The 60,948-nt window shown below is 34.3% G+C and overlaps 1 long non-coding RNA gene across 1 annotated transcript; it reads left to right on the top strand.

Annotated features, from left to right (window-relative positions):
- The first annotated feature begins 1,339 nt into the window (after positions 1 to 1,339).
- LOC143081656 (uncharacterized) lies at positions 1,340 to 54,552 on the top strand. The gene is made up of 4 exons (XR_012980009.1): positions 1,340 to 2,548; positions 46,993 to 47,064; positions 47,985 to 48,056; positions 54,388 to 54,552. It is a non-coding gene; the product is annotated as an uncharacterized LOC143081656 (long non-coding RNA).
- Positions 54,553 to 60,948: the final 6,396 nt, after the last annotated feature.

Genomic DNA, 60,948 nt, shown 5'->3' with positions numbered 1-60,948 from the left:
GGTTAAAATAAAAAGGTTTTCATAAAAACGACACGTTATACTGTCATTGACTGTGGATTCATTGATGTTCGTTGTAATCAATTTTCGTGGATAAAGGAAAACTTGCATTTTCGTGGATATTTTTGATTTCGTAGTTTTCCAAAAGTCTGCATAATCATTCAGCAAATTTGACATTTTTGGACCATTCAAATTTGTGGTTTCCCTGTCTTAATGAAATCCATGAAAATTGGTATCCAACGAATAATACTGAATCCACAGTAGTTGGTATAATAAATTCCAAATACATCAAGAAAATATTTTAAGTAATTTATACGTACAGATGGCGAGATATAGTCTGTTCAAATATCATTTGAAAGTCATTTATTTATAGCAAACACATTTACAAAAAACAAAACTTTAAAGAGTGTCTACATTTTTTTCTATTCTACCACAAGGACACATTTTGTGACGATTGAAATTTTATGACTGTCTACAGATTTCCTTGACAGCCTGTCCATGATTTATGTCGAGTATCGAACATTTTGTTCCACGTACAAATTGATAGGTTGATTAATTGAATGTTGTTTGGTTTACGTCCTGTGCTAAATCAAGACGATAACAAACACTTGCATATCCTGTAATTTGTGTCGATCGGAATGATAGGCAGGATGTTTGGAATGCAACTGAATAATGAGTATATATTTAATAAGGATAACCATTTAGCCCTGCAACAGGCCGACATCGAACCCCTGAATGAACTGTTGCAATGGATTGTAAAAGTGAAGAGCGTGGCATTATATTTTAACGGGGCATCGAAATTGACTTTTCCGTTCCGATCCGCGACCGAATGTAGCTGCGAATTTATACATTTTGTAGAGCAAAAAAGACGTGTGGTTTGGCTTCGGGTCGGAGGAAGACCCCACAATGTTCATAAGGCTGAATTCCGTCCAACCTTCCAGTTCTCTGAGAATACGCATATAAATAAAGGCAACAGTAGTTTACCGCTGTTCGAAATTCATAAATTGATTGAGAAAAAAACAAATCCGGGTTACAAACTAAATCTGAGTGAAACACATCAAATTTAAGAGGAGAACTACGACACCACATAAACACAACACTCCTACTACAACACAAAGAGAAACGAACTATAATATAACAATGGCCATTTTCCCGAATTGGTACAGGACATTTTAAGAAAAAAAGGTTGGTTGAACCTGGATTTGTGGCTAGCCAAACCTCCCGCTTTTGTGTCAATGTTAATTATAACACAAAAATGACAACAGTATATGACAGGACTACAAAACAAATAAATGGGAGAACATAAATGACCGGGAAATACACAAATAAACAAAAACGACAATGCAACACTCACAGAAACAAACTATACGATAACACTTGCCCTTTTCTTAACTTGGTACAGGACATTTTTTAAGGAATAAATGGTAGGTTGATCCTTGTTTTGCGGCTAGCCAAACCTCGTGCTGTAGCGTAATGTTAAATATAACATAAAAATGACAACATTAAATGACAGGACTACAGTACAAATAAAAGCAACCAAACCGTTGGTTTTCCCGTTTGAATGTTTTTACACTAGTAATTTTGGGGCCCTTTATAGCTTGTTGCGGTGTGAGCTAAGGCTCCGTGTCGAAGGCCGTATATTGACCTATAATGGTTTACTTTTATACATCGTTATTTGGATGGAGAGTTGTCTCATTGGCACTCACACCACATCTTCCTATATCTAAGAACATTCAGGACAAAGAAATACACAAATAAACCTTACAATAGGACATTTCGACATGCTAATAGTTATCAACGGTACCAGGCTTATAATTTACTACACCATACGTGCGTTTCGTCTAAGAAAATTATGTTTACATTAAATTTACTATACCTGGCTTTCCTGTTATCAAAGTTAATTACAAATCGAAAAAAATCATTTGATATTTATAGACAACGATGATGTAGGATTATAGGTAGGCTCCAAAAAGAAACATTTCCGTTCCTTTATTCATATTTATATTCGAATATACTTAACCTTTTAATCATGTTATTCATCAAACATGTGATTTCCTCGAATCTGGAAAACGATTCAGAACGGGATAACCATAGTCAGCGTGATATATACTGTAACAAAATATAAACCCAATTGAAACCATGAACAGCCTATCATTAATACATATTGATGGTGAATGAAACTTTCCCTATTAAATGCTACCTGGTCTGTCATATGAAACTAACCCATTTTAAGTGTTCACCTAATTTGAATAAATAGTCCACCAAATTCAGTGTATTTTAATATGGTTCTTTGTTTGAGTTACATGTTACCGACAAATGAACAGCCTGAACATAACATTCGGGTCATCAAAATGAAACGCTGCAAAATCACTTATTGTCAATGTTAAGTTTAAGAAGATATTTCACAGAGATGCCATCTTAACCAATACAAATACCTAATTGTAAACACGAAACATTATATAACTTTTATTATTTTTAGATATATGGGTCACAACGCTATTACCATAATTGAAGAAGGAGCATTTCGGAATATGACATTATTATATGAAATGTAAGTATCAGTTAGTTATGTTATATATAAAATTATGTTATTTATTGAAAATATCTATCCCTGCTGAGAGCTTTCAAAAATTGAACAATACACCAAAGGGGCAAGCTAAACTCTCAATAGAAAGGAGACAACACCGATGCAAACAAAAAACACAACGAAAAGTCCAAATTTAAAAAATAAACAATGCTTTAAAAGTGATGCTTTCATAGCGCCTTTCTAGATTTACCTTTATCGAAAACTCTTAAACATTCAAAAGGCTTGAATTTGTAAAACCATACACATATACAGATACCAGAATCATAGAATTTTTACATAATTATGCCGTTGTCTAATTTACTTGTATTATACTACTCACGTCGCTAATGGCAAGTTACAACTCGATGATGTTTCAATTGTTGATTTTTAAAACTAAGAGAGGAGTATTGGTAACAAGCTATATAACGTAAAGTGAAACGTATATTAAAGTGGAAATAAAATACCACGAATTAAAGACAAAAAGGATAACACAACGACTGAAAGAAAAATGAAGAATCCCAATAAGCAAAGTTGGAAAATATTAGTAGCTCAAAAAGGGTAAGCAGGGCTTTTGTAAGTTAACATTTGATTATGTGAAAAATTATTTGCGTATTCAGTAAATATAAAAAGTACTTAATAAGTGGCAATACATACGTAACAACGAAAATAAAATAAATCAGTTTTATTTGATTTTTGTTAAGCTGTGTATTAAGAGAATTGTTTTTGGTAAAACTATCTAGAATATCTTCTCACATAAGTGTGCTTTGAATTTGTGTAAATATAATTGCCCATTGTCCATTTTATCCCATTTCATGATTTGAGGCAAAGAACGACATGTTTTTGGTTTATATTTATATATTTAAAAATGTCTATGGTGGTTTCTTCATGAAAATTTGCACAATAATCTTCATACATAATCAAGTCAAATGTCATTTTAAAAACGAGGGGTCCATGAAATCGTTTTAAAGTTAAATCATTGTGAATGATACAATTCAGTCGAACAGACATCTTTTCCCAGTATCTCATAGTTAAACCTCGTAATAAATAATATTTCACGTCAGCTAAGCATCACCTCCTCTGTAACTTTATCGTATGCCCGAAATACGATACTGCTACAGGGGGAGGTCGATCATGATGTTGCTTTTCCCCCATCATACTAGGAACACGGTCCCAATACGACACAAGCCATTATGAAAAATTGTGGGAGTCGTAGCAGGATTAGGCGGTCGTGGTAAATACATGTTAAGGTCGACATAAACGTAAAGGTCAAAGACAAATTTTGAGCATGCTGAACACATTCGTAGTACAGTCATGGCTAACATTAGTTAAGAAGGTTGTAGTAAGGACAAAGTTAAATCAGAACGGGTGTAGAAGCATCGTACTGGAAATTGTGGTGAATTCGGGATGCGAATGGACAAGATATGGTTGCTACCTTACATAAATTTTATTGCGTCTATCCAGATTTCACTACGTCCTTATTACGTGGATACTACGATATTGGTACAATCATAATACGGAGAGGAAGACAAAAGTAGGCTGCTACTTCCACCTTATTAATTATTCGACCTTACTACGATACTGCTACGTAATAGCCACGATAGTTGCACAATCTCATTCTGTTGATATAAAAAAAAAAACGAATACAATAACTTCTACCTGTAGTTCAACCATGAGCAAAACCTACTTCTGCAATCTTTAATTCAGCTACACTGTATCGATTTGACTGATTAGGATACACTTTTTGTTATAAGAAGAAAACGAAAAGATGTTGTAGACAGCATAGGTCCTGTTGGATTCTTTTTGTCGAAAGAAGACTCCAGTTTGGGCATTTCGACTGATTTTTGAAAGTATTAGGGATGAAGATCAACAGTCATTCTTTGATGTTTAAGGATGACTCCAGATATGTTTGATAAACTTTTAAACAGAGTAAGTCCTCGCATTCAGAAGATAGACATCCGACTCAGAAAGGCACGAACCCTGTCTGAAAGTTATTAACGTACGGTACTTACATTATGGAGATAGGTATCCAATCCTTCATTTGGAGTCGCGTGAATTACTATTAAGTATTTGTGGTCCTGGATTTGCCAAACAGTTATGAATTAAGCATGATTCTTTTAGAAGGCCGCTTAAAAAAAGCGGGATACTTGTTTCATGACTATAAAGTTTTTTTCATTTGTGCTCCTTGCCTTGGTGGATACAGATTTTTATGGACAGGTGTAGGAGGATATAATTCCATGGACGCTAAGATTAACAACTCAGAAGAGTCAAATGAGTGTTTTGAAAATAAGATTATTGGATTTCCAGTGTCCAACTAATAACGACCTGAACATGATAAAATTGAGAATGGAAATGGGGAATGTGTCAAAGAGACAACAACCCGACCATAGAACAGACAACAGCAGAAGGTCACCAACGCAGCGAGAAATTCCCGCACCCGGAGGCGTCCTTCAGCTGGCCCCTAAACAAATATATGTACCAGTTCAGTGATAATGAACGCCATACTAAACTCCAAATTGTACACAAGAAACTAAAATAAAAAATAATACAAGACTAACAAAGGCCAGAGGCGCCTGACTTGGTACAGGCGCAAAAATGCGGCAGGGTTAAACATGTTTATGAGATCACACCCCTCCCACTATACCTCTAGCCAATGTAGAATAGTAAACGCATACCAATACGCACAGTTCAGTTCAAGAGAAGTCCGAGTCTGGTGTCATAAGATGTAATCAAAGAAAATAAACAAAATGACAATAATACATAAATAACAACAGACTACTAGCAGTTAACTGACATGCCAGCTGCAGACTCCAATTAAACTGATTGAAAGATTATATCTTCATCATATGCATATCAGGCACAATCCTTCCCGTAAGGGGTTTAGTATCATACCATCATAACATATATGAGAAGAACATAACCCGAAGCTTCATCTTGGTAGACGACGCATTTGGGTTGAAAACTTATTTGATAAAGTCATTTGTTATAGAGCGCAGTGACAACTAGTAGAGTCTTCGTTCGATCGTAGAAGTCTCGTACTAGAGGTTTCCCGATTTGCTACCGTACCACCTGTAGTACGAACTTGGAGTAGTCATTTAACTTTTAAAAATTATTGATATATACACTTAATATCAACGTATGTTTTATGATCCATATGCAGAACTATTTTGAATTGTTTTAGCTGTAATTTAGTACTAATTTCATGTGGTTACTTCTTGTATCATAGAAAACAATATTATGTGCACTCGATTATGCTTTCAAGCAACCGTTATGAGTAACCGTTGGTGTAAAGATTTATAGTTCAGAGTTATTTCCCACCGGAAAATTTATAGACAAAAAGAAGTTAAATTACAAAAAAAAAATTCAAAACCTGTATAAATTTTGTTCGTAATAACCTTATATCAATATAAAATGTTTAAGTTTTGTATTTTTTGGTAGGTATTTAGAAAACATGTATTTAGTTAAAAAATACAATTTATTTTAACCAAAAAAAATTGACCTCAATAACAAAAACGTTATGATAAAATAAATCTAAAGCCAAATTCGTATAATTATTCTTACTTAAGGATGTACTTCGGTGAGGTTTTGAAATAAGTGTCAAGTGTTCGTACTCATTGGTGTTTTTCCATACGATGCAAGGTAACATATTTTGCCCAATAACACTTATTTATCTTTTTACATAAGACTTAATAGCTCATAACAGGTCATTTGACAAAATTTAAGAATATTCTTCTTTTGATTTGAGACACAAATGATAGCAAGGCAAATATTAGGTAAAATTTCCCAGTTAGCCTTTTCCCGCCATATTTTATAAATCAAATGTCTGGAAAAGAAGCTCCATGACCTATCAATATTTTTAGCTTATTTTGATCCTTAACTAATACTCTTCTAGCTTAAAGTATCAATTTTGAATTCTTGATTTAGTTAATTTTACCTTCGATCACCTAAGTTCATCCTTTAAAATTTATTAGAAATGAAAATATAGGCTATTCTTGTCTTTGAATAATTGTAATTTAAACCAGTGAACTATAAATAAGTATGAAAACAAGTCTCTTGTGATATGATATGTACAGATAGAATATAGTCCCTGAAACAATAATCAACTTTTGTTTTATATCGATATAAGAAGATGTGGTATGAGTACTAATGAGACAACTCTCAATCCAAGTCACAATTTGTAAAAGTAAACCATTATAGGTCAATATACGGCTTATTATCTTGAAACCTTTAATAGACGGAGAATAACTTAAAAAGCAAAAGTGATCAGCAATTCTAAATCATCAGTCGACTTGCTTTTGTAGTTATTGTCCAAGATTGACAGAAACTGTGAATAGCAAATTTATAAAAAAAAAAATATATTATAAGATCTGCAAATAGGTCAGTGAAGACGGCATTGTCAGTTGTTTACGCATGGAAGTTATTGCCTTAAATGACAATGTGTATACTTTTGTATGTACGGCAAAATATGGATAATAGAGAGAAATGTAAAAAGAAAAATGAGATTTTAGTCATGTATGATATTGTAGTCTTCAGAGCCTCTAGTTACTTTTTATTTCGATAACCTGATAGTAAAGATATAACCTCCCTTTGATCAATTATGCCAAGAACTATAACTGATATCGTATTCACTTGGCATCCTTCTTTTTTGGAAAATGATCTAAACACTCGGACTAGATCTTTTTCTTTAAAAGTATCTCCTTAAATCAACATAAAAAACCTTTTATCGCTATTTTGATCATAGCGTCACTGATAAGTCGTACATGTAGATGAAACACGGATCTGGCGTATTAAATTATAAACCTGGTACCTTTGATAACTATTTTAGAAACATGTTCTTTTTTAAATCACAAAAGTTCAAATGTCTTTTTCGCAGTAAGCCGAGGGAGAAAAATTACAAAACGTAGAGTTCAAATATTTTAGGTAAGATCGTTCTTATGATATATAAACCTAAAAAGATTACATAAAATCATTTACCAACCGATGAAAATGATCCTTAACTTTGAGTCCAGAAATCAGTTTTAAATGGTGCAAAAGACATTGTTTTATTGCAAAAAAGTATTTCCCGTAGAACAAAACAAAGAGTTAGAAAGATATACCAATATTGCATTAGTGCAAAAAAAGCGTCAAATTATTGCCGTAATTAGTGAAAAAAATACGCTTTAATGTAAGAGGTTTTTCGAGCATTACTGTGCGATAAAAGGATTAATGAATGGATATTGGTTAACATTATCCCTCGTAGATTGTATATACTTCTGGCAAGCTCGTGCAGTACACACATTTATTCGAGATACATTTTACCAATATTGAGTCAAAAACAATATCTTAATGATATAATAATAAATGAACAAGATGAAATAATATCGTAATGATAAATATTTCGACTCAAGAAATGGTTTTCGTGAGTGCCATAAAATTTGTATTCATTATTTAGGTAACATAATCAACAACTTTTTTCTAATGATCACATCCACCCCGAAAAGTTCAGTGAGAAATATAAGGGAAAAAGCAAAAAAAAATGAAGGTACAAAGGGGAAAATTTTGAGACAAGTGCACGTAGGAGAAAGATAGATCGACATTTTTACAATGTACGTTGCGTTTTAGAAAAATGTTGCTGCACTGATCGAAAAGATAACTTAATTAAAGGGGCACTAGCTGCGAGATATATAAAAAATCTAAAGCTTGCTTTTTTATTCAATCAATAATGAAAGTCAAATAGTGAAATAACAATTCGCTTTTTGCAGCCAAAAAGGTTCAATTTTGTCAAATTACGTTAAGAAACATTGATAATTAGTATTTCACTTGCAAGTGAATGAGTCGACCTCTTTAAATCCGTATTAATGTGAACTTCAATGTAACCCCTTGCTAGAGATTGACAACGCATGCATTGTACGTGTACTGGTTATTTAAAGAAAAAGAATGTCAACAATGAAAGTGAAACTACGGTAAATAATTTGATTACTAATTCGATGCACATAAAATCATTCTTATACGGTTAAAAACAATGAGAAACATCTATTTTTAATCTATAAAATAAAATCAAACAGACCTATAAATATCCAATTGCACGTGTTGGTTTAATCTACTCATATATTTATTTATGTTTACATCGCTTATGTGGTCATCTGAGGTCAAATCGATAGTAAATTAGATGGCGTCTGGGCTAAAATACACACGAAACGAACCTACATATTATCTACCCCATGCTCTGTAAACTGTTTATTTTAGACTTTTGATAGTTTGGATAAATGTTTTACATTGTTATAAATCAAATATGAGAATTTGAGTCAAATCGATGACAATGAATTTGACAGCTAGTGTCCCTTTAATAACAATTGAATTTTAATGAGAAATCAACACAGTTTTGCCATTTTAACGTATAGTAGTTATAGCGACACCAGTAATATATCATTAATAAATAATTTCTAATTATTCCAAATTCTATTTAAGTATTCATAAATCATTCTTTATTCTATTTTTTTTCTAAATATACACAAAACACTATCAAAGCCAAACAAACAGAAACGCAAATCTATATTTTAGATGTAAAAGGTCGAAGCAACTCAGTCCTGTTAAATTTGTTTGATCCATTCTCTTGTGCAGAAAATAAATATTCTCGAATAAAATCACGAACAAAGTGCTTTAGTTTAGAAGCAGCAAAATCGTAATCAAATAAAAGATTATATTTTTTTAGCACTGATATGCAATTCGATTTCTTTAATTTTATCAGAATGAATACAATAATCTCACTCATTAAATGATATCTCCAAAACAGCACCAACGGTTGTGTTACGTACCAACCGTACCTGGTACGTAGCAAGTCGGGAAACCTCTAAGCCCCAGTCACACTGTAACGTTTTATTCCGTTTTAAAATGCTACGTTTCAACTACGTTTCAACATCGTTTTGAATAAAAAATATCCCGTTATTTTGAAAGCTAGGTTTGTGCTACGTTATTATCACGTTTTGCTACGTATAGACCAACGTCCAACCACGCATTAATAGAGGTTTCCCGATTTGCTACGTATCAGGTACGGTTGGTACGTAACACAACCGTTGGTGCTGTTTTGGGGTATCATTTAACGCATGAAATTATCTTATTAATCACGATGACATTTAAAGAATTGAATTGCGTATCGCCAAAAAAAAAGCTTAACGATTTATTTGATAGCGATTTTAACGTTTATGATTCTTTATGGACTAACTTTGTTATGCACAAGTGGGTGAATCAAACATACCTTAAACGAACTGAGTTGAAATTGATACGACCTTTAGATTCTAAATATAGATTTGTGTTTCTGTTTGTTATAGGTATTTTGTTTTGGTTCTTTTTTTTTCATAGAAAAAAGATTGTTTTCATACAGACAAATAAATTATGATTAAACTAATCACTATAAACTACTTTCTAAAACACATGATACTGGCGTTGGTTATATTTGTTAACGTGTCAAAATTGCGAAGTTTTTGTATCTTAATTAGTTGTTGCATGATTTTGAATTTAGTTTTTATTATTGAAAGTTATTTATTTCGATCATTACACAATATTTTTTGTTTGAGAGAATGAGGGAGCTGAGATTTCATTTTGATTGAGAAAAGGGAATTCTTCGATATTTTTTTTTCTAGAAACGATTCTAGAAAGTAAAATGAAAAATATTGAAAAATCAGTATTTACTTTCGGTTGCCAATAAAAAAAACATATTTCTTGAATCATCTAATTTCATTGACTAGAATAATTGTCATATAATTATGCAGAGGCGGATTTAGGGGGGCATGGGGCAGGGGAAGGGGGTCCTCCCCTTTTCTGAAAAAAAATGATTAATACTATACTAAGCATGACTGGAGCGGCCCCCTTTTAGGCAGTCAGTGGTCCCCAACTTATGAAAAAAATCTGGATCCGCAACTGTTATCATGACTTAAATACAATTGTACTGACACGTGTGTTCTTTTAATATTTTATGTGTGAATCTTTTATTTGATACTTTATTCGTACTTTTAACTTTTGGTAAAATTTCTCGTACGTCTGAATGATGATTTTTGCAACTTGCAGAAAAATATAAGAATGGTATTAAAGATAATGAATTTGAACAACTAAAATAACCTACAATTTGAAATTATATCAAAATGGAAAAAAATCCTCCTGATAATTTAATAAAAACAAGTTACTTCATCAAAGTATGTTCCGTCGTGTTTATATTTATTCACTGTGCAGTACCTTGCATACACTTTCTAATATTTTTATAACGACCTTTATACTGAAACAGGTTTTGTATTTACCTTTAAAATTTTACATTTTGAATGGGGTCAATTATGAATGTTAAAATAGTTCTATTCTATTATCTTTTCTTAAAACCTACCCCTAAAATATGCCAACTTTTCCATTTTATACTGTTATATTAATATAACAGTCAAACATAAGATAAATTATGAATATGCTATATTTATAGCTTATTTTTGCCTGTGAAATTTCAGGGGAAATAAATCTTAATTACAAACCGTTCGTTGCAACGGTTACTAGCAACAGTTTGTTGAAAGCATAATCGAGTACACATAATATCGTTTGTTATGAATAGGTAACATGTCTACATAAAAATAATACCAAGTTGTAGCTAAAAATCATCCAAATCCTTTTTTTAATGATTCATAAAAAAATACATTGACATTAAGGACATATATGAATAAATTTCAAAAGATCAATGACGGCTCCCAGTTCGTACTACGGTTGGTACGGTAGCAAATCGGTAAACCTCTAGTGATACGTTTCGATACGTAGTAAGCACGTTGTGTTACGTTCCACTAGACTTTGATACGTATTTACTAGGTTTCTACTTCGTTTCAGTTTTCGCTACGTTTGTTGTTGAATTTTCAAAACATACGGGGAAGGTCCCGTTTTGAACATATGATCACTACCTTTCGATACGCTTTCTAAACATAGTAAAACGCAGCTCTTGAAACGTGACAGTGTGACTGGGGATTTGCTACCGTACATACCGTAGTACGAACTTGGAGTCGTCATGTAACATTTGGAAATAATAGATGTATACATTTAACATCAAAGTAAGTTTTATGAATCATATGTATAAATATTTTGAGAATTTTTAGCTGTAAATTGCTACTTATTTCATGTTGTTACTTCTTGTATTCATAGTAAACAATATTGTTTGTACTCGATTATGCTTTCAAGCAACCGTTGCAAGTAACTGTTGGTACTAAAGGTTTATAGTTAAGAGTTATTTCCCTCCAAACTACATAGACAAAAAGAAGCTAAATTACAAAAACAATTAAAATAAAATTGAGAATGGAAATGGGGAATGTGCCAAAGAGACAACAACCCGACCATAGAAAAAAACAACAGCAGAAGGTCACCAACAGGTCTTCAATGTAGCGAGAAATTCCCACACCCGGAGGCGTCCTTCAACTGGCCCCTAAACAAATATATGCTAGATCAGTGATAATGAACGCCATACTAATTTCCAAATTGTACACAAGAAACTAAAATTAAAAATACAAGACTAACAAAGGCCAGAGGCTCCTGACTTGGGACAGGCGCAAAAATGCGGCGGGGTTAAACATGTTTGTGAGATCTCTACCCTCCCCCTATACCTCTAGTCAATTTAGAAAAGTAAACGCATAACAATACTTACATTAAAATTCAGTTCAGGAGAAGTCCGAGTCTGATGTCAGAAGATGTAACCAAAGAAAATAAACAAAATGACAATAATACATAAATAACAACAGACTACTAGCAGTTAACTGACATGCCAGCTCCAGACTTCAATAAAATGACTGAAAGATTATGATTTCATCATATGAACATCAGGCACAATCCTTCCCGTTAGGGGTTTCGTATCATACCATAATAACATATAGTACACGCCTGGTAAACCATCTAATCTCAACCAAATGGTTGAGACGGAAAAAAGTATTCTGGCACTTCCTGTTGAGCTTTTCTGGTCCAAATTATCCAAAATAAACATAGGGTAGGTCGACTTTTCGTCAATTTACTGAAAAGCAATGCGTTTTTTGTAAAATATGAGAATGTCATGCCATAGATAATTGAATTAGGGGTTCTCTCGTGTATAACATGGACCAATATGATTTTAAAATGACATCGGAATGACTTTTCTCCAGCAGGTAAATGTGGCCAGTGCAGTCAGCTATTGACAAAATGACAGCGATATTATTGATAAACTAACTTAAATTCTCCCTCGCCCTGCTCGTCCGAATTTAAAGCATTTAATTTCTAATTCAATAGGCTATAAACAAGACAAACACAGATATAGGATTAGTTGCTCGCAGTAACATCTTATTTTCTCTTGCGATACAATATTTTATTTTACTGAATTGTACATATTTCTTCAATCGAAACATTATATAAACACATGACATATAACATTGTTCCTCTTTCGCATCGTTTCTTTTCCCCCGGCTAATGCCTCCAACGCCTGTACGTACAATAAACATAGCAGCAACTGCACATATACCTGTGACCAACTTCAATCCGACGTAACTGAGAGCACCTTCGATACTAATACATTTAAATCCCAAACTTTATATAGTACCTTTAAACCCCACCCATAAAAACCGCCAAAACTTTCCTCGTGCCTCCTGCACCTAACGTCAAACTTATAAATAGTACATACTGTTACAAAACCAGTATCCGAACTAGTTATACTAGTTCCCATCTGTAAATATTAACTATAAGTAGCAAACGGGAAAAACCCTATTTCAAACGAAATAAAATACATGTATATATCAGTGAATTAGTATTTTTCTAAAACCAAATTAATTAGATTGTCTAAAACCTTATAAACATAAAATTACAGTTTGTTCTTTTTCTTTACTTATATAATTGCATTAAGCAAAATATGCTATAAAGTATGTCATGTCGATATTTTCTGGTATCGGTTGAGATATTCTGGAACAATGTTGAGATCTTCTGGTGAATGAAACTTTCAACTATAGCTTAGTATCAATTACATATATAACCCTTAAAACATTCCTACTGTCATTTAAATCTTGTCTGTAGTTATGACAGCAGCTTTTAAAGAAACCTTTGGTTGTAATAGAGTCTAAATAGTAAACAACTGTGTGTTTTTTTGAAAGTATTAAAGTTCTAGCGCTGGAGATTAACAAAAGCTAGAATTTATTCCTACATCGCTTATCTTATTATAACATCTCAATAGCTAGCTTTTTGATATCTACATCGCTATACTTTACATTTGCAGTGCTAGTGTTAACATCAACACTACACTTTATCTACAGAACTTGGTTTTAAAAATCGTTAGCACGGGACAATTTGCATTCCCTGCGCTACATTTACATAATCAGTGCTTAACTGTGAATCTTCAACACTAGACCTTTATTCTGAAAGCCTCATGTCGTGGTATGGGGTTCCTTCTTTATAAAGAATACATAGACGTGTCACAGGTCTGGAATGGGTCTCTTTTTCATTGTCAAATTATATATAAACGGGTAGCAATTTCACCAAAGTAAATGTCAGTGGATCAGTTATTTTCTATAATAACGTTTTTTTCTATGTTTATAATCAACATGAACAGGAGTAAAACTGCAAAGATAGTAGTATAGATGTTTGAATGAGTAATTAACGCCCATTGTCTAACTACATGCATATTCAAGACGAGTGCATGAAAATGGTGCACGAATATAAACCCTCCTTTGTACTAGATTGACACGCCGTGTGTGCTTTTGTTTGTAAATGTTTGCACCTGTCCTAAGTCAGGAATCTGATTTACAGTAGTTGTCGTTTGTTTATGTACTTTATACGCGTTTCTCGTTTCTCGGTTTTTTTAATTTTTTTATTTTATATAGATTAGACCGTTGGTTTTCCCGTTTCAATGGTTTTACACTAGTAATTTTGGGGCCCTTTATAGCTTGTTGTTCGGTGTGAGCCAAGGATCCGTGTTGAAGACCGTACATTGACCTATAATGGTTTACTTTTTAAAAATTAATTGTCTCATTGGCACTCACACCACATCTTCCTATATCTATTTTGAAATTAAATTGGTATACACGTCCACTTGTATTTGTGTACTTCTGATGAGTTAAGCCTTTGTCAACTGATTTTCATGATTCGTTCTGATGTTGTACTGTTATTCCACTGTCCCAGGTTAGGGGAGGGTTGGGATCCCGCTATAACATGTATAACCCCGCCACATACATTATGTATGTATGTGCCTGTCCTAAGTTAGGACCGTGTATTTCAGTGGTTGTCGTTTGTTTATGTGTTGGATATTTGTTTTCGTTCATTTTTTTTAAATAAATAAGTTTTCTCACTACAATTGTTGTTCATTGTCATTTTAGGGCCTTTTATAGCTGACTATGCAGTATGGGGTTTGCTCATGGTTGAAGGTCGTACGGTGACCTATAGTTGTTAATTTATGTGTCATTTTGTTCGCTTGTGGAGAGTTTTCTCATTGGCAATCATACCACATCTTTTTTTATATCTATATTTATAGTATACACAAGGTATTATCCCGCAGTTAATATTTGTCCCTTTTTAAGAACACAGTATTCTAAATCTAAGCCTAGAAGTGTTTACTTCTCACTTCAGTTGTGATCACACCGTAACGGATAGCACGAACAGACGCCTAACGGATAAAAGAGAAGGGTTCCGTTGACAAAATTGATATCCGTTGGGAGTCCGTTGATGAAGATACGGATTGAAAACGGAAACGGAACGGACACATACCGTAAAAAATTGGACGACTACCGGATGTACAACGGACACATCATCTGTTGAACGTCCCTTAATTCAAAGTTTTGAACATGCTCAAAATTTTCCACCGAACAGAAGGGACATTGATGGATAAAACGGATGCTGAACGGACATGAAACGAAAACTAAGGAATTTCTAACGGACATGAACGGATTGAAAAAAGTTATCCGTTCGGCGTCCGTTCGCGCTATCCAATAAGGTGTGACTGGTGCATTAAACTCCGGTCACACCTTATCAGAAAGCGCGAACGAACGTCGAACCGATAACTTCTTTTTTTGAATTCGTTCATGTCCGTAAGCCGCATGTTGTTATCCGTTAGACGTCGGTCGATTTCTGTTTCATTTCGCTCAGTGTCGGACTGTTCGCTTTATCAGTCGACGTCCGTTTTGTCCGATGGAAACATTTAAGCCTGTTCAAAACTTTGAATGGACGTTCAACGGATGAAGTGTCCGGTACAGCGTCCGGGTTTTTTTTTACACTGTGTCCGTTATTTGTCTTATACTAAGGTATATAGGTTTTTTTCTGAGACAAGTGCCTGTGGTATTTCACTAGACATTAAAAGTTCAATGTAGGATGAAAAACTTAATTCATATAGTTTTTTCACCAACCCTCACCCCTAACCCCCGTCTTAACTTAATTTGGGAAAAATTGATTGACCAATAAGGATATATATATAATCGATGTCAATTAAACATAACTTTTTTTTTACCCCCACCCCCGAACTATTTAAATTAAGTTTTTTTTATCCTTCATTGATTTTTTTATGTTGTCCCTGATGGAAGGGCAGACACGAAAATTACTGAACTGTTACTAATAGATTGATGTTCTCCGTTCGTGGTAATTTTCCGAATAAATCGGAGGTTATGCATTTTCTACATCCATCTTGATAGATACCCATGTCGTGGACATGATACATAATTGTTCTGCTTAACTATGTTATAGGTAAATTGAAAACTTATGCAAATGGTGTTTTTAAAATAAAACACTTCGTAATAGAGAAGAAAATTGTCATTTGATTTGATTCTATTAACAAATTTTTTGTTACTACAGTAAACAATTCAGTAAGCATTTATCGCCTTCTCTAACAAAGAGCTTCGATTCTTTTGTTCTATTTCAACCGCCGGTTTCCGCCTGATACTGCGATCTACACGATTGCACTACGATCGTCAAAGCATTATTTTTTTAGAGATCGGGGTGCGATTTTGGCCTAGTGTGACGGGATCCGGAGTATAATATAAATGTTACTGAATATTACCAAATATTAAGGATGTACCCTGAATGCAGTTGTGAACAATCAATCTAAGTTATAATTATTTCAATACAACACGTGTGATTACACTAAGTTGGACGTCACTTATAGTACTTGCAAAGCAGTTTTAAAATCGAATCATATCTTGTTTTTGTGATAAGTATTATAATGACAAAAATAACATCTTGTCCTCACAAATAAATGATCACCACCTTTTAGAGTGAGAACTCATCCTGAAATAATGTGTAAAAAAAACAAACCTAGAGAAGGGGGTCCTATTCGATTGTTTAGTTTTTAACAATTTTATTTCTTTATAAAGGTACGCATTTTCGGCATTGACCAATGTCTGTTAGGAATCGAATTCTTCCAAATCATATTAATATTTATATATTATAAACTAATATTATTTATACTTGAAAGGCATGCATTTTTCTATCGGCAATTCTTAAAATTGTATCTGTATTTAGATTTTAACTTACCACAGACAGAAAACATAAATCAAGTTAACCGTTAAAAAGGTAACTCGAATAGTATCGCGCACTGATAAAGTTTCTTTGTTCATTTTGGGAAATAACTATATTTTTACAATAGAAATTACATTTTGATTAGTTGAAATAAACTCTAGCATAGCTATTTTAATAGTTTTTATCTTTATATAATAATAATGCACGCGTGTTGGGTTGCCAGTCATATTTAATTTAAACTTTGAAACCTAAGTGCCAATGTTGTAATAGTAATATATTTCATGACACAAAGTAACCAGAAAGTCTCAACATTGTGACAGAAAGACTCAACCAATACCTTTATATCTCGACCATTTATAATTTTTCATTTCTGTGCTAAGACTAGGCTTGACAATCAAATATTCTTGCAATTTACAGAAGTGGTTATCGTAAAGCATTAAAAAAACAAAATTAATTGACATAAAAATTATTTTCTTGCTAAATCATTAATATCATAGCAGTTCTATCGGATTCAAAGAAAGTAAACATGATAATCCGTAGGAGAAAAGTGATTGTGACTTCAATTTCAGATATTTTGAACCAAGAAGAGACATATTAGTTAAAATTATCATTTATCTATGGCATAACATTCTCCTATTTTACAAAACAATCATTGATTTTCAGTAAATTGACGAAAAGTCGACCTAATCTATGTTTATTTTGGATATTTTGAACCAGAAAAGCTCAACAGGAAGTGCCAGAATACTTTTTACCGTCTCAACATTTGATTGAGATTAGATGGTTTACCGGGCGTGTAGTATGAAATTCAAAACAGTGTGGCTGTGGCCATTGATTGACACATTAAATTCATCCATTGACTGGGACAATTTAGGTGAACGTTTGTCTGTAACGACCACTGTTCACGACGTACCTACGATAGACATTTAAACTGTGGGGTCACCAAAGGTTTCTTAACGCCTTTAATTATAAAGTAATTCGAAAAAATAATCAGGAATAACCTTTATGTTTTGATTTATATAATTGGTATAAATCAAAACATCGTGTTATTTCTGATTAATTTTTTCGAATTACTTTATTGAGGTGTTGAGAACCTTTAGTGACCCCATAGTTTAAGTGTCTTTAAAAAGTACATAGTGATCAGTGGTCGTTAGATACAAACGTTCACCTAAATTGTCCCAGTCAATGGATGAATTTAATGTGTCAATCAATGGCCACAGCCACACTGTTTTGAATTTCATTCTATGAGAAGAACATAACCCGTGTCATGCCAACAACTGGTTTTTGAATAAATGTGTTTAGTTCCGATGCAAAGACCCTATAAGTGAATCAATATTAACGTCAAAATATGCAATCTTTAATGACCTGTCAACAGTATCGTAACTATATCCCTTCTTAATAAGTCTATTGTTAGTTTTTGAGGCGAATACTGACACCTTTGTGCTTTATAAAGAATATTTCCATAACTAGAGGCTCTAAAGAGCCTGTGTCGCTCACCTTGGTCTATGTGAATATTAAAGGAAGCAGATGGATTCATGACAAAATTGTGTTTTGGTGATGGTGATGTGTTTGTACATCTTACTTTACTGAACATTCTTGCTGCTTAAAATTATCTCTATCTATAATGAACTTGGCCCATTAGTTTCAGTGGAAAATGTTAGTAAAAATTTACAAATTTTATGAAAATTGTTAAAAATTGACTATAAAGAACAATAACTCCTAAGGGGGTCAATTGACCATTTCAGTCATGTTGACTTATTTGTAAATCTTACTTTGCTGAACATTATTGTTGTTTACAGTTTATCTCTATCAATAATAATATTCAAGATAATGACCAAAAACAGCAAAATTTCCTTAAAACTAACAATTCAGGGTCAGCAACCAAACAACGGGTTATCCGATTCATCTAAAAATTTCAGAGCAGATAAATGTTGACCTGATAAACAATTTTACTCCATGTCAGATTTGCTCTAAATGCTTTGGGTTTTGAGTTGTAAGCCAAAAACTGCATTTTACCCCATGTTCTATTTTTAGCCATGGCGTGTTGAAGAATCTTAATAAATCATGCGTTGTGTTTTTCTATACGTTTAATCGTCGTGATAGCTAATGCATATAATATAACGTCACAGAGTAAAGCGGTATGGTAACAACGTTACCATAACGTAATGTTTGTACTTCGCGTATTTTCCGACATTCTGGGGGCCGACAAAAGTGCAATATGTAACGAAAATTAAAAAATGTAAATTCACAATATAGATAAATAAATTTAAAATTAATGTCCATCTCAAATAAAATAATCAAATTCCTTAACCTTTACTTAACACAATTAAAGTTTATCTCTCAGTCCATTCGTGGATTTTTCTTCTGGCACACACGGCGGCTTCACGAAACGGTAATCGTCTTTGTATGTTACTGGTTCCTGGTTGTGGAGTTTCACGTGTTTCCTTTGGGTGAATATTGTCACATATCTCTAAGGGATATAATTTGATGATCGGTCGAGAAAAGCATCCGGATTTTGTTCTCACTTCGGCTGCTCTTGTAAGTCCATCGTTTCCAGTTATTAAAGAATCAACGACTCCGATTGTCCATTTGTTTCTTGGATACTTGTCTTCATGGATTTGAACAACATCTCCCACTTGAATTGTCTGGTCGTTATCTCCTGATCGGGTGTGGTATTCACGTAGCGACGTTAAATATTCTGATTTCCATCGCGACCAAAATTGGTCAATTACGAAATTTTGTAGTTCAGCACGTTTAGAAATGTCGCTTCTGTCTGTGAAACTTGTATTTTCGTCGATGTCTTGTCGTGGATACGGTGTAGTTGTAATCCTTCTCCCATAAAGCAGGTGCGATGGTGTCAAAGGTTCCTGATCCTCGATGTCGGTGGACACATACGTTAAAGGCCGATCGTTCAACACGGCTTCAATTTCGGTGACTATTGTTTGTAAATCCTCCAATGTAATGTACGATCTTCCAAGAACTTTTCGTAAGCACATTTTTGTTAGTCCTATTAAGCGCTCCCACCAACCACCATACCAGGGAGCTCGTTTTATTATGAATTTCCAACTCGTCCCACAGACGGATAACGCATCATTTAAGGTTTCAGATTTGGTTAGTTTCTCTAAAGTCTCGGATGCGGCCATGTATGTTGACGCATTGTCAGATATCATCACTCTCGGCAAAGACTTGCGGCTCGTAAATCTTCTGAACGCTTGTAAAAAAGATCTTTCTTTAAGATCTGTGACGACCTCTAAATGCACTGCGCGCGTTGACGCACATGTAAATAAGCATATGAATACTTTGCTTCCTTGTCCGTTATTGTCTTTAACGTATAACGCTCCAGTAAAATCAACACCTGTGACGGTAAACGGTGGTGCTTCCATTAATTTTGTCTTTGGTAGAGGTGGAGGATCTGGCGCACTGTACGGTTTTCCGGTTACTTTACGGCAAGTAACGCATTTACGAAGAACTTTTTTCACTTGTTGGCGTATTTTAGGTATCCAATAATTTTGGCGAATCTCGGTGACTGTGGCTAATACTCCTGAATGTTTTAAATTCTTATGAACTTCCGATATAAGCAATTCAGTGAAATGATAATTATTTGGTAATAAACACGGAAATCTTGAATTTTCACTAATTGGAGCATTATGAATTCTCCCGCGGCAACGAATGATTTCCTTCTGATCTATATAAAGTCGTAATTGTCGAATTAAGGTATTGGGTGTGTTCGATTGCGACTTCAAAGTCTTGATTTCTTTATCAAATGAAATCCTCTGAGCACTTATTATCCATTTTTCTGTTGCATCTTGTAGTTCCTCGCATGTGATGAATTTGCTCTGTATTCTATGTAAGCGTGATTTGCGGCAATTCGCTATGAATCGGTAAATCCATGAACTAACACGTAGTATCTTTGTTAATGTACTGTATCTCATAATATCCAGTATGCAATGAATGCCATGTGTATTATTCACTTCAATTGTATTTGTAACGCTCTCCTCTTGATCTATATTCGTTAAAAGAATGCATGTGTTAGGTGTCCACTGCGGCCAAGATGTTGAACAATTGATCCATTCCGGTCCATTATACCACAGTTTAGCATCTGCTAGTTGTGAAGCGCTGATCCCTCTGGTCAATAGGTCTGCAGGGTTGTCATTCGTCGGACAATATTTCCACTCTGAATCCTGTGTTAAAGATTTAATTTCTGTAATTCTGTTGTGAAGGAATTTTTTCAAATGTTTAGTCGTTGTTAACCAGTGTAAAACTATTTGACTGTCCGACCAATACGTGACTTTGTTTATTGATACAGCTGATTTTACGTGTGCTGCAATTCTAGCTCCTATCACAGCGGCCATTAGTTCTAATTGTGGTAATGTCAATGTCTTTATAGGTGCAACACGGCTCTTAGCAAATACTAATGTTGACTGATGTCCATTTGTAATATAAACAGCTGATCCGTAGGCTCTCTGGCTGGCATCAACGAAAACATGTAACTGTTTTGGTTCATCTGTACTCTCAGTTAAAAATTGTCTCGGTAACTCTGTGTTTGTTGAAAATTCTAAGTCTCTAGCTAATTCCATCCACTGTTGTTGTACGTTTAACGGTAGTGGCTCATCCCACTCAAGTTTGTCTTTCCAGAGGTCTTGCATTAAGATTTTGGCCCTAACGGACACTGGCGAAAGTAATCCCATAGGATCGTAGATTCGAGATGATTGACTAAGTATTTCACGTTTCGTAATGTTTGGTTCCTTAATATCTGTTACATTAACTTTATGAAAAGAAACTGTATCTTTTTCAGTGTTCCATATCATTCCTAGTATTTTCACCGTTATGTTCTTTTCGGCTAAATTTTCGTTTTTTGCAATTTCAGTTAAATCACTGCAGTTTGAGCTCCAAGATCGCAAATTGAATCCTCCCTTTGACATGACATTTCTCGCATCCTTGAAATATGTAATGGCTTCGTCATAAGTCTCAACGCTTGACAGTATATTGTCTACATATAAGTCCCTTTTCATCGTTTGTGTTATACTACTTTCATTTTCGTCCAAGTGCTTAAGTAGAGTGGCATTTAAAATAAATGGTGAGCATGTTGCGCCAAACAATATCGATTTAAACCTGTAAGTTGTAAGATTGCCATGTGGGTCTTTGGGGTCAGCTAGCCAAAAGAAACGTGTAGCGTCACGATCCTTCTTGTCAAGTCCTATCTGTAAAAAGGCCTTTTCAATATCTGTACTGATACCATATTTTCCGATTCTGAATCGCATTAATATTTTCGTTAAGTCATTTAGATTTGGTGGCGTTGACATTAAGCAATCATTTAAGCTGGCTAAATCTTGCTGTGGTTTACAACTGCAGTCGTACACTATACGAATTGGGGTAGTCTCGGAATCTTTTTTAACAGGATGGTGAGGAATGTAGTGAATCATATGTTTGTTGTTATCATCTTCCGTATCTGGAACTTTCTCTATAAATCCTCTCTTTTCTTGGTCATTGATTATTTCACTGTATTTTTGTAGCAAGTGCGGTTCCCGGTTAAGGCGTCTAATTATATTCTCGGTCCTACCTTTAGCAATGGCCATATTTGAAGGCAAATCTGGGTGGTCAAGTTTCCAAGGCAACTTTGCCGTGTACTTTCCATTCTCGTAATCAATAGCTGTGTTCTGGTATGTTTGTAAATAGTTGGTGTTCTCCTTGTTTTCACATGTATTGATTCCTATTGACTCAAGTGTCCAAAACTTTTCAATCTCTGTCTCCTCCAATTGATGGGATGAAATGATGTTTAAAAGAACTGTAGATCTTGAATGCTGGCTGATATTTGCAATACTTGGTCCTGATAATAAATATCCTATCTTTGACTGTACAGCGGTGGGTCCTTTTCCTCTTATGATTTTGTCCTCGATAATTTCCCAGTAATAATCCGCGCCTATTAGTAGGTCGATCTCAAAACGCTCTCCACTGTGTACAGAATGTGCAAGTTTAAGTCCTCTCAAATGTGGCAAGCTCCTTGTAGTCTGTGAAATGCTGTTATGAATCGGGAAGGCAATTTCCGGTACAATGAGTGTGTTTATACGCACATTTTCTCCCGTGTCGGTCTGTAATTGTATTGTTGCAGTTTCCAAGTTACGAACTTTCTGAGATAAATCTCCGAACGCAGACAGTTGAATGCTGACTTTCCCCGTTGTTTTAATTTCTAGTTTATCGGCTAATTTCTGAGTGATAAAAGTACGTTGCGCTCCTTCGTCAAATAAGATGTTACATTCTATTTTTACGTCGTTATATATAACTGGTGCAGTTGCTGTTTTTAGAAGAATGTCGGGACCTACTTGTGATGCATGCAATACACTAGTTGTGTCTGTTGTTTCAACCACGTTGATAGCTGTCTGTTGTACTTTCGGCTCCTGCTTCGTACCTGTATTGACCTCTTTCCCTTTACATATGCTTGTATGATGCATTCCGTTACAATTTTTACACCGTTTTGTAGACTTACATGCGGCCATCCGGTGTGACCCTAAACAGTTAAAACATAACTGTTTCTGTTTGACAATTTGATTCCTAGCGTTTGCGTCTGTTACTTCAGAGCACTCCGTCGGATAGTGCTCACCTGAACAAAAAATACATGTATGCGTATTTACCTTCTTCCGTGTGTCAGTTAATTTACCTTTATTGTGTGATCTTGGTTGTGTACCTGTGAAAAATGCTGTGGTGTGCAATCTGTCCGGTTCCATGACTCCCTGTCCTGCCTCAAGTATTTCAATCTCTTTAGTTATTGATTTTCGTAAATTTTGCAATATCAAATTATCTCTCCCGTGTTCTCTTGCAATAGATTTTCTTATGTCAATCGGTAACTTGTCCAAAACTACAGGTACCAAAAGCGAACCATACATCTCTGGTGTTTGACCAAGTGACTCCAATCCTCGTACGTATGATTCTAATCTGTCTCCGTAAGACCTCAAGCTAAAAGCATCATTTGTCGGTGCGGGTAAATTCATGAGTGCTTTCATGTAAGCATGTATAAGTTTGCTAGGTTGTCCGAACCGATCTCTGAGAAGGTTGACTGCGGTTTCGTAGTTACCATTAGTTAAAGCGAATCCCTCTACTGTTTGCGCGGCGCTTCCCTCTAGCTGGGCTTTAAGATAATTAAACTTTTGGATTGGCGTTAATGTGTCGTTGTAGTGTATAGATGACTCGAAACAATCCCAAAATGTTTGCCACTTGAGAATATCTCCATTAAAATAGGGTAAGTCTAACTTTGGAAGCCTATGGTAATTAGTTTTTGAAGATCTCGGTTCTGACGGGACTTGAAACATGACATTCTCTGACGGACGGGTATGCACTGCAGGGGCGTTAATTGAATACTGCTGGTTCATAGAATCTATTGCACATCTGTTCATATCAACTCTAGCTTCGGGTGTGAAATGATATGCGTCTGGGTTAAGTCTGCTCGTTGAAGAACCAACAGTATCATGCGAAATTATAGTATGTGTTTCAACATGTTCAAAGGACTTAATAAATTTCCGAATTTGTCTAATTTTACAATCAAGTTCGTACATATACTCATCTGAGTCGGTGATTTCCTGCTCCAGATTTTCCTCCGATGTCTGTTCCAAAAGTCTGTTATTCAGGTCAATCAATGTTTTCTGTTTCTGCGTGACGGCATCATCAAGGGCTTTCACTTCGTCAACTTCTGTGTCTGTTTTTGACTTTAACTCGTCGAATTTCACCAGTAGCTTCGTGACGGCTCCTTTGTGTCCAGCACGAACTGACTTCAGCTTTGAATCCATATATATCCAAAGGTCACGGCACCATTAAATTTTGAAGAATCTTAATAAATCATGCGTTGTGTTTTTCTATACGTTTAATCGTCGTGATAGCTAATGCATATAATATAACGTCACAGAGTAAAGCGGTATGGTAACAACGTTACCATAACGTAATGTTTGTACTTCGCGTATTTTCCGACATGGCGGCCATCTTGGTTTGATGGCCGGGTCACCGGACACATTTTTCAAACTACTAACCCAAAAGATGATTGTGGCCAAGTTTGGATTAATTTGGCCAAGTAGTTTCAGAGGAGAAGATTTTTGTAAAAGATAACTAAGATTTACGAAAAATGGTTAAAAATTGACTATAAAGGGCAATAACTCCTAAAGGGGTCAACTAACCATTTCAGTCATGTTGACTTATTTGTAAATCTTACTTTGCTGAACATTATTGCTGTTTATAGTTTATCTCTATCTATAATAATATTCAAGATAATAACCAAAAACAGCAAAATTTCCTTAAAATTACTAATTCAGGGGCAGCAACCCAACAACGGGTTATCCGATTCATCTGAAAATTTCAGGGCAGATAGATCTTGAACTGATAAACAATTTTATCCCGTGTCAGATTTGCTCTAAATGCTTTGGGTTTTGAGTTATAAGCCAAAAACTGCATTTTACCCCATGTTCTATTTTAAGCCATGGCGGCCATCTTGGTTTGATGGCCGGGTCACCGGACACATTTTTCAAACTACTAACCCAAAAGATGATTGTGGCCAAGTTTGGATTAATTTGGCCCAGTAGTTTCAGAGGAGAAGATTTTTGTAAAAGATTACTAAGATTTACGAAAAATGGTTAAAAATTGACTATAAAGGGCAATAACTCCTAAAGGGGTCAACTGACCATTTCAGTCATGTTGACTTATTTGTAAATCTTACTTTGCTGAACATTATTGCTGTTTACTGTTTATCTCTATCTATAATAATATCCAAGATAATAACCAAAAACAGCAAAATTTCCTTAAAATTACTAATTCAGGGGCAGCAACCCAACAACGGGTAATCCGATTCATCTGAAAATTTCAGGGCAGATAGATCTTCACCTGTTTAACAATTCTACCCCATGTCAGATTTGCTCTAAATGCTTTGGTTTTTGAGTTATAAGCCAAAAACTGCATTTTACCCCTATGTTCTATTTTTAGCCATGGCGGCCATCTTGGATGGTTGGCCGTGTCACCGGACACATTTTTTAAACTAGATACCCCAATGATGATTGTGGCCAAGTTTGGTTTAATTTGGCCCAGTAGTTTCAGAGGAGAAGATTTTTGTAAAAGTTAACGACGACGACGGACGACGGACGACGGACGACGACGGACGACGGACGACGCCGGACGCCGGACGCCAAGTGATGAGAAAAGCTCACTTGGCCTTTTAGGCCAGGTGAGCTAAAAAATTGGATGTGAAATACCTGAACGTATAAGAAGTCTGCATGTTGAGCTATATTTACGAATGATGTCCTTATACCGATGATAAAATTTTGTAAATATTTTGACTAGTTTGTGATATCGAAAACCCTGGTGTAATAATTTTTCAGTAATACATAAATTTCTCTCGTTAAAATCTAAAACATTATACATACTAGTTATCAAATGTACCAGGCTTATATAATTTAGTACGCCAGACACGCGTTTCGTCTACATAAGACTCATCAGTGACGCTCATATCGAAATATTCATAAAGTCAAACAAGTACAAAGTTGAAGAGCTTTGGGGATCCAAAATTCCAAAAAATTGTGCCAAATACAGATAAGGTAATCTATGCCTGGAATAAGAAAATCCTTAGTTATTCGTGAAATTTAAAGTTTTGTAAACAGGAAATTTATAAATGACCACATTATTGATATTCATGTCAACACCGAAATGTTGACTACTTGGCTGGTGATAACCTCGGGGACGAAACGTCCACCAGCAGTGGCATCGACCCAGTGGTGTAAATAGTTATCAAATGTACCAGGCTTATATAATTTAGTACGCCAGACGCGCGTTTCGTCTACATAAGACTCATCAGTGACGCTCATATCGAAATATTCATAAAGCCAAACAAGTACAAAGTTGAAGAGCTTTGGGGATCCAAAATTCCAAAAAATTGTGCCAAATACAGATAAGGTAATCTATGCCTGGAATAAGAAAATCCTTAGTTATTCGTGAAATTTAAAGTTTTGTAAACAGGAAATTTATAAAAATGACCACATTATTGATATTCATGTCAACACCGAAATGTTGACTACTGGGCTGGTGATACCCTCGGGGACGAAACGTCCACCAGCAGTGGCATCGACCCAGTGGTGTAAATAGTTATCAAATGTACCAGGCTTATATAATTTAGTACGCCAGACGCGCGTTTCGTCTACATAAGACTCATCATACGTATTATATATATAAAGTTTGTTCGTAATATTTTTGTTTGTTTTTGTTTGGTAGGTTTTTAGAAAATATAAAAAAAAATTATTTTAACAAATTAAATTGACCTAAATAACAAAAGAAAATTTTTTTGGTTGGATTTCCCTTAAAACTTGTCACGATGTACTTGTTTGAAATGTACGAGTGCTACATGTGGAGAAGGATCTGTTTACCCTTCCGGAGCACCTGAGATCACCCCTAGTTTTTGTTCTTGGGGTTCGTGTTGTTTATTCTTTAGTTTTCTATGTTGTGTCGTGTGTACAATTGTTTGTTTGTTTTGTCCTTTTCATTTCTAGCCATGGCGTTGTCAGTTTTTTTTTTGTGATTTATGAGTTTGACTGTCCCTCTGGTATCTTTCGTCCCTCTTTTAAAGCATTTTGTGATGTATGTGAAAATGAAGTAGAAAATATCACTCACAATGTTTTATTATGTTCTGAACTAGTACAATTTCATCTGTTTCTGCCAAAAAAACTGTCTGTTTCATTTGATAATGTGTATTCTGACAAAATTAATGATGAAATGTATGACAAGGTATATGTTTGGTTTAATTGGACATTTCAAAGGCGTTAATGTAAGTTTTGTCAATTTCATGTTATCTATAGCGAGATATTTCAGAAGAAGGAATTTACTTAAACATTTAAGCAGTAATGTTGATTGCATCAGTCTATTTAAACACACTGTTGAACAGTGTATAACATTTGTCAGTGGGAAATTTAGTGACCAAATATTACCTCCCCTGTAAACATTGAAAACTAGATCTTCTTAATGTTTGTCCCATTTTAGCAAGACCGCTATCAGTTATGGATTCACGGAGAAACGTTCTGGAAAATAGAAAAAAAAATGAAATGAATTGAAAGAAAAACAAAACTTCCACTCAATGTTGTCATTTTTCTCCTTAAGTACCAAACGACGAAAGTATCAGGCTATAGATGCTTCGAGTAAAATTATTTTTAAATGTTACTATGCAAATAAATTCCTGGAGTACCAGCCTCAATTTATTTTGTTACTATCAGTTACCTCTCTGGAACAAGCTTTTTCGTATCTATATACTAGATCAGAGAATGTCAGGAAAAAAATTCAAAGGAATCGATTGATATGCAACAAAGATTGGCACTTTTAAAACTAAGTTACCAAGCAAAAACATTGAATGTGAATAGATCGAGAAGACCACAAATACTTTTACAAGACTCGAGACGACCTTTTCTTAAAATTCTGTACAAAAGAAAAGAATGATACCTACTTTACGGAAATATCTATCTGTATTTCTTTAATCAGCACAGATAGACTTTAAATATTAAGTATCATGATAATCGACAAGATTTCTCTATTGAATGCACATGTAACAAGAGCAGACCGGTGAGCTCGACAATTTAGGCGTGAAAAAATAAGCATACTTTAAGAAATTGTAACACGATAAGTACATTTTATAACACTCAGAAAATTGGTGACCCGATATAGATCTGTCGATTTTGTATGTACATGTTTTTTCCATTTTTTTTTATTAATATGCAGCAAAGATTGGCAGTTTTTAAATTTTAGTTTCTCAAGCTTCAAAATCAATTATCTCGATATACTGAACAAAAAACATCGTGTATTTACACGTATATTTCTAATACTGCAAATAATTTCTTAACAATGTACAACTATTATTTTGAAATAAATTTTAATCAGTATCGTCATCGGTATTCTTTTATTGTTGACTTTCTCGACTTTTGCATAAGAAGAGTTAATTTTCTTTTGTTTTCGGGCACTGGAAATTACACTGTTGTGTGGTGTGAGATGTATGAGTAATGTTTTTGAGAAACTTTTTTTTAAAAACAGTATTTCAAGAGTTTTGGTGCAAGAGACTGACTTAATTTTTAATTATTGTGTTGATGATATATGTCCTTACATATCAAAACATTGTCTTGTGATGTTTTGTGTAATATGTAATATATCTAGTGTATATACATGTTGAATAATTTAAAGAGGATGGTATATGGTTATTTTGGTGCAACGTGATGGCCGTTTTTTTTTATTTCTCGTTCAACGTGTTTTTACCTTTTTATTTGACGTTCATTCGTGCAAGACAGGTGCCCCGATCAACGTGTTCTGCTTATTCAATTTTACATGAATCGTGATTTTTAAATGCTTATTTTGCTCGGTATTTTTCAAATAAATTTCAGACACTAGGCAGGGATTGTCAAGAAAAACATTGATTGATTTTTTGGGGGATAAGGCGGAAAGGCCTAAGAGGTTGCTCCTTTATTTGCATTTTAAAATTTAATAAGATTGTTAAATACTATTTTGAAAGCCGTAAATCATTTATATCATAAATGTGTCAACTAAAAAAAATCTAAATAGGGAATATTACCTCGGATATTAGGAAAAACAGAGAGTTTATATATACAAGGGCATAGTGACTCAGTCACAAAATATTCACATCAAAGTCTTTATTTTTCGTGCAACTTTCATGACAGAAATTAATTCGCGTTCAACGTGTTCCGATGTCTTATTTCACGGATTCCGTGCAAATTCCCCCTTATCACCTTCTTGAATGTAGATAAAAAAAAAACTGTTAATCTTAAGGGATAAAGAGTGAACAGTGTATAAGTATTAAATAAATGAACTTGTGATATGACAAATAGAATACAGTCCCTGTAACATAGATCAACTGTTCTATATAAATATAAGAGGATGTGATATGAGTGCCTATGAGACAACTCTCCATCCAGGTCACAATTTGTAAGCCATTATAGGTAAAGCTCGGCTTATCATCATGAAATCTTTAACAGACAAAGAACTACTTCAAAAGCAATCTTAAATCATCCGTCGACTTGTTATTATAGTTATTGTACTATATATTTTTTTATAGATTGATTTGAATAACAAATTGATCAACAATACAGGATCTTCAAATAGGTCAGTTGTTAATATATGAAAGTTATTTTTTTCAAAGAAACGGCAAAATATAAAAGATAGAGAGAAATAAAAAAAACAAAAATGATCACCAATAAAAGGGATTTTAGTCATGAATTTGTTCTAGTCTATAGAGCCAATAGTTATTTTTTATTTCGATAACCAGATAGCAAAGCTATTATTTGTTTTGTTGCAATTATGCATAGAGCTATAACTGATATCGTCTCACTGGGCATCCTTATTTTTTTTTAAATTACTTAGTATTTATAATCTCGGGCTAGAAGTTTTTCTATAGAAAAAAGTTCCTAAGGGATGTTAACTTGTCATGTTTTGGAATTTGTGTCCGCTTTTCGGAATCCTCGTATTTTATCCATTTGAATGCCTTAAAAAATTGCCCATTGACCCCAATTTTCTTTTTAGAAATCTTTTACATGTATAATTATAAGCATCTGTAAAAGTCTTATAAAAATAGTTTTTTTTGAGAACTCAAACTTGTCAATAATAAAGCTATGAAAAGTCAAGAGAGAGCATTTTCCCGCCAAAATTCCAATGGCTAATATCTCGGGCACATTGACCTTTATATTTCTATTTTGCTATTTTGGTTCCTTTATTAATTCCCTATCAATATATACTAGTGTTATGAAAAGCTTGTCATTTTGAAACCGAGAAGCGCACCACCTCCTTAATCATTATGCTATATAAATTTTAAAAACATGTCCCCTTTGAAAACACAACTGTTCATTTATCTTTTTTTCGCAGTAGAGAAAATAAAAAAAACCTATAGTTTAGGTATTTCAGATAAGATCATATTCATGAAACATTTAAACCTGGACAAATTATTAAGAAATTTACCAACCGTTGCAAATCATCTTTAAATGTGAGTCCGGATATCAGTTGTAAAAGACATTATATAGCAACATATTTTTATTTTATTTTCCCGTAGAACAATACCACGAGTAAGACGACACATTTATATTGCATTTGTGCAAACAAAGCGTCAAATTATTGCTGTAATCAATGAAAATATACGTGATTGGTTAACATTATCCCTCGTAGATAACATATTGTAATGCCGTCAACTTCCCTTTTTCGAATATGCTGTGTTTTTAAGTACACATAATAATAATACGGAGATGTCTGTGAGATGATATGCCTTGCATATGATTATATTTAATATGCTGATCGTACTAAAATTGATTGTCAAGATTTAATTCTATTGTGTTTTAAGTGATGTTATCACTGGAATTTACTCGCGGTGAAAATTTTGCAAGTTTGTTCCCGGAGTGCCGGTACCTTTAGTTCTGTTGTTCATTTGAAATATTAACCTTAATCATGTGTTCCTTAGTTATCCTGTATGTGTAATAACTTTCATAATGATTACATATGTTGGTTCTTATTGATTTTAAGCTGGAAAACATCTTTATTTACATAAAACGTCCAGTGTTGACATTTGAATTGCCATTTCGGGAATTTCCCTAAACAGAGAGGTGGCTGCTGATTGGTCCGACATATGTAAAATAGTCTTTGATAAAATCGAAATGATCAACTACGCAAGGCAGTGATTGTTGTGGTTTGGAAATGGATGTTATGAAACGCCAAACTTGAAATCTCGGAGACTTTGGGAGCAAATCAAGGAGACAATTTTGGAGCAAATCTCGGAGACTTTGTGTGTAAATCCAGGAGACAAGTTGGGAGTAAATCTAGGAGACTTTGGGAGTTAATCAAGGAGACAAGTTGGGAGACTAGGAGGTAAATCAAGGAGACAATTTGGGAGCAAACTGGGAGACTTTTGGAGTAAATCAAGGAGACAAGTTGGGAGCAAATTGGGAGACTATGGAGTAATTCAAGGAGACAAGTTGGGAGCAAATTGTGAGACTTTTGGAGTAAATCAAGGAGACAAGTTGGAAGCAAATTGGGAGACTTTGGAGTAAATCAAGGAGACAAGTTGGGAGTAAACCTTGGAGACTTTGGACATCTGGAGTAAAGGTTAACGAAGCTGTAAAGTGTGTTGGTTCTACGGTATTCCAATTCGACGTCGGGCCTTACATTTTACAGTTATACGTAACCTTTGATATCTGGTGGCCGACTCCAACACCAGGAAGGCAGCGTTATAATATAATATTTGCAAGCTCGTGCAGTACACATTTACTCGCGAACTATTAAGAAGAAATACTATTATGCTGAGCCGGACTCAACTAGTTTAACTAGGTGACTGTATCGCAATTTCGGCAAATATATAAAGAACACAACTTGTTTTGAAAATTGTAATTATAGTATTCCAACAGAAAGGTTTACATAGTAGTCAGTATATTGGTAAACTGAAAGAAATAAAAATAGAATATTTTACGATGTGTACGAATTAAATATGAAAGTTAAATACCGGATTATTAATCGAGTCAAAAACGAAAGTAGAATTTACAGTTCAAACCTCGGAAATAAATAACTAACAGTTCGTATGTATTTATAAATCACTTATCAAAAAATAACGGAGTTAAACAGATTAATTTATCACAGTTAATGATAGAATCAAACGTACATGACAGTGGTATGTCTCGATTTCCTCAGAAAGATGAAATGTCGTCCATTTTCCATGTGTTGAAATATTGAAGCGGACGGTGTCACAGAAATTAAAGGTAGTCGATAAATACGGTGATTTGAGAAATCGGTCCAGTTCAATTTGTTCCGAATAAATATGAAAACATGTAATAAACATTGAATGTGAAACAGAATACTCCCCGTCTGAAATCTATCTGATATCACTATTCCATAAAATATAAACACATGTGAATGTCCTATCTAAATCCAATATATATATATATATATATACACATAATTACACAGGGTTGTTCTGCACGAGAAGAATCATGTCCACGATAGGACGTGTGTAGGTTGTGGCTTTTCCATTAACGATTACTCGCACTTCTGCTTTTCGGACATGTTCGTCTGAACTTTTAAATGAGTTCACTATAATTCCAACGGGCCATTGGGTACGGCAAAAGTTTTTGTCCTTTAGAAGAATGACGTCTCCTTCGATGAGATCACGGCGATCTTCGGTCCATTTTCGTCGTTGTTGTAGTAACGGCAGGTACTCTTTCCTCCAACGGGACCAGAAAACACTGGCAAGAGCCTGTACTCGTCTCCATTCGGCAAGACATAGATCTCGTTTATCGAATTCTCCAAGATGATCTGAGGTGAATATGTAGTCGGTTTTCTGTGTCAATAACATAGCCGGAGTTAATATTAATGGATTCTCTGGATCTGTTGATACCGGTACCAGAGGTCTAGAGTTCACTATTGCTGAAACTTCTGCCATTAGTGTGTTGAGCACGTCATGCGTTAGGCTTCTTCCGGCTGCATTTAGAAGCATAGAATCAAAAATTCTCCTGGTGATACCAATTATTCTCTCCCAGGCTCCACCCATGTGGGACGAATGCGGCGGATTGAAGATCCAAGTTGTACCAGAATCAGGGTTTCCGCTGGCGATCGCCATTTTCGCAATTTGCGAAAAAATAATAATTGTGGCGATAAAAATTCGTCATTTGCGAAAGAATTTGGCGAAAGAAATATAAATAACATTTATTTTCCTCCATCTTGTTTATTTACTTTTTTTCGAGTTTCTCGGACTTTACCGGATCAGACTATACTCGGAATTTACCTTGACCTCATTAAGATTTAAACAGAAAATCAATAATCAACTGATTGCATTTTATAGCTATCGACAACAAAGGACTAATTAATAAAGGTGTTGATTGAATTGTTTGACAACATGATATGGTTAAATGGCTTCCACTAAATGTCAAATACATAATTTATTTACCACTTTGTGACGCACGTGTTTGAAGCAAATTTTTGACGTCTCCTCTCCTTTTGAAAATAGTTTAGAAAAGAAAGCTGTTGTGACGAAAAATGTTCAAAACCAAGAAAAATCTCCGATTTAAAACTTTTATTATCCATTTACTTAATATAGGTAATTGATTAGGGAGACTACTGTAAAGTCGTTTGAGTGACACACGTCACGGTTTCAAGCATAGTTTTACGTCTCAACTTTTTCATTTATGATGGTCAAGAAAAGAAAACTGTCGTTAAATATGAAGAAATATTTCCAAAAGGTTGGGAACAACCCCTCGAATGAGAGTAACCCTTCAATGTAATGACTACACATGAAGTGAGGGATCAATTTCATGTGATAAAAACTTTTGTTTTGTTGTAAAAACCACTTCTTAGTACAAAAGGGCGAAATCATCTTATTTAAGGGAAGGAAAAAGGGGGGGGGGAAAGGATAAATTTTAAACTAAAAATATATTTATGTTACTTGGCGAAAAAAATAATAAAGTGGCGAAAAATATATTGTTTTGGCGAAAGAGGTGGCGAAAAAAATAATTGACCCAGGGGAAACCCTGACCAGAATTGAACAGAAAGTTCTTGAAGGGTCCATCTTCAACGTTGATTGCGTCAATCTTTAAATCGTCGATTGCGCCAATAAAGTTCGTTTCACGGTCAGATCGGAAAATCTTAACTTGGCCTCTTATAGCGGCGAATCTCCTGACAGCGTTTATGAAGGCTGAAGAGCTCATTTCCTCGATGAGTTCGATATGAACAGCTCTTGTCACTAAGCATGTGAAAAGAATTGCCCAACGTTTTGAGTTAGCGTATCCACCACGTGTTTTACGTGAAACAATTGTCCAGGGTCCAAATTTGTCTATTCCAACGTTGGTAAAGGGAGGTGACGGTTCAAGACGGTCCTCTGGCAAATCAGACATGATTTGAAACTCAGTGTTTCCTCTGCGGCATGTCACACATTTGTGAATGATAGAAGAGATCAAGCGTTTAGCTCTGACGATCCAGAATCCTGCGGAACGAATCGCTCCATCTGTAAAATGGCGACCTTGATGTTTTATCGTGTCGTGGTAGTGTCGAACTAATAATGTCGCTATATGATGGCGTCCAGGGACGATCAATGGTTTCTTTTCACGGAGGTTTAAGTCAGATTTGGCAATACGGCCTCCTACTCGTAATAGTCCTCGTTCGTCCACAAACGGGTTGAGGTTAGCTATCGGGCTCCGATTATGAATTTGTTCTCGACGTTTAATGCAATCTATTTCATCGCCGTAAACTTCATATTGAGCAGATATTAAGATGAAATTTTCGGCATTCGAAAAGCCTTCCAGAGAGGTCACTAGTGCTGCCTGTTTTGACCCGTGTAAACGGGAGAAACGTTCTAAAAAGGCTATCGCTCGCACAAGTGATGTCCAGTTTGAGAATCTGTTGAATCTTTCAGTTCCGATACCTTTATGCTCAAGTGTTGCAAATGTTTTTGCAACATTAACAGTTGCAAATGTTTTTGCAACATTAACAGTTGCAAATGTTTTTGCAACATTAACAGTTGCACGAATTTCTCCATCTTCCTCTGGATCTATTAGCTGATATATGTCCTCAGAATTCTTCTGTTCTGAGGAAAGAAGTTGTCTTGGTCCTAATAACCATTCACTGCTATGAATTTCGTGCGCTGGTACGGACCTTGTTCCCTAATCTGCGGGATTACGGTTAGTTGGTACGTAATTCCATTGACTTGGAGAGCCTAAATTTCCTTATTTTCTCTACTCTATTGGCGACATAGATAAAGAACCTTCTTGTCTCATTACTGATGTAACCTAAGACCACTTTACTGTCTGTGTAGAATTTCACGGTGTCTATATGTAAATCTAAATTATCCACAATGGTTTGTGTAATCTCAACTGCTAATACAGCAGCAGATAATTCAAGTCGTGGAATAGTGTGACCACTCGTTGGTGCAACTTTAGCTTTCCCAAGAATGAACCCTATGTTAGGTTCACCACTACTGTCGGTCGTGCGTAGATATGCAACAGCTGATATGGCTTTTTTCTGATGCATCAGAGAAGACATGCAACTCCTTTGTGGCTGTTTTGCTGAGATACGGCACGTAAGTACGTGGTATGCGCAATGTTTCGATAGCATTTAAAGTATCTCTCCAAGATTTCCACTCAGCTGCTGTGTCATCAGAGAGAGGTTGGTCCCAGTCGACGGTTTCTGACACTATTTTCCTTAATAGTTGTTTCCCTTTTATAATCAGAGGAGCCAAAAATCCAAGAGGATCGTAGAGACTGTTTATCGTCGATAAAATTCCTCTCCGAGTTATTGGTTTGTTTTCAGATGATAATTGAAATAAGAAATTGTCAGTGTTTACATCCCAACTGAGTCCAAGGCTACGTTGTAAGGGTTTGCTGTCGCATTCTAAGTCTAGATCTTTAAGATTTGAAGCCAAATCACTGGCATGAAATGCAGACATAACTTCCGCACAATTAGAGGCAAACTTGTGAAGGCGTAAGTTTTCATATTTTGCTAATGCTTGCTGTGTGTCCTTCATGAGCTTAACAAATTCCTCTTTGGTAGGACATGACGTAAGACCGTCGTCGACGTAGAAGTCTCTTGTAACAAAGCTAGTCACGTGACTGCCGAACTCTTATTCTGATGTCTGCGCTGCTTTTCTGAGTCCAAGCGTAGCAACGGTAGGTGACGGACTATTTCCAAAAACATGAACTCTCATGCGGAATTCGACAAAGTTCTCTTGTAGGTCGTTGTTTTTATGCCATAATTATCGCAGATAATTTCGGTGGTCTTTTCTCACTACAAAGCAGTGAAACATGTGTTGAACGTCTGCAGTTACTGCGACCATTTCTTTCCGGAAACGCTGCAGTACTCCCAAGAGATCATTGGTCAATTCTAGACCTGTTAGCAGGACGCTGTTGAGTGAAACTCCATTACATTTGGCGGAAGAATCATTCACACCCCTAATCTGATCGGTTTTTTTCGGGTGATAAACACCAAACAATGGTAAATACCAGCACTCTTAATATTCGCCCAACTGTGGTGCGAGCTCTGCATGATGATTATCTAAGATTTTACTCATAAATGTAAGAAAATGTTCCCGCTTTACTGGGTTTCTATTCAGACTGGCGTCTAACATGTTAGCACTATGAAGAGCCTCTGGTTTGTTGCTTGGCAATGGCTGTCTTGGCACTCGGAACGGTAACGGTGCTACCCAACTTCCTTCCGAGTCTCTGACAAATTCGTTGTCCATCTGTTTCATGACCATTTTGTCTTCATATGACATTCCAGGCTTATCATCGTCCTTTGTTTTTTCAAAGAGTGGCGATTGTAAATCTTTCTTAACGGGGTCTGTGTAGTTTTCCCGAATGTCAAATTTGCTTGTACATGGTTGAAACGTTGAAGTTGTCCTGTAGGCAAAATGTTAGTTATTTTGACATTTAACTCAAGAGGCACATGCTGCTTGTTAATGCAAGTTTCTCCTAACACTACCCAACCCAGTTTCCATTGTTGTGCACATGGAGTTCTGGGTGGTCCTATGCACTGGTTAAGGACATGATGTGCCTCTATAAGGTCTCTGCCAATTTAGAGAAGAATTTGGCAATTTTCCTCTATTGGTGGAATGCTAGCCCTAAGTTCTCTTAAATAAGGGTGATGCATTGTAACTTCAGGAGTAGGTATTTCGTCCCTATTATTGGGAACATGATCACATTCAATCAGTACAGGAAGATCAAACTTGTCATTACCATTGATTGATTCCATGACGAAACCTCTTCCTCTTTTCCCGGAAGTGACTAATTTGCCGGAGCATGTTGATAGAGTATAGTTCTCCGGTTTATCTTTGACGTCGAAAAGATTAAAGAATTCGGGCGATGCTAGTGACAGGTTGCTTTGGTCATCAATGATGGCGTACATGCGAATAACTTTGTACTGGTTATCTTTGTGATAAACATTCACAGGAAGTATTTTAGCACACGATTTCCCGCTGTATGTATCTTTGCAGATCTCAGTACAAATAGAGTTAACTGAGGTTGACTTAGTTTCAGCCGATTCTGTAGGCTTGCTTAGGTGAGCTAGACTGCAGGTTGCTGTGGTCTAGTGATGTGTAGTGCGGTAGTGTGTTGATAACTTCCACATTCTTTACAACTTATGCGTGCAATATGCGTGCATTGCACTCCCGGCTTCTGTATTTGGTAGAATCACAACACTTGTAACAGACATTGTTTTCTTTCAAAAGACCCTTGCGTTCCGCTATTGATTTGGCTCGGAACACTCGACATTCATTTAAGGAATGCTTTGTATTGTGCATAATACAAAGACCTTGTTTGCTGGCGTCTCCGGATTGCTGCTCAATCGCTGTTTTATGAGTACCAACTTTAAGGATCGTTTTTGATTCTACTGATTTCACTGATGAATGCAGATAACTCTGTAAAAGGAGGAAAGGCAGCGCCGTGGTTAGATTTGTATCTAGACGCCCTTGTAATCCACTTTTCCTGAAGTCCATATGGTAGTTTTTCAATGACAGGGTTTATTCCGGTCGGTGAATCAAAATAAGCTAGCAGACATCCCAGCTTGGGATTTTCCTTGTGGTATTCTATTTCTGATAGGATGTCAGACAGTTCATAAAGACGTGCGTTGTCCTTATTCGTCAAGGTTGGGAATTTGTCAAGTTTACTCCTGAGAGAGGCTTCCAACATTTCTGGAGCACCATACCGCTCGTCAAGCCTCTTCCATAATCTTTGTATACCTATTGTAGGATTATTGGCGTTCGACGCTCTTATGCTTATGGCATGTTTAGCAGACTCAGGACCGAGCCACTTGATCAATAAATCAATCTGCTCCGAGTCAGATACTTGTACCTCGTCTGTCACGTTTTTAAAGCTTGCTTTTCATGTATGGAAGGATTCTGCCCGATCGTTAAAGCTTGTTAATCGGGAGAAAAGCAGGTCCTTACGCAAGAGAAATCTAGTGATCTCCGATGTGGGGGTTGATTTGTTGCTGGTGTGCAACAGGGATCTCTTCTATTACGCCTTGTATTTGGTGTGAAACAGGGATCTCTTCTATAACGTCTTGTTTTGTGCGTAAGTCTTTAACACCTTGTTTTTGGTGTCCATCAGGGATCTCATCTGAAAGGTCTAGTTTTTGTATACTGGTTACTAATCCCAGATCTGGGATTAAGGTAACTTTCGGTGACTTAGTATCGGAAGGCAAGACAGCAGATGTCTGTGACAGTAGGTTCAGTGCCACGGATGGCACGAACGCTGGTGCTTTGTGACTCAGCTCGATATGAACAGGAATTTGTTTTTTCTTTTGAGGTCCTGTTTCTTCCTTTGCAGCAGTTGAAACAGGAAGTTTATTTACGAAAGCTTGCACACGCTGGAGCGGGTCTTCCTTTTCGTTAGGGAGATCGCTAAACGCTTGGCTGTCATCGTATTCCAGGATACGAGCCTCGGCTTCTGCGACTGCAGCCTCTCTGCGTGCTACTAGAAGGTTTAATTTGGCCTTCAGTTCGACTTTTTCTCGGCTTACGCGTGCAGCCTCTTGTTTGATTTGTGCTTTTCTGCGTATTGCCTCTTGTTCTGCCTCATGTTCCATTTTAGCATTTGAACGTGCGGCTTCTTGTTTCATTTCGGCCTTTTTAAGTGTGGCTTCCTGGTATCTATGATGAGTTTATTCACCAAAAAGTTTAGTGACAAAATATCAGGAAAAAGAAGGATCTATGATTTCACAATGTGTGTTGCGTTTAAGAAAAAAATGAAGCTGCAAAGATCAAAAAAATAATTAATTAAAAACAATTGATTTTGATGAGAGGACACCACAGTTTTGCCATTTAAACGTACAGTAGTTATACAGTCATTCCCAAAAAATGGGTACAATTACAAAATTTCAGTGTCGCCGGCAAATAACCACAAAATGCAAGCTTAACATATGTCACAGATAATCTTTTTCGTGTTCTAAGTGATTAATATGTATACTAAAATAGAATTATATTCTTTTGTGATGTATATCGTAAATATATTTGTGTGATTTTCTATTCAATATACGGAAATCACACGAATTCCGAATGTCGCCAAGAAAAACTCCAAATATCGGTGTGAATTAAAATACTTTATTTCATCTAAATCATGATTAGATTTGCTTTTTTTATTTGACACTATATTGATTTTTATCCACAAAAATATTTTAGAATCAAAAGTTATAATATACACTTTGATTTACCCATTAAACCAATGTCGCCGATAAACGTATAACCTACCGTAACGTATCTTTAGGTACTACAGTCAAAACATATTTATATGATTGGAAATCATGCCCAAAGTGACTTTAAGCAAAGTTGATACATAAAATTTTAAATTCCTGCCTTTAACTTTTATTGCAATGAAACGAAAAATAAAAAAAAATCTTCTCTTTCTCTTTTTTTCGATTGTCGCATATAAGAATCCAACCTACGTAACGCGTATTTTGGAACGCACTAACCAAGAACAAATCAAAATGATGATTATTTCATTGAAAGCACCCGTAAAGCTTCTCAATAATCAGTTTTGAGAAAGCAACTCAGCAATATTGTTACATATTTCCATGTATAATGTAAATAAAACTAACCTCCGTTTAAATAACCTCCGTGACGCAGTTATTTACAGTTAAGTTGTCAGACTTTTTTATTAGTATCAGCGGCTGCCGACACTGCCGAAAGTCATTTTTGTAGCAGACATCATTTATTATAAAGAAAACAGACAAACAAAATACAGATTTTGAGAAAAAAAATGTTGTTTTGAGAAAGGTAGGTTAACTTGTTTTTCCCTATTATGTGAGCAACATTATAACGTTTAATAAACGTTATATCAGCCATTTTCTTAGATTTAAAATAGTCTACAACACAACTTGTGTAATTACGACGACAATCATAACTTTAACAGCGGTTTATGGCAAACATTTTCAAGATTATTTAGGACTCATCAATGTAACGGAGGTTATGCAAATAAAAAAAATCTAAAGATGCATGTAAACACGATCATACCAATTGAAATTCTTGTACATTGTTATAGATACCAAATCAGTTCATCAATTATCACTAATAAAAATCAAAAGGTGATGTCAATCATAGACGACATCATTGATTTACGTTACGGAGGATAGAAATTTAAGGAAAAAACGTTTTTTTTCTCTAACAGGACTTTACTCTTTTTAGATAACGATTTACTAAGAAAAATGTTTAATTCTGTTGTCTTGTTTGTCATTTAATTCCAATACTTACATTCATTTATATGTTTGCTGTTGGTAAGAACTGGAATTGTCCGTTATGGAGGTTTTAAATGTCGTTACGGAGGATAGAAATTTTCGAAATGAAACTATTTTGACTCCAAAACTTCATAGTTGAGTATAATACATACATTATGGTGTGAAGGAAGATGACATAACTGTATAGAGCTAATAAAATTATGTTGAACAGTATTCGGTTTAGGTAAAACATATTTTTGAGTGAAAGTTCATGAATCGTTACGGAGATTTTGACAAGAACAAGTCCATTTGACTAAAAGAAACATATAACTTGATAGAAAACAGTTTTTTGGGGAAAGACGGCTTCAAGCCGTCAATCCCCTATTGGGTTGACCAGAGTGACATTCCCTCACATCATTCATTTTGTTTTTATAGTGTGGAAACCCCCCCCCCCCCCCCAACAAATCTTACTTAGATTGAAGAGAAGGAGACCCAGACATGAATAGTTTGACTTTAAACACTTTTTTACACATTTCCCTTCTGTTTCTAACGAAATTATTGTATCTTTAGCTCTCCTTTACACTATTAATGTTTCTTTTACAATCCGGAAAAATCAGTATGACGAGATATTCTAAATATATCCAACCTACATTGTATTTTATAGTGACGTCATTCTTGGAATGCCACCAGAAGCAGGGATATCCTTCACTGGTTATTTAAATCATTCCCAGAGATCGCGCACTAATTACAAATTGGTATTTGCTAAATCTAAACATAACATTGTTTGCTGTAGATGATTCAAACATCAACATGCAATACTTTAATTTGTAGGTCAGCAACTTTCAAAGTAAACAAAGATGGTGGGTATACATGAGATAGGGGAGAGAAACGATTTTATTGATTTTTTTCTGTAAAAATTCTGTTTTGAGAATCTTCCTCCAATTCAGGAGCACCTCAACTGATGAGTAATTATCCTCTAAAATAAAAGTTAATCATGTGCGTAGCTACGTTTACGTCAAAACGCCCGGACGTACACTTGAATTTTGAAAATAAAACAAATAATCGAAAAGAATAAGGAAAAACTGGTCAAAAGCACACCAGCCTTGTGTTTCTTTTTTTTTTTGGATTGTAATTTTGAATAAAAAGGGACTAAATTTACTCAAATAGATCATTTTATCAATTTGTTTGAATCTTTTGTAAAAGTCTGAATCTACTATGTATTCTACGTATTTTTCTTATATTCAAAGCAATTCACTATCTGGTCAGATTCGTTATGCTGTTTGTATTTTTGTCGAGCCTGTGATTTATGTCCCAAAAGCGAGACAAAGCTGCGTCAATATTTAGGTTCCGAATGTGGATAAAGTCTTTTAAATGACTCCGTGAAATTTTATGAAAGTTGGACAGAAACTGTTTATGATCAAAAGAGTATTTAGAGCAATATAATAATGCAATTATGTCTTTAATTTTCTCGCATTTTAAGGACAAAATGTATTTCTTTCTGCAATTAATAAATGGTCGCAGTTTGGGCTTACATTTTGTTATTTCTCAATTACCATAACTACTTGTCGAACCTTCATCGAATTTTATGAAAATGCCGAAGAAGCTTTTTCTATGACTAATGTCTAAAGCTAAAATTTTGAAAGCATTTGTTTTCGTTCATTTTTCGGTTCTTTTCTGATAGACAGATAGCCGGACTCTTCTTTACGCAATTAATTGTTTTACATGCTCAATTTATAAACCTTCATAGATTGTCGTGAAATATTCCAGATCAAGAAAAAAATATCAAAAGAAAATTTAAGATTTTTTTTAAATCCCTTTAAAGAAATGATAAATTGATTCTCTTTTTGTGGGAAGAAATCCTAAATGTTCCAGAATTTTTTATATTGAACCTCTAAGAAATATTTTTTTTCGTGTTCATTAAAAGGTGTTTTGTCGATTGTATGCTCACCCACGGCACCCTTTAAACTTATTTAAATATATATTTGTTTGGACGTTTTCTCTAAAACAAATGACCATTAGGCTAGCTTCCAGTTTAACACGATGAATAAGTTAACATATTACAAAATTTAACCAAAACAAATAAACCATTTAGATTCAAAAGTACATGTATGTTGCTATCAATGATTTTTTACTGACAGGAATCATTACGGTATCTTATTCTCGACAGCTTTCGGGGGCTTCGTCCCATTCGAACCCACTACCAGCAGGTGCTTTAACATTGAGCGGTTGGCACCCCTAATATCCCTCGCCAAGGTTCGGGCGTACACGTAAAAATTACCCAGCTACGCCACTGTTAATGTATTTAAACACTTAAAATGTGACATTTCATTGACTTCATTGGATTAGTAGTCTTCCATTAAAACTAAATTTTTGTGTACCAACATAATCTTTGTAATGGTAAAAAAAAAAAAATTAAAAATGTTGCATGTTGTAGTTTCAACCTATTTATTCATGAAATTTACAAATATTTCAAATTTAGGATTTGGAAACAAGCTTCACACAGTTTACATCAATCATATTGTTTTGTATTAGTACCTGTTTCCCTGTGATGAGAGTTGTAACTGGGAACTTTATCAATGGAAATTTAAAACTGAATAGATTTTTCAGTCCACACTTTCTTAAGAAAAAAATTAAAAATTCAAGAGTACTGTCACAAAAAATGGAAAATGGCCCTAGCCTGCAGTTCAGTGGTAAACAATCGAAGATTTCAAAAAATATTATTGTTGTTGTGAAATGACAGAATTTAGTTGAATTTTAGATAATTAACTATCAACTTTAATCAAATGTTTAGATTTAGAAGATGCAGATCTCTTCCATTGGTCCAAATTGAATCCTAAACTAGGGAAATGAAATTACATAAACATCAATTGATTTCTATATTGTCAACCTTTCTGCATGTTCCAGCTGTTCTCTTTTATCATTCTTTAAATGAAGACTATCTAAAGATACCCCCCCTTTTCCAAAAAAAAATAATTAAATAGAAACAAGGGCCGTCTTTCCCCTCAGAGCTATTCAGCTCTTTGATTAGTTTGTAATGTCAATAAATTGTTTAGAAAAGGTAGCATTAAAGAGTTAAGTGTTACTATGTATCAGCATTCAGATACTGGTTTGATATCAACCTCCGTAACAAAGATGGGGGTGTGGATTAATACAAGCATAAAAAATACATACAAGTGATTCAAAACATAAATAATAGGGTTTTTCCTGGAAAGCTGTATTATGAAACTAAAATATTATACAGCATAACATTTCATTAGTTTAAATTTATTACTAAATGAGTTGTGAAAACTACTTATTTGAATTATTTTTTAAACACTATATTAATTCAGACCTTAAAATTGGTATTTGCTTTCAATATATACAGAATAATACGTATAAATCAGTTTGCTATGGTGGTAAATGTAACCCATTTCACATGAGCCTGGATTTAAATCTTGTGTTTTTCTCTAATGCAATTTTTAAGATGACTTTATACAACACTAACCTCCGATACGTTCATACTTACCTTGTCTTACAAAAAATGCAAAAACTAGAAAACAACTAAAATGGTGTAAGTAAAAATTAAAAAAATGACAGACTAGATATAGACACAGAAGAAAACAACACTCTCTCTCTGCTCAGTTGAAATTTATTTTTTAACAGTGTCTACATTCGAATTGTACCCATTTTTTGGGAATGACTGTATAACGACTAAATATGACCATGAAAGTTATGAATAAAACATCTTTGAATATTCCAAATTCATTTTAAAAGAATTACAAAATATGCTTTATTCAAGTTTATTTCTAAGTAAACACAAAAACAAAACAAAAGAAAACCAAAAAACCAGAAACGCAAATCTATATTTAAGATATAAAGGTCAAGGTAACTCAGTTCTAGTGAGGACTGTTTAGTTCATTCATTTTTTGAACAAAATAAATATTCACATATAAAATCACAAACAAAGTGTTTTGGAGGCAGAGCAATCATAATTAAATCGCTGATAATGCAATTCGATTTCTTTAATTTCATCTTGATGAATACAATAATCTCTTCACCAACGGCTGTGTAACGTACCAACCGTTCTGTCGAAAAACGGGAAACCTCTGCTAGACGCAACAAGAGCGTGACAAGATCGTAACTGGAACGTGTTACTATCGTAACGGAATCGAAGCAGGATCATAGCAAGGTCGTGAAAACTATGACATATTGAATATTCAAGCCGACCACACCACGATCTCATTCCGATCTTATATGTAAAGATCGTTGTGGGATCTTCATGATCTTGGTGTGTTATATTTAGCGACGTCATTTGGCGACATTCCGGGAAAAGATGTATATTTCGAGTAATTTTAATCCTTGGCTTGAAAACGATCATATGGACTGCTCTTCAAAAGCACATTTGATTTGACACCGTTTCATGAAAAATCACCGATGATTTTTTTTTAGATAAGATAAATATGCAACAACAAAAAATCAGGAAATTTTTGGAAAAAAATTAAATGTTTTCAAAAAATTGTTACACAAATTAAGAGCATGCTTTATCTTTTGAAACGAAAAACAAATGTCTAAGAAACCGAAATTTTATGTTAATTTCTAAGATTTTGACTCCATTTTTATTTTTAATTTGCACAGACAGTTATATTTTTTACTAAATATTTGACTAGACTAAGCGTAAGTGAAAAATTGCTTATATGCAAATTTGCAATTTTTTGTAAAATAAATCACCGTGGGATCAAAATTGTATCGTATGGCCTCAAGTAATTAGCCGAAGTATTCAATGCGTATCTGTCACTTGTAAGAATAATTTAACACAAAACAAAAGTTGCCACAATTTTTTCATTTACTCTCATTCATAGGTTTAGGGGATAAGAGAAAGAAGACTTGCATGTATATATTATCGAACTTACAAAACAAGATAAGTGTTAGACGAATAGTTGTTTCTTTTTTTTAATTAATTAGATAACTGTCCTACATCTTTTTTTTTGTTCCAGGTCAATAACTTTTTTTTTATATTGATTCCTAATTTATAGAATCAATGCTGACAAAAGGTTCTGACAACTTTACAGACGCCATCGCGAGTTGATTGACCACCATTTACCAAGTATTTGTTCTACCTGTCGTCAACTCTTTTGTGTCCTCTTTTTATCAAAGATTGTGACTTACTACCGAATGTGTCCTGACATGAAAAACAAGAAAAAACGATTACAGTCATTGCTTAATTATACATGTTATGATAAATATAATTCCTGACTATAAAACTCCCATTTTCTAAATATAGCAGAACAACGTGAAAACAGATTAACAATAGTATATATTTATTTACATCTGACATATAATGTTGGACACTATGTCGCATCTGAAATTGGGGGGAGAATTATTTCCACAGAAAAAGAAATTACGAATAAGTGCATGCCAATTATAAAAAAAAAAACTATCCCCATTAAACATTTCGACAATTTAATCACAAAATCGATTAAGTTTTTGTGGTTTTTTTTTAACAGGTAAATACCACCTAAAGTCAAATCATTACCATCTTTTGTTGTTTTTTTCCCGATTCGTTTAATTCTGTCGGTCCTGTTTCAATGTCAGTTGTTTGATATAAATAAAGGGTAAGTGTCAAACTGCAAACATAGATAAAGACTGTTTTAAAATCAGAGTTGACTTCCTTCATTGTTGAGAATCATGAATTATCACAAAACATGTACTTCCATTATGGAATATTTATAAAATTTACCTACAAAGTCTAAAATGAAGAGTTTGATACACGCTTTAGGAAAACAACATAATAAACAATCATATTATATTGAAACATTATCATTCTTTCTTTTCAGACGTTTGAACAGCAATCAAATTACTACAATACAAAATGGAGCGTTTAAAAACTTACCAGCGCTCTATTCTATGTAAGTATAAATTTGTACAAAACTTAATTCATAAGCGGAATAAAAAATAAAAAAACCACATCTAGAAACATTCATTAGCAGAGTATGTTGATTGAATGTTTACCGTGAAGCTTGCGATATTGAAACCCTCCTGATATGATAGCACGTACATTGTATAATTATGTTAAAAAGATATTTGTAGAACATGCATTTAGACCGTTAAAATATTTTCATGCATTTTGGCCGTTATACTAACAACACCGTTTTCATGACTTTTGTCTGTTAACACAATGTCACCAGTGCTTTCATACCTCCTGGCAGCATATAAACATGATAAATGTTACGACCGAAAGAAGATTCAAGCGAACATTTGGAAACGTGCAGTAGAAAAAAAAGTATTTCAGTTTAAAAAAAAAATGACTCTTATAAATACAATCAATTGGCAAACGATCTCATAAAATATGAAAAAATAAAGGGTGGCAGGTAGGTGAAACTTACAGAAATGAAGAGATAGATAAAAAAGGAACAAATTGATACCCGATTTATATAATTCCAAGGCCGTTATTCGGCACTAGAGGCGACGAAGCAGCGCATCTATTTTGGATGGGCAAATATCCACTTTTTGATATGGGACGAGCTCTGACGTTCCACGGCCCCAGCTTGTCTGGCAAAACAGCCATTGGACGTCAGAGTAATCTCGGACTACTGTTCTAGTGACAAACGAACAACACCATAGTTCTTCAATCAAAAGAAAACTCTGATCCACGCCTAGATAGAATGAATGTTGATTGTTGCTTATTTTAGACAATATATGATATCAGCACGATAACCGGAAAAGAGTCTTAATTGAGCAGTTTTGTACCCTCACCTTCAACCAATATCTAGGAAAAAATAGTATCATAAATCTTATAAATCTATGCATAACTGTTAATTCTTTTCAGAGTTTTGGCAAGCAATAAAATTACAACATTACAAACAGGGGCGTTTGGATACCTGCCATCGCTCTATACTTTGTATGTATAAAATTTTATACAATCTGTTATTAAGAAGCAGAATAAGCACATACATTTAGGGTCATTTAGGGTTGATTTATGTTGCCTGTTAATCATATTTTGAATGAACATCGACTGAAATGTAGACACTGCATATTCATGGAAAAGTGTTAGAATGGTCATTTTTTATGACATATGAATAAATGTTGTAATAAATTAACAGACATGGACAGGAGGAAGGACAACTATTTAATCATTATAGTATGAAATTCAAAACAGTGTAGCTGTGGCCATTGATTGACCCATCAAAATCATTCATTGACTGGGACAATTTACGTGAACGTTTGTCTGTAACAACCACTGTTCATGACGTACCTACGATAGACATTTAAACTGTGGGGTCAACAAAGGTTTCTTAACGCCTTTAATTATAAAATAATTCGAAAAATTAATCAGGAATAACCTTGGTGTTTTGATTTATATAATTGATATAAATCAAAATATCGTGTTATTTCTGATTAATTTTTCGAATTACTTTATTTAGGTGTTGAGAACCTTTGGTGACCCCATAGTTTAAGTGTCTTTAAAAAGTACATAGTGAGCATTGGTCGTTACATACAAACGTTCACCTAAATTGTCCCAGTCAATGAATGATTTTGATGTGTCAATCAATGGCCACAGCTACACTGTTTTGAATTTCATACTACATTCAATGTCTAACTCACAAAATAGTACAGAATGGTCTTGAGTTGTATTATATAGGTTCAAACGTTGTGTATCAATATATTTTCTATACAGTTCTCTCTTTATTTGTCTGTGTTTATTAATGATCCTTTTGATCGTATGACTCGTGACATGACACGTTATTTGTGCATATATATATCTATCGGATTTTTTTGCTTTGGTCGTTTTTTGATGCAGATGTATCCAGGTAACGACTCGGAGACACATTCCGACTGGCCACGTTATTACCGGTGACCTCACCATTGTTAATAACACTTCTCTACGATATGTGTTATCAAAAGGTCCGAAATATTGTGAGCCTAAATCCATCAATTGGAAATACAACTTTAAAATTTTGATGGATTCAGTCGAAAATTGTGCCAGGCAATGGGATAATCGCGAGAAGGAAGACGTAGACACTCTTTCAGAATGGATTAAGGCAGTGAGGTCGTTGATACAAATCAGATATAAGAAACTGAATGGGTCTATCAATGCCCATGCTACGTCAATCTTTAAAGACCCAAATGTTGCAAAACATTTAACCTACCACCATGACAAATATGTTGTTGTCAAAAGCCCCAAACAACTTCGCTTTTGTTTGTAAAACTCATTACACTAACTGCTTGATAAACGAATTAGGTATTGACAATTCGCTTGGAAACTCAAAATATAAATCTGCCTGCTGGATCCCGACTATTGTAAAGTAAACTAATTATATATCTTTGGATTGCTCATTTAATTTTATCAAAACAACAGAACTGTAAAAACTGTCGTACAAATGGGAGGTAAAGCTAACTATCAAACCAGGTTCACCCCACCATTATCGGAACTGTACAAAGTCAGGAACATGACAGTTGTTTCCAATTCGTTCCGAAGATTTCTTTTTATCAGTTTAATCTGTTACATTTAATATAACCTTGGAGTTGATTGTGTTTGTTCATATTTTTTGAAACGCACAGATAGTTTGTTTGATAACTTTTCTTTTCAGAAAAATTGCAGTAAGAAATTAAAAGCTAGTACTATATTTTCCCTAATCCTTTTTTTTTTTTTTGAGAACTCCTACCAATATTTTACAACTATGAGCATTCAAATTATTGAAAATACCACCACATGTTTTTTTGAATAATACGCAATTGAGATCATGTAGCTCCAATCATCAAAATACAAAAAGTAAAAAATCGCAAAAACAACACGGAGCCTAGTAGGCTCACACCGAACATCAAGCTATAAAGAGCCCAACATTGCTCACACATTGTCGTCAATGCTGAAGAATTATATACGAATGTCATACACGTAAGAGATTTAGCTAGCTTTAAAGCACGGTCTAATCCACCATTTTCTACATGAGGAAATGCCTGTTCGAAATCAGATATCATACCAACGGACTTCACTATCTTTGATGCTTCACTAAACTGAAGTTAATTGAAAAAAGTCGTCAAAGCATTAGGACAAGAACAAACAAACCACAATTGATATTGATATTGAAAGTTTATCTGTATCAAAGTCATACATAACAGTCAATTCTATCATGACGTGCTTCTTTCGCTTTGTAAACAACACTGTGATAAAATTCTCGATATATCTATACTTAGCACAGACGCAGAGATACACATCATAATGGATGTTACAATGAATCTCCAATGTAAATCCCCATGTATTAGAACCTATTTGCAATCACTTTGCCGAATTTATTGTTATAAAAATTGCTTTTAAAATAAGACTAAAAACTTTTATTCTTATTTGGAGGCATAATAAAAAGAATTAATGATCAAGAGTACGGAGAAATCAACCAAATCAAAATAAAATAAAATTCTGCAAAAGTCTATTAATATATCTTTATTGTCAGACCACCAATTCATCCATGTTAGAACATATGTAAGAGTAGTCCCTCTATGACAATAAAAAAATACTTTTGATGTCATTGTTTACTTCAACTAAATGAAACCTTTAGTGAAAGAGAAATATCATTTTACATTAATACCATGATACGCCCTTTCATGCCAAAATTGTTTGTCGTTAATAGTTGGGTTGCCTTCTATTATCGTTTTGACATTTGTTGATATTTGGGTAACATAAATATGATTACATAGGATCATACTTAAAAAGTATGTTCATATAAAAAAGGAAGATGTGATATGATTGCCAATGAGACAACTATTAACAAGAGACCAAAATGACACAGAAATTAACAACCATGGGTCATCTTACGACCCTCAACAATGAGCAAAGCCCATACCGCACAGTCAGCTATAAAAGGCCCCGAAATGAAAATATTAAACAATTCAAACGAGAAAACTAACGGCCTAAGTTATGTACAAACAATGAACGAAAAACAAATATGTAACGCATAAACAAACGACAACCACTGAATTACAGGCTCATGACTTGGGACAGACACATACATAGAGAATGTGGAGGGGTTGAACATGTTAGCGTACACGTGAATAGAAAAAGAAATGAACGATAATTGTTTTTTCAACAAAAACGACTTGGGAAAAGATAGCTCTTTCTTTATTTAACTACTAGAATATGCAAGCATTTAACGCCTTACATGTCTAAAATGCAAACACAAATTGTGTTTGTTCTCATTGAGTTCTGTTAGTAGTTCATTATCTACCCTGTCAGTTTTTCATATCTCGGTATGTTCGACACCGCTATATAAAAGGATTGCTAGTTTTTTCGGACAAATATCACCGGTTTTTTTATTCGGGTGTTACTAAAAGTAATGATATAACGGAGGATGCTTTTAGTGACGATTTACTTGTATTTTGTCATCTGCCTTCTTCTTTGTGTGTATGTACTAATGTTCAAATATATAATACTAAAGTAACGAGGTCAAATTTTGAGGTTAAAAACGACAAATCAAAGAATAGAAATTTATATTTAACTTAAATAAAATAATGGTGTCAATAAAATTTGACCATTCCAGACCCTTTTGTGTTCCACATAATTGATATAAAAATACAGATCCTAGTGTTGACAGTGGGTTACTTGCCAATATTTTTTTTATACCCCTTCCAAATTTATTTCTCCATGTTTTATGCCTCAAATGGCAAGTAGGGAGGTGAAATTACACTGTAAAAAAATTGGGTCCAGAATTATAAAGGAAAGTAGTGATTTGGTCCAGTTGAAAAAGGTTAAAAACTAGCACTTCGGAAGTTGTCAAAAGATTCCAAGACGCCCTAAACATAAAATTGTCCATATTTTGAGTTAGAGCCGATTAAGTTTTCTATAATTTTGATATAATTTGTCCCAAAAGTAGTACAACACACTGTAATAATTTCATTCAGAAAGCCAGGTGGGATTTTTTTAATTTTCATTTATGTTCTAAAAGAAATGCACTACGAAATAATTGTGGTCTCGGACCATATTACCAATAATCAACAAGTTCAGGGTCGAATCCGATACCGATACCAATAGTTCATGTTATCATATAATTTATATAATGACTAAATAATAGCCAAAGATAAATCTTACGAAGCGATGGATCATATAAAAATGATACAGTACAATACACAATATAATATATAAAAAGTTGAAAAGGGTACAACATCACCAAAAAATAACAAATATTCAATATTTCGGATAACAGATCTCCCACATCAGTACGAATATTATGTAAAATGTGTCTATTGTGATTATAAAATTATAACTATCTTAAAATTTACACAATAAAACATTTAACCCGAACATCATAGAGACGTTTGTACAATTCTATCTTATTTTTTTGTAAACATGACTAGGTTACATAGCTATTGACAGCAGAGACTGTAAAGATATGCTTAAAATAAAAATAGTAATGCGCGATATGAACTGGAACAATTCTAAAATTTAAAAGGTGACGACAGTTACGATGTAACAACAACGACTGCGTGGAATTACATTCCCAATAAACAACACTGACCGATCTAAGCTTGAATAATATTTCCAATTTGACAGCGGTAGAGTAATTATAACCAAGGTTGCGTATTTAAACATCCCAAATAAATAGTAGTTTGATAATGATTAGAAAAAAAGAATAGGAAATTTTGACTCAGCTGAAATAATTGAACGTGGTTGACTTCTTGTAGATCCCTCTCAAATGAATAGAACCCTGTAATTTAAACTCTTATAATTCAAACATTTCTTAAACCTGTAAGAGTCCAGAACTAAAGACAAATTTACTGGAAACAAGTGAAGGTAGGTCTCCGAAAAGCTAAGACAGAAGATTTGGGAAAGATCTTATATAAGTTTGGGTGCTTGGCAATAATTTACCAATTGGCACGGATCAAACGGGAAGGTTAGTAAAGGCGGGATTGTATGTTTAAACAAATGGAACTATTTTGCTGCTCCTCTTATGTTTGTACTGTAATAGGTCATTGCGGCTGTTATTGTTAGCACGCGCAAACCCCTTATCTATGTCCCATTTCTTATAACCTCGTTTGTAAAAAAATCCGCGAAGTTCCTGTAACTGTTTATTGACAGCCTCCTCAGAGGAGAAAACCCGCTTTACTCTGAGAGCTTGACTGTACGGGATACTTTTTGAACAGTGTTTACATGGGGATGGCAGCTTTGTGGAGAAAGGGACTGATATTTATCTGTAGGGTAACAGTAGAATTCTCTTGATATGATACCGTCCTGTATAGATGTAGCTGTGTCTGAGAAAAATATTTTAGAGTCGGAAATTTCATAAATAGATTTAATTGACTGGTGGGCGTTGTTTGCATGTCTGATAAAACCATCCAATTTTTGTTTAGATTCAATCCATTTCATGTCAACATCATCGATGAAACGGAACCAGGCAGAGGTTTGGATAAAGATGTTGAAATGATTTGTTTTTCTAATTTGTCCATGAAAATATTGACATTAGACGTTGCCGTTTTCATCCCTATCGCTGTTTTATGCCCCACCTACGATAGTAGAGGTGCATTATTTTTTCTGGTCTGGGCGTCCGTCTGTCCCGATTCAGGTTAAAGTTTTTGGTCAAGGCCTTTGTTAGTCTTGTATTATTTTAATTTTAGTTTCTTGTGTACAATTTGGAAATTAGTATGGCGTTCATTATCACTGAACTAGTATATATTTGTTTAGGGGCCAGCTGAAGAACGCCTCCGGGTGCGGGAATTTTTCGCTACATTGAAGACCTGTTGGTGACCTTCTGCTGTTGTTTATTTCTATGGTCGGGTTGTTGTCTCTTTGGCACATTCCCCCTTTCCATTCTCAATTTTATTTGATGAAGTTGAAGTCACATCAACTTGAAACTTAGTACACATGTTCCCTATGATATGATCTTTCTAATTTTAGGTTTTGACCCCAATTTCACGGTCCACTGAACATGCAAAATGATATTGTGAGTGGGGCATCTGTGTACTATGGACACATTCTTGTTTATATATAAGTATAAATATTTGCTCAACGGTACTAATACAAGATGTTAATATACGAAGTTAATGTTATAAAATCATGTTGACAAATATCTCGGCTTAACAAATAGCCTTCGTCAGTGTCAATTACATGTTAAAATTATATGAAATTATTATATATAACTATGATAAGACAAAGGTATATATCGTCAATGTCAACAAACTTTATAATGTAAAGAACACTTCAATAAGTTCTATAAAGTACATATAATACCATTCTTTCGTTTCAGATATATGGGAAATAATCAAATAACGACAATACAACAAGGATCTTTCAAAGAGCTACCAGCGCTAAATTATATGTATGTATATCGTTTAACAATATTCAATTCCAAGAACAATTAAAACAAGTAGAGACACTCAGCGTCAGAGTGTGTGCTTTATCATGAATGAACAAAAACCCTATTGCATCAAAACCCACCAATGATACCCGGCTTATACATTCATGTATTTATTTTAGAAATTTCTGTTGTGGTTTTGGTTGGATAATGTGTTATGTCTCGTCGTTTGTTGTCTAAATAATTATTAAAAAAAAATTTCAATACCGCCATTGTCATGACAATTGTTTGGACTGGTATTTTGAAAATAATTGTATGAAGTTCAAGATCACTTGTTATGTGTTGTCTGTAGTTGACGGAAGATGTTCGTTGTTTTCCTGTGGTTTTTATGTTGTGTTGACTATTATACTGTTTGTTTTTGCTGTATTCTGTCACGTAGTGTTGTCATATAAGAGATGATTTTTTAACATTGCCATATAAGCGGGAGGTTTGGCTAGCCAAAGAAACCCAGGTTCAACCCACCATTTTTCTTAAAACATCTTGTGCCAAGTCAGGAATATGGTAGTTGTTATCAAATACTTCTTTTCTATGTATGTTGGCGTTTGTTTTTGTTGCACTTCAGCATTCTTGTTGTTCCTTTTATAGTTGATGTGTTTCCCTCTGTTTTAGTTTGTAACCAAGATTTGCTTTCTTTCAATCGATTAATAACTTAAAACAGAGGTATACTACTGTTGCCTTTATTTATAATTAAGAATACAAGACATGCGTTTCGTCTTCATTAGACAAACCAGTGGTGCTCAAATTAAAACAGTTGGAAACCCGAACCAAATGTTTACATTATCTTACAAAGATGTAATACCACCACTTATTTTCCCCTATTAGTCTTTGTTAAATTTGCACTTTTCAAAAAAAATGTGCAGACGTTATCTTTGTTTCAAATAAAGAAATACTTGGCATGAGTAAAGTTTTATCCTGTCCAGTATTATAGAAAAAATTTCACATAACATTTCATTGCATACAAGAAAATAACCATCACTGGAAGTTAACCAATCAAATTTCTTCCCTTATCTAACCTGTGTACAAGGTTTAGGAACCATGTAACCTCAAGTTTACAAAATATTCTATAGAAACCTCAAATAAAAAAATAATAGTGATTTAAAATACTCAAAACATATGTTTATGAAACAGAAATGTTTTACTGCAATAAACTAGGATTAATTACCTACAACTGTCAAATTCAAGGGAATATTTTTTTCGACCTATTCAGGCCTCTACATTAACATTTTTTCTAACTTGTCCCTTCGGACAAGTGGCAAGAAAATCAGCTTGTCCGAACTCTTAACTCACTTGTCCGAATTCATAATTGAAAATCTAACATATTGATGATTTATGCAATAATAACACTTGGGCTTTGATTGTACCTAATAAAAGGAGCATTTTGTAATGTTATATGAATACCGCATCAAAGTACATTTCATTATTTCAGAATGAAAGTTTTTTTGCAAGACTGTGTTCTCTGACTCAATGTCACTATCATTTGTCAATCATTAAATCATCATTTCTTCCCAAACCACTACGTTCCCCTATGGACCTATTACCTATTCATTCTTTAGTAGTGGTATGGGTTAAACCAAGGACGTAAATACACCTGGCCACCTTGAACATGTATATGAGTAAACCTTTTTAATTTATTGATGATGTCAAAACAAGCTTTTACAATTTATTTTGATTTGTATATACATTGATATATATGATCATGAAGTACATACACATTTTACAAAAAAATCTGCCTTTTTAGATTTTTTTTTTTTTTCATCTTAAATTTTTATATCATAGATCTTATCAAATAAAACCTTTTTTAATGTATTGTTATGCATAAAATCAAAATCAAATGAAACATACTTTAATTTAATATCTTAAAGTTTAGGTAAAACTCCATATGGAGGTGCTCCTAATTCAAGGAAGCTTATACTAAGAAGATACATTAACATTGGTTTCTTTCCCCTTACTTATATCCCCCTGGTCAATGGCTGCCAGCATGTTCAAAACTCCAAAATCAGAGACATATTATACAAGTTTTATATGTCTCTGGTTCAATCAATGAATAATTATTTCATTAAGTATGATCAATAAAACAATCATTCATATTTTTGGGAATGTATAAGTCTTGAATTTGATCTATTTTTATCTGACCTTGATTTTTCACTTGTCCCATCGGACAAGTAGTATGGTGAATCTACTTGCCGACACCTGTGTCCACTTGTCCCGGACAATCGGACAAGCGTTAATTTCGAGCCCAGCCTATTATCGTATACAACCGGATGTTACGTACCATGATTTGTTGGTAATACACCTAAAGAGTCCTACGTATTTATGGAACGCAAGAACTGTCTTATAGTGAAAATATTTATTGTGTTTTGTCGCTATGTCTTTACGTCCTATTATTTCTTCTTTAAATTATGTGTAAGTTGCTTTATATCCTGACACTGCATCTCTCAGTTATGTAAAATTGATTACTTGATTGGTCAAACAATTAAATGATATGTGATTGTTATTCTTTGTTCTGTCCAATATGCAATATACATAACATTATGTTGAAGCTACTGTATGTTCTGTGAATACCTCTAAACGTTATGATTAACCCCTTTACTCTTTTTCACATTTCCTCTATGTTGCGTTTATTTTTCCTTCAATTAAGTCAGTTAATAATTACGTACTGTCTCGAATGGGATTGTTATGGTGATTGTTCCAAACGTTTTGTTTTGATATATCTTTGTTTATGAAAACCTCATGCTATTATATTCTTTTGGATTTATGTTATGCTTATACATAATTATGTATCTTCTGAAAAAATGATAATATATCATGTTATAGTTTACATACGTTTTGCCCAACAATTGATACTCTTTGTTTACATTCAGAATGTTATTTGAATCTTCTGGTATGTTTGTGCAAACACTTATTTCATTATGTGTAAACACATTTTACGTTATGTAAAAATGACTATCATATCATGTGCAAACAGCTATTACGTTATGTGCAAATAGCTATGACATTTTTTTATGTGCAAATACCTATTACGCTATGTGCAAATACCGTATAGCGGGTTATTTACGTGTGGCGTGGATAGAAAAAAATCGCCAAAATAAATTCCCCCAATTTAAAAGGGCACATGCAAAGGTATGGATAAAAGTTTTGAATCCGCCAAAAAAAACGCGATTTTTTTTCGTATACCTTATTCAATGAAAATCGCGAAATTTAACACCTGCGAAAATAACATGCTATACGGTACCTGTTGCTTTGTCGTAACGCATGTACCGCAGATAAACAACGGTTTGCTACGGTATAAGTAAGGGTTAGTACGATGAAAACGGTCTGAAACGGAATAGTATGAACCGTCACATTTAAATTGTTTTTCATCATTTCTATATGGCAGTTAATCGTAGATTATTTTTCGTTGTATTTAAATAAATTATTTATCCGTCTGTTTGTGCTATGTGATGTTATTCGTAATCCTCTGACCAACGACTTGTAGCTGATCTTGAAACAAATTTAGGACTATTCTTTCAAAGTTTTTAAATGTAGCTGAATTTTCCTCACACAATTGAGTCATGAGGGACTGACTGGCCATGGATAGGGAAGTCAGTTCCTAATCAGCCATATGCACTGCCTCCTGTCACCTCTACGTCTGTCATCAAGTATCTCATCCCTTCCCTGTCATTTTTTTGCTATATAAATATTCAATTTCAGCCAATTATTTGCAAGCAGCAGTTGTTGATTATTCATGTAAGATAAGCTCAGGTGTATACTTCAACGTCAAGACACAGGATAAGTAGGGCCCTATAGGTATGGAACAGTTATACAGAAGCTAACCTTATGTCAGTTTGTCGTTGTTACAGTCGTAATACTAGTATTCCGTATTTGTGTCGTGTTATAACGTAGTAAACCGTTACAGACCTTCAGAACCCTAGTTGATACCTAGCTATCTGTATTGCAACGTACTGCAATTGTGCTGTTCCATGACACATTCGTTACAAATCGTATTGTATCCTTACCAATCCGTGGTGTAACCGTATTAGTACGTAGTTCTCCGAAACTAGTCTTAGAAATCATTCTGGCCTACGAATTAGTACGGATAAATTCTATTTTAGTAGGGACTAAAACGAATTAGTGCGGTCTTATACGGTTTAATCAGGAGTTACTACGGTAGTTTGATCCGTGGTCAAATTTTGCGCATGTTAAAAAATATATCGATTGTCAAGGATAAACAAGTACTACAACGGTTGCCTACGGCTTCAATACGGATATCTGCGGAGTAATGCAGATTGCGACGAATGATGCCGAATCGTATCCGGTACTAATATGGCGTCAAATCCGTGAATGTGTGACCTAGGTATAACACAGATTAAAACAAAATGCATCAAGAATATATATGTTTACAGAATATTGAAAATTAATAAAATCAAAAGACTGTAATAAATTTAAATCCATCCACATTTCTTTATAGAGAAAGTGAACTGAAAATAAATTTATGCTTTCTTTCACGTTCGTCAAGCGGGTCATTACCAGGTCGCCATAATTTGCATACATACTTACTATTTAACTTATTACAAATGGTTCTGGAAGGCGACTTTTTATAAATATATTTTCCTACCGAAGTTCGGTGGGTTACTCCGGGCACGCCGGCTACCTCAATCAATAAAAACTGGCCGACACGAAAAAACACAAAAGCGGTGCTTAAAAGTTGCGTTAAAGACACAAATGTTACAAATATAGATATACTATTACTTCCCCTTAAATTTACTAGACATGTATATACATGCATATGCATATTATATGTTCCATATACACCTTCATTCTTCAATATGGTTTTAGTATTACTGTTAATATTTTTACGGTGAGGGGGAGGTTCTCATCATGAGCTTTTAGGTACATATGTGCAGCCTGGATTAAAAAAACACCCCGTTCATATATTGAAGTGTTGTAAAATCATGACAAAACAAATATCTTATATATTTCTCAGATATCACATATTCATTTTTATTTTTATTTTAACTTGATATTTAAACCATGAACACAAGATTTTTACAAAAATCTAATCGGAAGATGCAAAATATTGACCCATTAACCTATTTCCATAGGGTTTTCACAACCTTTGTTTTCCTTCATGTATAAAGAGACTTCTCCACCAGCAGGTTCCCCTCCCCAAATTCAAAAGAAAACAAAGCAGGAAAACAATGGATAGATATGTTTTGTGTTCATGATATATGTTTAGAAATTTCATCATGTTGTTCACCTTGTGTCGTGCGTGATAATTATAAAAAATGAAGGTCCCCGTTTTGAAAGATTTTTCGGTAAGCCCTACTTTTGATTTTGGATGTCTATACTTTATGTAATTGTTTTACAGTAGTTTCTTCGAAGTGCAGCCGAAGAGCACAATCAAATATTAAAAGATGTGGTATGAATGTCAATGCGACATGAGACCACAAGACACAGGAATTAAAACTATATATCACTGTAAGGCCTTCAGCAATGAGCAAATACCATACCATATAGTCGGGTGAAGAAGGTCCCGAAATTGGAACTCTTGGTTTAATAGCTACCTTGTAAGCAGCAACCCTCTATCAAGGAAATACAAGCCTGGGAATATCGTATCAATTGTGAGATATGTACTCCGTATGCAGGCGCTGCTGGAATGTTGCTACATAGAAATGGAAAGTTCACAATTGGAAAACTAAAAAATCATCTCTTTTGTCGTAAAGTTTTGTTTTCAACCAACTATTGGTGTTTGCACACAATGTAATATACTTTTGCACATAACGTTATAAGTGTTCGCACATAAACGGAAAAGATGTTTGCACAAAACGTAATACGTGTTTGGACATTATGTACTAGGTATTTGAACATATTGAAATATGTGTTTGAACATAATGAAATATGTGTTTGAATATAATGTAATAAGTTTTTGCACATTATATAATAGGCATTTGCACATGAAGTAATGACAGAGAGTGTCAATTGTTCGGCAAAAGGCATATACCATGATGTATTATATTTTTCACAGAAGATACATATGTATAAACATAATATAAATCCATCTGAATATAATAGATATAATAGCATGACATTTTCATAGAACAAAGATGTATTAAAATAAAAGGTATAGAACTTTCAACATAACAATCGCATTTGAGACAGGACGCAAGTATTTACTGACTTACTTAAATGAAAGTAAAGGTTGTTGATAATTACGTTAAGAGATGTTAACAGAACATACAATAGATGAAGATGCAGCATAATGTAATGTATGTTGCACATAAAAAAGAATAGCAATGACATATCATAGAATTGTGTTGACCAAATATCTAATATAAAGAGAAAATGACAGGACGTAAAGACAAAGCGACAAGACACATTAAATATTTACATTATAAGACAGTTACGTTATACGGCGTTCCATATATTTTCATTAATCTAAACATGATGTCCTCCTGTACATTTATATATCACTGG

Source organism: Mytilus galloprovincialis, chromosome 7 (assembly GCF_965363235.1).
Source record: "Mytilus galloprovincialis chromosome 7, xbMytGall1.hap1.1, whole genome shotgun sequence".
Taxonomy (NCBI): Eukaryota; Metazoa; Mollusca; class Bivalvia; order Mytilida; family Mytilidae; genus Mytilus; species Mytilus galloprovincialis.
This window is presented reverse-complemented; position numbering and strand designations above follow the sequence as displayed.